Source organism: Geotrypetes seraphini, chromosome 12 (assembly GCF_902459505.1).
Source record: "Geotrypetes seraphini chromosome 12, aGeoSer1.1, whole genome shotgun sequence".
In the NCBI taxonomy this organism is placed as follows: Eukaryota; Metazoa; Chordata; class Amphibia; order Gymnophiona; family Dermophiidae; genus Geotrypetes; species Geotrypetes seraphini.
In genome coordinates, this window is record NC_047095.1 from 2,400,331 (window position 1) to 2,472,419 (window position 72,089).

Below are 72,089 nucleotides of genomic sequence, written 5' to 3' on the forward strand. Positions count from 1 at the left end.
ATAATGAAGGAACTTTTTTCACTGCTTCAGAATTGATTATAGATACAGTGCATTCTTTGTATTTAGTAGCAGAAGCCCCTTTGATGGAGCCGGTCCAGTGCACCAAGTTGATGTGAACATCCATTACAGGGTGTTTTCATCATTTCTGCTTCCATTTAGATTAGACAGTCTGAAGAAATGTGTTCTCTTAGGCTTCCAAGGCTGGCATCATGATTATTGCAGTTGTCTGGGTCTTGCCGTGTCTGGGTAGGTACAACCGATATTTCAGCCATTATGCTGTGGCTTTCTTCTGGGTGTCGCACCCTGAAGAAAGGCACAGCATGATGGCCGAAATGTCAGTTCTACCTACCCAGACACGGCAAGACCCAGACAACTGCAACATTCGGTCTGAAGAAAATTGGATTCAGTGAATTTTTGGTTTTCATTCAATCTAATCTACTATGGAGTTTAAGAGCACATTAGTCTACTTACTGTCTAAAATAATGCGAATGAGCCACTAATATTTTGTTAAATTGGATTGGACTTCTACAGCCTCTAAATCTTCCATTTTTTTTCCTTTTTCAAGATTTTTGGGAAGAGATTTAAAGCTGCGGCCATGCTGTATGTGTTCACTGTATCTGCTGTTGTTCATGAGTATGCCTTAGCCATCTGTTTTGGCTTCTTCTACCCTGTCATGTTCATCCTCTTCATGGGCTTTGGAAGTAAGTGTCTTAGAAGTTGATATATGGGAAGCATAACTGATGTACCCTGGGCTGCTGTGGAAATTTCCCTGACTACTATTAATGAAGTTGATGTCACATTTGCATAAATTTGTATATCGTTTTCATTACTCAAGGATGCTCAACTTATGCACCTAAGAATATTTTTTTTTTTCATTTAAAGATTGTATTTTGTCGTTTTGAATTTTTTTCATTCCTTTGTGTTCAAATCCTTTTGTCTTTGTTCCTTTTCCTCAAACACCACTTTTCTCTTTCAGCTAGTCTCTAATCCTGTTGTTTCACTTAGATTTCACAGGAGAAAGAAGAACTGGGGCAGCCCTTACCAATGGCAGTACTAGGAGGGAAGACTCAGCTGGAGCAGCAGATAACAGAAAGAATAGTGAACCAGCAAGGCTAGTGTCAGAACAACAAGAGGAAGCAGTGAGAAGTTGTGGCTAATTTCCCACCTTTTCATGGAAATGGGCAAATTATACAGCATTTAGTGTGGAATAGTATCAAACAAGGTGCCTTCATAGATTGTAAGCTCTTTGAGCAGGGACTGTTTTCTTACTCTTTGGGACTCTGTATAGCACTGCATGCGTCTGGTAGCACAATAGAAATAATTAATAGTAGTAATAATCCAGTGACCTGATTGTGGGAGTGCTGGAGTTACCTAGACAGGAGAGACAAAACTTTATAGGGGTGAAAGGAGGATGGAGGTCCAGGGATGGCTGCATGGGTAAGGATAGATAGTAAACTATTAGGCAGTGATCTACAGTGTCAAACGCCACAGATAGATCAAGGAGAATGAGAACAGAATAGAGACCTATGGATTTGGCCAGGAGCAGGTCATTGTAGACTCTAGCAAGGGAAGTTTCCATAGATTGAAGAGAGCAAATTCCAGATTGAAGCGGGTCAAGGATAGCTCGAGACGAAAGAAAGTCAATACAACGGTAGTGAACAGCACGTTTGAGTAACTTGGATAGGAAAGGGAGGAGAGAGACGGGGCGATAATTAGAGGGGCAGGAAGGGTTGAGTGAAGGTTTTTTGAGGAGCAGCATAACCACAGCATGTTTGAAGATGGGTACAGTCGCAGTGGAGATCGATAGGTTGAGGTTATGGCAGATAGCAGGAATGACTGTAAGAGAGATGATGATCAGTAGACGGGTGGTGATGGGATCAGAGAAACGGGTAGCGAGTTTGGAGGAGGAGAATAAATGTTCAATTTCCTCCTCAGTGATTTAAGAAAAGGTGGCAGGGCAGATGGGAGGAGTGAGAGGTGGAGGCGATACGGTTGAGAACTGAAGGTTAATCTTGTGAACCTTGTCATGGAAGTACTCTGCCATAGTTTGGGGAGCAAATGAAGGAAGAGTTGAAGTGAAGGCACTTTTGAATAGAGCTTGGCAAAGAGACAGCAAGGGTTGGATCCAAGAGAATCAGTCAAGCGGGCATAGTAGTCTTGTTTTGCAAGCAAAAGGGCAGTTTGGAAGGAGGTTAGCAGAAATTTGAAGTGCACAAAGTCAGCTGAGCACGGGATTTCAGCCAGTGACGTTCTGCAGATCAAGCACAGGAGCATAAGTATTGGAGGTCAACCAGAGTTGGGGTTTGGTTCGCCTTATAGAGTGTGATATGAAAGGAGTGAGGGTATCTAGAGCAGAGGAGAGAATAGTATTGCAGGAAGAGACTACATCATTGACAGATTGACATAGTGTAGTGTTTGAGAGGAGAGGGGAGATGGTGGCAGAGAGCGTACATGGGTCAGTAGCTTGAAAGTTCCTGAACATAATGGTGAGGATCAGTTGTGTCTGTGGGGGAGGATGAAGAGTTGTAAAGGTTATCAGTTGATGGTCAGAGAGGGGAAGAATTGAGGTGGAGAAGTTGGTAATTGAGCAGTTAGAGAAGAGGACAAGATAAAGGTAGTGGTCATTCTGTTGTGTTGCGTAGCACAGCTGATGGTTGAATGAGGATATTAGGGCAAGAAACATTGAGGTGTAGGAGTTAGAGGTGTCTGCATCATGAATTTTAAAATCGCCAAGTGTAAGGGAAGGAGATGAAGGATCAAGAAAGATGGAGAGCCAGGAGTCAAGGTCTGTGAGAAATGAATTTGTGAGGAGGTTGATAAATGACCACTATTTGGAGATGAAGGGGAGCGAATAAGAGTGGAATTTGAAGGAGGAGAAGCAGTGAGAATGAGGGAGGCAAAGAGGTTGACATCTTCAGGTGGGTGAGAGTAGCAGCCCAACCCCTCCTCCGCAACTTACCATGCAAGGTGTATGGGACTAGTAGTAGCCTCCATGACATAGGGCAGCGATTGAAACAGAGTCTACAGGAGAGAGACGGGTTTCAGTTAGTGCAAGCTGAAGGTAGAAAGAATGAGAGATAAAAAGAGGTCATGGATGTAAGTGAGCTTGTTGGAGATAGAGCGAGATTCCACAGGGCACATGAGAAAGGTAGAGAAGGGGAGAGGAGAGGAACAGAAATAAGAGAAAGTGGTCAATCAGTCGCCTGGATCTTCAGGCAATTCAACTGATTCTCCTGCACTTTGATGTTCTCTGGAATCAGGCAGTGCATGTCTTCTTTGACAATGTCATGGCAGTGGCTTATGTCAATCGCCAGGGAGGCACCAGAAGCGCATCTCTGCACAAAGAAGTTCATTCTCTTTTGGTGGGCGGAAAACCACCTTGTGGCAATTTCTGCAGTGCATGTAGCAGGAGTGGATCAGACTGGATCCCGGGGAATGGTCCCTGTCTCAGAGAGCATTCAGCTGCATAGTGGGTCGTCCAGCGTTCAACCTCGTAGGGTCGGTGGTCAACAAGAAAGCGGATTGGTTCTTCAGCCGCCATTGTGAGCCAGGAAGCAAAGGCTTGGACGCACTGGTTCAACCCTGGCCTCTGTTTGGTTTTCTTTGTTTTTCCTCTGTGGTCTATGATAGGCCATCTACTGAGACGAATCAAGGCGCACAGAGGTCAGGTGGCTCTCGTGGCGCACTACTGGCCAAGACAACCATGGTAGGCCAAGCTGGATCAGGAGCTTAGGTTTCCCTGCCATCCTCATAGTTTTACACAGGGCCTGATTGCACTCAAGGATCTGGCCTGGCTATTGAGTGTGTAGCCTTAGTCCACAGAGGCTATTCTTCGGACAGGATAGCTACTCTTGCGCAGCAAAAAGAAGTCAACTGTGGCAGCCTATTTAAAGGCTTGGGGATGGTATCAATCATGGTGCTTCCAGAAGCATGAGGATCCAACTTTGCCGTCAATACCTCTGATTCTTGCATTCCTTCAGGATGGACTGGAAAAGGGCCTGGCTGTAGGCTTTCTGAGGGTTCAGATCACCAGTCTCTCTTGTTTTGGTCCTAAGCCTCTGAGAGGCTCTTTGGATGTTGTCTGATTTCTTAGGGGTACTTTGAGACTTCAGCCCCCACTGCGGTTATCGTGTCTGACCTGGAATCTCAATCTAGTTTATGAGTCGATTGTTTACATGGATTTTATGTTTGGTTGCTAATAAAGTGGGTTTTAAAGGCCAGGTGCACTCTGCTCTTTTTTCTTTTGGACCTTGTATTATATACCTGTTTCAGACCATCAAGTGCTCCTGGACTCCTCGCCCACCATTGCGAATCGCAGGTATGCCGCAGCATGGGAGTCTGATCTTAACATTACCTTGTCGGAGGCTACCTTTAAGACCTTTGTTCTTGCTATTTGTGATCAAATAATTTTTATTAGAACCAACAAGAAACACAAATGACAATATTCAGCCAGAGAAATAGGACTCCAAACAAGTTTTAAAGAAAACACCACCCTCCCACCCCCAACTCCCCAGGTCCAGAGTTCCCAATACCAAAAAAATAAGTAAACAGAATAAATACAACAGAGAATGGGGCAGTAAAGAATACACTCAACAATTTAAAATACGACTTATGGCCACAGGAGTCATTGTAGTCCAAAAAGGCTCCCAGACGGCCATAAATCGCTGTCCCCGCAAAGTGGAGAAATCAGAAATGTCCCGACGTTCCCAGGACAATAAAAGAATCATCTGTGTTCGCCAGAACGAGATATCAGGAGCTTCCAAGGCCAGCCATTTCAGGAAAATACACTTCAACACCATCAGAATGGACCAGCGAAGGAAAGCACTCAATCCCGGCAGTCTAGGATGATGAGAGGGAAGAACTCCAAAAAGAAGGGTAGGGGACAATCTGATGTTTGCCCTCCAAAGCGATCCAATGTATACAAAGAGTCCAGTCCAAAAAGCCTGAATAACTGAACAGGACCACAACATATGTCCCAATATAGCAGGTCCCTGGCCACATTTGTCACAAACATCAGTAGGTCGAAACTTTGCACAGAATGCCCTATGGGGTGACACATAAACCCGAAATATCACTTTATATTGCATTTCCCAAAAATACATGTATTTCCGCAACAATACCAATCGAGCTACAGCACGGGAGAGAAAGTCCTCCGATAACACCATCGCCAAATCTTGTGACCATGATGTCCGAAGCCTCTCATAGTCAGGCAGGGGGTTACATCCTGTAAATGCCTATGATGGAATCTAAGGGGAACCTTCAATTGAGAATCGAAGGTATAGGCAGTGGACAATAATTCTTGTCGGGCACGACATAAATTAGTCTTTGACAAAGATGCCACATAATGCTTAATCTGCAGATAGGCAAATCTATCTGCAAGCTCAAGACCATGGTCCTGACACAATTGTTCAAAAGATTTTATCATACCATCATCCTGCAGCAAATGAAATAAAAAATGCAACCCCCGTGCCTCCCACCGCGCAAACCAGGATCCTTCCATACCAGGTAGGAAATTATTGTTCCAGCGAATAGGCAGGAAAGGGGACTCACTATCATTAATGCTATGAAATTTGCATACCCATTTCCAAACCCTACGCAAGGGGAGACCAAACACCTTAAGCCTCAAGTCAGAAGAAAGTGTGGAAGGGACAGAATGCAGATAAGCACTGAAATGTACCCCCAAAAAACACTGAAGTTCCAAATTCGTGTTGGTGAAATCTGATGTACCCCTAAAATAATCATTAACATGCCGCATGCCACAACCCAAGTGGGTCTCGCCACCTGTGAGTAGGGTATTCGAGCACGATGACCCCGCCACAAAAAGTGCTGAATCAATTGGATGAATTTGGTCTCATCTCGATGCAAGAGATAGAGCGGAAGAACCTGAAAAACATATAACCAAGTGGGAATAACAATCATATTAAGAAGTGCCACCCTACCCATAAGAGAAAGAGGAGAGATTTCCACAAACGTAAGCGAAGGGTCAGATTATGGAGCAAAGGATTCACATTAGAGGTCTGCACGGGAACGGGGATCGCGGGAATCCCGCGGGAATCCCCCCTAACCCACGGGACTCCCACGGGGACCCCCCTCTGGTCCACGGGGATCCCCCCTCTAGCCAACGGGACTCCCACGGGGATGGAAGGCTTTGGAAGCAGAGTTCGTCCATATAATAAAATGGACACGTCAGCCTTAGTAAAAGAGGGGGTTTATAAGTTAATTACCTGAACAGAAAACAAAAAAAGGGTTTCACCAAAGAGATTCCAAAAGGAAAACAGCAGCGAAAACACAAAAGAAACTGGAATTGATGATCCTGTCAGAAGTAATTGCTGCTTTTTATGGGGACGGGCGGGGATGGAGGTAATTCCTTGCGGGAATGGGTGGGGACGGAGAGGATCCTGACGGGGACGGGTGGGGACGGAGAGGATATTTGCGAGGATGGGTGGGGACGGAGAGGATCCTGGCGGTGACGGGCGGGGATGGGTGGGATTTCTGTCCCCGCGCAACTCTCTAATTCACATTGATAGCATACAACAAAGAAAGATCAGAAGGTACTGTAAAGGAAAATCACCCTCCCACCGCTGAAAAATGAAAGAATGAGATGGCAAAGCCACTGATTTATCAAGATTAATAGTAAAACCCAAAAAAAACCCCATATTCCGCGATAAGATCTAGGGCCACCGCAATGGAATGAGCAGGATTCGTAAGGAGAAGCATTAAATCGTCCGCAAAGGCTAGAGTCTTAAGCTCCTTCCCAGAAATAGTCATTCCACGCACCTCATCAAAGTTGCGAAGAGTACATAATAAACGGCTCTAAGGTGAGAATAAAAAGTAAGGGGGAAAGAGGGCACCCCTGCCGCGTTCCCCGTCGAATAGAAAATGTATCCAAGAGCATGCCATTGACCACCAGAGAAGCAGTAGGATTATTGTATAAAGAACCCAAGGCCGCACGATAAAATCCTGATATCCCAAGGTAATCTAAGATATGGAAAAGATAATCCCACAAGACATTATCAAAAGCTTTGGCTGCATCAAGGCTTACCAAAAAAGTGGGAATTGCAGCATGTTGTGCATGGGCCAGGGCCAGCAATATCTTACGAATGTTTAATACTGATTGTCTCCCAGGGACAAAGCCCATCTGGTCATTATGAATCAAGGTGGGGATAAAAGGAACAAGCCTATCAGCTAAAATTCTGGAAAAGAGTTTAAGGTCAACATTAATCAGCGAAATAGGACGGTAAGAGCCAGGAAGATCGGATGGCTTACCAGGTTTAGGAAGTAAAGCTATGGAAGCATTGTTTGCGAAATGTGGAAAAGCGCCCTCTCGCACAGCACTATTATAGTAAGCAAGCAGAGGACCACAAAGATGGGGCTCCAGCATCCGGTAGAATTATATCAAAAAGCCATCAGGTCCTGGAGCAGTTCCTAGCTTACTAGTCTTAATGGCCCGTTGTATTTCCATCGCCTGGAGAGGACTATTCAAACAGCAAATAGCCTCTGCTGGCAAACGGGGCATCCCTGATGAGATAAGGTAATCATTAATCATGTCACCAGAGGAAGCCAGATGACTGCCATATTGAGTAGCAAAGTAATCATGAAAGACCTCCGCTATTGCAGCTGTGCGGGATACAACTTGACCTCCTGCGGCACGCAAAGCCAAAATAGGCTTCCTACCCGTAAAATCATCCACCATTCTGGCCAGCAAGTGGCCAGGCTTGCTACCATAACACTGAAACTGAAATTTACAGTATGTGGACCAGCGTTGGGCACGTAAATGTAATAGAGAATTAAGCGCCGCTTGCGTAGCCAAATAATGCTCCTTGGTCGACGCCGAAGGACGATCTACAAAAGCCCTCTTGGCTACCCGCAAAGTGCGCTCCAAAGTTATAATCACCCTATAAATCCTCCGCTTACGAGAACAAACATAAGCCAGAATCTGACCCCTGAGGACAGACTTAGCCGCCTCCCAAAACAGAGATGGATCATCCCGATGCTGACCATTATGAAGAACATACTCCTCCCATTGAGCCTGAAGAAAAGTTTGAAATTCAGGATCCTGCCTCAAATAAGCCGGGAAATGCCAACGACTCGGACGAACGAAATTATCGTCTAATTGAAGATCAACCCAGACAGGGGCATGGTCTGATATCTGAACCGAGCCCACCCGTGCCGCTGTTATTTGTGGAAATAAGGAAGAAGACACAAAGACATAATCAAGACGAGACCAGGATCCATGGGCACGGGACAGATGTGTATAATCCCGTACCTCTGGATGAAGTAACCGCCATGAGTCCACCAAATCAAGAGTAGAGCAGAAATTCGAAAGCAAAAGACCCCAGGGCCCCAAAGAAGTCTGTGGAATAGTCGACTTATCAAGATCAGGGTCCATTACTAAGTTAACATCACCCAGTAACAAAAGCGGAGCAGTAGGATATTTGGAGCGAAGCGCAATTAAACTTTGAAAAAAAGGAAGTGGGGTGGAATTAGGCCCATACACCACTAACAACAAATATCGTAAACCTCCCAACTGCAGTCTCACCAACAAATAACGGCCATACCTGTCCTTTTCCAAGACCTGGACCCCAATCAGAGAAGACTTACGGAGAAGCAGTGCCACTCCACCATGACGCCTGTAGGGGAGGAAAAAAAGACCTCACCCACCCAAGACCTTTTTAGCTTCAAATGCTCCTCATCAGTAAGTCTGGTCTCCTGTAGGCACGCCAAATCAGCCTTGGTACGCTGCAGCGCAGCAAGGATCTTCTGTTGCTTAATAGGGGAGGAAATACCCCCCACATTCCAGGAGACCAGTCTAAAAGATGTACCCTGCATTAAGGTCAGGAAATATATACCAACCAATACAGAAGAAAACATACCCCGAGAGCCCAGCCTCCCCCAGGGTTACAAAACACCAAATGACCAGAAATACACTAAACTTAGGATTTGTATACAGAAAAGAAAATAAGTGTCCCACCAAATCTTTCAACCCCACTCTCCCTGGGAACTCCGGACAAACCCCCACCCAAGTCTCCAAAACATACCCCAAACAAGTCCAAAATTGGTCCCCTCCCAACTCCCACCCTCCCCCAAACCCCAAAAACCCCCAACTACTTCACCCACCAGTAGGATCCACCCAGTGGAGCACAGAAGGATCTGTAAAATGCAACAGGCCCACACACACACTTATTCATCTACAGCTCCATAAATAACAAAAACACTATAGCAAACCCCCCCCCCCCCCAAAAAAAAAAAAAAAAAAAAGGGAAAGGTGAAACTACAAACAAAATCAGCAGAGCTTCATGGACACCAGCAGCCAAAGCAACAAAAACACAGGCAGTCAAAGCGTCCTAGACATCCTGACAGCCCCCATAGAAAAGAAAACACTGCCAGGCTATCATAGAGTCCCACCAGATTGAAGGATCTATACACATGCTCAGGTGAGCTGAGCCACAAAAGCTTGTGCGGCCTCCACAGAGTCAAAGGACTTCCAGACCCCATTAGAATGGATTTTCAGAACAGCCGGATACAAAAACAGGAACTGTGTCTTTTTGGCAGCTAAAGCAGAACACAGAGGGTGAAATTTCCGTCGCCGATCCCAGAGAGCCAAGGAATAGTCTTGAAAAATCCGGATGGAAGAGTCACCATATTTGAGGGTATCCCGTCGAAGGCGGTATTGCCTCAAGATTTCCACCTTGTGTAGGTAATTGTGCAGCTTAGCCACTACAACTCTCGGCCACTGACGATCCTCCTGCAAGCGGCCCACTCGATGGATGAGCCCAAACCAGAGGGTAAAGGAAATTCCGCTGTAAGCCAATCTTTAAAGGTAGTAGACAGCTGCCGATCTGACACGGTTTCAGGGACACCCAGAAACCGAAGGTTATCCCGACGAGATCTATTCTCGAGATCTTCCAATTTTCCCTCTGTGTCAGTTAAACGCCTCTCCAGTTGAGTAATTTGAGCATGCATAGCTTGTGCTGAATCCTCCGACGCGGAGACTCGTGTCTCAAGCTCTGTAGTGCGGGTAACAGTATCGCCCAATAACATATCCAAGTGCAGAATCTGGCCTGAGATTTTATCCATCTGAGGGACCAAAGCGATCTGCACCGCAGAAGTAAGCTGTCTCAGCTGCTCCTCAGTAAACTCTGCCATAGTTGAGGGTCACGGCTCCGCCATCTTGTCGTCCACCAGCCGCGATTTTTCTTTAGGTTTTACCGCCGATCTGCTGGATCTGCTGCCTCCCGATTTGGACACAAAAGGGTCCATATGAGAACCGGGATTGGGGGAAACCGCAAGGGAGCTAAAAGCCAAAAAAGAGAAGTTTATACAGCTAAAATGTGCGCAAGGGCCCGGGAGCTACGGAACACACGTCCACTCTCCTCACTGCATCACGTGATCCTCCTGTTCTTGCTATTTGTAAGGTCACGGTAAATGTAGCCTGCTGGGAACTGCAATATAAGTTTGCTCTTCGCTTACACATGTCTGACCGCAGGGCTTACTTGGCTGGGATAGCGCTGACCTCCAGCTGTCCCAAGTGTGACTGTCGGGAGGCAACCCTGGGTTACATGTTCTGGCAGTGCCCTCCAGTGCAGCTCTTTTGGGATCGGCTGTTGCAGGCTTTCTCCTCCCTTTGGAAGTGTGGCATCAAGTTGGAGGCGCAAATCTTCTTTGATGTTTTCTCTCTGCAATCACCTACACTGAGGGACTACTCTGCTTTTCTTAAATGGGTGATACTCTAGGGGAAGAAGACTATTCTGCTGCTTTGGTTGGAGCGGCGGGCGCCTACTCTTCAACAGTGGCGACAGCACATGATCTTCTTGAAGATGGAACGCACCCAGCTTCGTACTTTGGAGCAGGCCTATGGTTTCTGCGCATTTGGGGACCCTTTTGGAATACCTTTTCCCCCATTGCCAGAAGTAGATTATTGAACTGCTAAATTGTTGTGACAGTTTTGCAATTATACTTTTTGTTGACAGGCCCACTACTGCCTCTTCTTTTTTTCTCTCCTTTTCTTTTCTTTACTTGTCTTGTTGGTTTTCTATTTTTTTTATTTTTTTTTTGGATTGAGTGGAGGGGTGGGTTAGGGAGGTTGGGTTTGGTGGCAGATAATGAAATTGTTTGAGCTTGCTACTTGCTGTTATTTTTATTGCTTGGTTTGGATTCGCTGATTTTTGTGTTGGATGTGCTTGTTTCATGAGGCTTAATAAAAATGATTTAAACATACCTGTTTTAGACAGTACCCTCTTGTAAGGGATTTCCTGTACTGTAGAAACTGTTTTAATGTAAGCATTGAAGACTCTTTTGTTTGATCTGTCAGTACTATCGGTTTCATATCCCTTCTTCTATGCAGATAAGAGATGATATTCCTTTTCTCCAAAGTATACTTAAGATCTTTAAATCTGTCCCCATATGCCTTATGACGAAGACATACACCATTTTAGTAGCCTTCCTCTGGATTGACTCCATCCTTTTTATATCTTTTTGAGCATGTGGTCTCCAGAATTGTACACAATATTCTAAATGAGGTCTCACCAGAGTCTTATACAGGGGCATCAATACCTCTTTTTTCCTTCTGGCCATACTTCTTCCTATACACCCTAGCATCTTTCTAGCTTTTGCCGTCACCTTTCAACCTGTTTAGCCACCTTAAAATCATCACATACAATCACACCCAAGTCCTGCTCTTCTGTCATGCACATAAGTTCTTCACCCCCCACTAAACTGTACTGTTCCTTCGGTTTTTGCAGCTCAAATGCATGACCTTGTATTTCTTAGCATTAAATTTTAGCTGCCAAATTTCAGACCATTCTTCAAGCTTCACTAGCAACTTTGCTTATCTCAAGTATTGGTATACAGAGTGTCATGCCTGAGATGAGTGAAAACAATAAAATTTGAATCTAGATTTTCTGGTAAGTAGTTCATTATTTGAAGAGGTACTGGGGGAGGGTGCATGGGGGGAGCATGGCGCTGCAGTGCTGGGCATCTTCAGTGCCAACTTCCTTATGCCACTGGTAGACCAGGAGGAAATGATTTAAAAACAGGACCTGTAAGCACTTATACATTCCAAAGGAAGCAGACAAAACACAGGACATCTAAAAATACCAATGGAGGAAGCAGTAAAGCCAAAAATATAAGTATGATTATATTTAACAGAATTTGCGCTCTATCCCTGTTTATAACAGGGACGATTAATGATGTTATTTAGTCATGTCTAGGTGATAATTGTAGGGAAACAAGATTTTATGTATGTGATATGGAAACCACATAGAGTATATAAATTTTTAAATAAATAAATAAACTACTCTGCCACTCCTCCTATAATGGAGTGCAGCTGAATCATTCATGTTACTTCAGTTTTCATGCAGTTGCTGCTGCTCCAAGAAAGAAGATAAATGTTCAAGTATGCATTTGCATAAATATAATCATTGTTTCTGTCTAAACATGCACAAGAGTTTTAATTTGCAATTCAGAAGTTTTCAGCCTTGATCCTCATTTTACTTTTATTTTCTTATGTGGCACAGGACCAAAGTATTAGTCTGTTCTGTAGAATATGATGTAATAGATGAGTAGGTTATTAGTGATTGTATTGGAATCATGGAAGGGAAAAATAATCTTGTTAATAAAGATGAAATGTGACCATTAACTAACACATATCTTTGTCCAGCTCTTCCATACCATTCTTATATTCTCCTTATCTCTTCCAGTGCTCTTTAACTTCATCCTCCATGACCGCCGGAAAGGGCCTATTTGGAATGTGACCATGTGGACATCACTTTTCCTGGGGCAGGGGGTCCTCCTCTGCCTGTATTCCCAGGAGTGGTACGCTCGACAGTACTGTCCTCTACACAATGTGAGTCACCCAGACACAGCCAGGGCGGTGAGTTACAGCCTCTCTGCTTCTAGGGATAACAAGAGTGACAAAAATGTCCATCTCTTTCATCCTTCCCTGTGGCATCACTTCTTGTTCAGGGGGACCAGCGCGAGCAGCGGGTAAGAGATGCAGCTCGCGTCTAGTGAAGTTTTGAAGAGGTACAAGAGAAGGGTGCATTGGGGGGAGCACGGCGCTGCAGTGCTGGGCATCTTCACCTCAGGTGCCAACTTCTTATGCCACTGGTAGACCAGGAGGAAATGATTTAAAAACAGGACCTATAAGCACTTATACATTCCAAAGGAAGCAGACAAAGCACAGGACATCTAAAAATACCAATGGAGGAAGCAGTAAAGCCAAAAATATAAGTATGGTTATATTTAACAGAACAAATCCTAATTTTACCTTAAGTGGTGAGGCATCTTTACACTGTTCCCTGATTAGCTCAGGTTAAGGAGTCCATTTCACCTCACAGATTTATCCTAGCTTTCACTTAGATCCAGAGATCTGTTTTTCTGTTTACATACACAATAATGCAACCACATGTGGTTTGGTTTCTCTCCAAGCCATGGGTACAGAGCTGCCTCCTTAGCATGATATTTACATTTTTAAGTCAATTGGATTCCATCCTACTTTTTCCCATCCAATTTACAGTACCATTCATATTGTTTTAATATCCATATCCATATGAACAAGATTCTCTTGAGAGTCTCTAAGTGTCAAGATCCTTATATAGGGCCTGAGTGTTATGTAAGTAAATGGGCTAAAAGTTTCCTTCCCTTATTGCCATATCTGTATAGTTTAAATTTATAGTATGTAGTCTTGAGATTTCGCTACTCTGATGGATCAATGTATTAAGTGATGTCTGAATATCCAATAAATATTGTTATCAGACAGAGTGAGTTTGCCCAAAACATCATCTAGCTATGATTAGTAAGCACCCTAGCCTAAGAATTTCTTTTTCTCATTCATTTTGAATGACTACAATAGCTAATTATCCCCCTCCCCCCCCTGGAAAAACTGCCTTGGCTACTTCCCAGTATAGAAGAGGGTCAGACACATGGGCTTGGTTATTAAGGACATAATTTTTCCAACTCTTCAGTAGTTGCTCTTGAAATTTAGTGTCCTTGTAAAGTGCTAAAAGGAATCTCCACCAACACTCCTGTTCCCCTCCACTATCTTGCCAATCCATCTCTACCATCGCATGATCAGACAATGCATATGGAACTATCTCAGAGGAATGGACCCGAGAAAGATGTGACACTAACATCAACAAATAATCTATCTGAGATTGGGTAAAGTTCCCCTTCAATGGGGCGTAATACCTGCCAGACATCTATCAAATTATATAACTGGGAAAAGCTAGGCATTCCTTTAGTAGTTTCAATTTTAACGTGTTTATGGTTATTTAACTTATCCATCTCTGGATCCCGGGCTACATTAAAATCCACTCTAATAATGATGGGAAACTTAGATTTATATCAGAATAAATTATGTATAGTTCTATAAAAAGCCTTAGAACATAAGAAATGGCTTTAATCTTAATTCTCTTTTTTTTCTTTTCAATCAAATTATCATTAATATTAATCTGGATCTTCTTACACTCTTTATATTAAAATTTTTCTAATATTAAACCGATTAATTATTCCTAATATTACACCTCCCCTACCCTTATGTACAAACCTTAATTGTTCCCTTTTTTTTTTTTTTTCCTTTTTTATTAATATTATAAATCATTTAAATTGTATTTCCACCTTTTACCTACATGTTTCAATTTGTATTAATAGAACATAATGATTAGTCTGTATTTTGTCTTATTTGTATTTGTCATCCCTGGTTTCTATTGTACATTACAATTATGTAATACGCATTGAAATATTTGATATTGCGTAAAATCAAAATTTAATAAACTTGAAACTTGCTTCGCCGGATCAGACCCTAGGTCCATCCAGTCCGGCGACCCGCACCCGCAGAGGCCAAGCCAGGTGTTCCCTATTGAGAAACCTTGTTTACTCGTATCCCTCAATGTGATTTGTGAGAAGGTGTGCATCCAACTTACCCTTGAATCCTGGAATGGTGGTCTCCATCACGACCTCCTCCGGGAGTGCGTTCTAAGCGTCCACCACTCGTTGTGCGAAGCAGAATTTCCTGATATTTGTCCTGGGCCTGGTGCCCCTCAGCTTCAATCCATGACCTCTTGTGTTGATTTGGTGCATAAATTCTATTTAGATAGAGAATGTTGATATCTAAAGTTATCTGAAATAGTGCATAACCCTCTGGATCTTTAGCAGAAGTTTGAATGTGATCTTCGATTCCCTTTCTGAACAAAATGACTACTCCACCCTTTTTAAGGAATGCTGATGCCACAACATATTCTACCACCCGCCATTTTTTTCAGTTTGTCATTTTCAATATCAGAAAGATATGTCTCCTGCAATAAAACTATATCAGCATGTCATCTTTGTAAAGTATGCTATAGTTTTGAACGTTTAACTGGGGAGTGTATACCCCCCTGCCCTTATTCCATGTTATGATTTTCAACCTGGGTATAAGTTACACAGCTGAATCAATTCTTCAAAGATTCCAAAAATCTTCATGGGAGTGTACCATCCTAGCCAGCGTCCTGGGGCAGCTCTAGCTGTGAGAAGACACAGACTGTCGGTGCAGAGGTCTATCACTTCGGATTCCCTCTTGAACAGGGCATCTGCCTAGCCAGCCTGTAATAGTCAGTTTTTGGGCTCAGGGACCATTCCCTTGGGAACACTGCTCACTTTAGATTCATTTGGAGCTTGAGTACAGGCTGTGTGGCTCCAAATTAGCCCTCACAGCTTTAGTGGGTGCTGGCTGCATTTCTCCTCCCCCCATTGTCAAGAGGAATCCTGTGAGGATCTGAGGTTCTGTTTGCTCTGAATAACTACATGAACAGGTTTCATACCCTCAGCACTTTCTTCCATCTCTAGAGGAAGCCAAGGAAATAATTACCAGACACAATTTGTAGTTTAAACATTCAAGGCCTTCAAGGCGTTCTACTAACTGGTAGAATAACAACCAAGAATCTCTTTAAATTACAAGTGACTGGCCATTTTATTGGGCTTATGACATCACTTAAGGAAATAATTAAACATACGCAGGGTTGCAAAGATGGCTGATTTTTCAGTGAGGCAACTCTTTGCTGGGGAAGCACCGTTTGACTGCATTATCTTATATGTAGACGGAGAAAGCAAAGTTGCTTTCCTGTAACATAGGTTCTCCTTGTATACACCTTCCCTCCCCCTATCCCTCTCATCAAAAGGGATTAATTTTTAATATATTAGTCAGAGGTATTCTTTTTTATTTACTGTAGTGTATTTCTTGATTTATAACTCTATTTTAAACTTAATTCCTTATATTGTAACTTTCTCAAGTTAAAATTATTATGGTTCTGTCCAAGTTTGCCAATATAAAATAAGTAAAAAAAGGAAACTGTAAGGCACTAGGCATGGTGATGTTACTATGTTATATACTTGGAGGGACAAAGAAACAATGTTTGTGTCATCTCTCTGTTCCATGATGGTTTCACTGGTTTCCAATCTGCTTTATTATTTCTACAAAATGACTGAATTGAATGTGAAAGTTAGAATGGAATCCAATTGGTTTAAAAATTTAACTATCATGCTAGGGAGGGAGAGCAGCTTCATACCCATGACTTGGAGAGAAACCAAGTATGTCTGCATTATCATATTGTACATGAAGAACCTCTGTTACAGGTAAGCAACTTTGCTTTCTCTCCCTAACTTTACCATATACTTCAAGGTCCCTCTTCTCCTTTCCTCTTACCAGAACCAAATCTAAAAGAGAATGAGACATGGGTGTATATATTCCCCACTTAACTCTAGCACAGATAGGGAAGAGATCCTTGTTGCTGTTACTCATGTTTCTCATGTCTCATCTGTGGACCTGTTCAGCAGATGAGGGCTTTAATGCAACAGGCTGTTTTAACTTCATCACAATGCATAGTTTCTGCTGCTCACTTGTACTTTTTTAAATCTCTCTTTATAGCCTACATTTATGGACTATCTAAAGCCTCGCTCCTGGACCTGCTACCTGCAACTATAAAACTGGAACTTGAGCTTCACTGTATGTTTGCCACTCCATCCATGAAGAAAACCTACTAAGAGCGATCTGAGGGCTTGGGGAGAGGGCAGGGAGGGTTTGTGAGTCAAATAATGGTACTTTTGTATATAAAAAGAGATGGTGCCTCTTACTTTCTGGACAGCTAGTGTGCTACACTCTATGGCTGCCCTGAACTTTAATTGATTGAAAGCTCCACTAGGTCATCTGCTCAAATCTGAGCCATGCAAACTTATTGCCACACACTGAGCTGGTGGGCAGAGCTACTGAAACCATGCTGATCTTAGCAGAATTTGCACTACTTTCTTTATTTCCTTCTTCTATGACAATGATGGATAGGTCAAACCTGTCAAGACCTCTACAAGCTCATCACTTTCTGAGGCCAGTATTGAATGTTCCTCATGGTCCTGTGTTTACAGTATCAATAGCAGTGGGTTCAGCAGCATGGGAAAAACCAGAGCACATCAGCTAAGTTGGATCTACAAATATCTGATGTTGGGACTACCTCGGAAAGACACTTTTCAAATATCTACACAAAATTAATTCTTTTCTAAATCATGTGGAACTTGGCTTTTAGTTATATTTAAGAGAGTAATATCCTTTTTTGGTGCTGTTGAATAGATTCTGCTGGTGTATATGATCAGGAAGCTACAAAATCTTTGTTGCTCTTGCAGAATCAGAATAGGTGGCATTCACTTAGGGCTTCTTTTACAAAGGCGCACTAAAATGCCGCACGCGCTAGCCGCTACCGCCTCCTTTTAAGCAGGTGGTAATTTTTCGACGATCGTGCGCGCTAATCCTGTGCGTGCGCTAAAAACGCTAGCACACCTTTGTAAAAGGAGCCCTTAATGTTGTGTCTGGTCTTTTGCTTTGAAGTAAAACATCTGAGAGTTGTCTAGACCAGATTGTCAGGGAAGAAACGGAGACAAAACCAGGGTGAATATTTTGAAGAAGGGGTATAATGATTGTACAGACTTTGGGAATGGAATCTCACTGACTGGTTAAATAGGTTTTGTGGCTAAAACCACAGCTCTACTTTATTTCCAACCAAACTATCTTCAGATATTCAGGAGAGGTCAGCTGTACAGCAGCCTGTACAGCTGAAATGTGGGCATTAATTAACGCAGCTGTGAGGGCTGATTTGCACTGTATTTGTTGATTAGCAATATACTGATGGAGATTTCTGCTTTTTATCAGAAGTAAGTTGCTAATATTTCAGAAAGCACAAGAGCAGGCCTTATTGATGACTTTCCTGGATTTCTCTCTAGTTTATTGTATATGGTTTCCTCCTCTGTGTTTATAATTCTTTTCTGATGCAGAAATGGTGATCAATGGTCACCATCTATATAGTTCAGTAAGTTGCTCAGTTTTACAGATTTTGAACAATATGTGCTAAATTTGTTATAGTAAAGAACCCCCAACAGAGAATGCTTTTTCTTAAACTTTTATGTTGTAATTCTGATTTTGAAATGTGAGAATATGATGCAAGAAATATACATTAATGTACAATTAATTGATTCTGTGAGGAGTGGCCTAGTGGTAGAGTTGCTGCCTCAGCAACCTGAGGTTGTGGGATTAATCCCAGCACTGCTCCTTGTGATCCTCCATTGCCCTAGGTACAAAGTAAGTACCTGTATATATGTAAACTCATTTGACTGTATAACCCAAAAAGGCAGTATACAAAGCCCATCCCTCCTCCAACATAAAGCAAAAGAAGACATCTTTATAGCAATTGAACCATATTAGGCACTAATGCCTGAAGGCAATAGCAGTGAGTTAGAAAATAAGGGAATGATAATTATTGATCTCAGATGAAGAGGTTGACATGCCAGGCATAGGAGCCCAGACTTAAAACCAGGATGCAAAGTTAAGAATTGTTTATGAAATAAAACTAGAATTCTGGTATTAAAGGGGCAGGGTTAGGAGCAAAGAAAAGCCTTGCTTCATGTAGCCAAATGTGCCACACTGAGGCTTGGTTGCACATAACATTGCTCTTGTTTGTGCAAATGTCACTTTTTGAAAGTGTCTTATAAATTTAGATTATAGTTTTTATTTCATCTAGCTTTTATTTAATTTTGTTTGCTTTATAAATGGTTACTCTATTACTTTCCTTTTTATCATTTAAATGAAATACAATGGGAATACTTGAGGCCTTAAAGATTACCTGGACCAAAGAGAGCATGGGGACGGTTCTGTATGAGTGATGAAGCTGCTCTCTATCTTGTTTTATAGAAAGCTTGGTATTAGTTAAGTCTGAGGAAAGAGCAGAACAGTGTCATACAAGGCTTAAGCATGGTGACCTTCGCATAAGAAAAGTCACCTGTGATGTGAGCTATCCAAGATGGGTGTAGCACTCAGTTGGAATGAGAATGATGTGCTGTAGAGCACGTTGGAATGAGAATGATGTGCTGTAGAGAACATAGCACATGATGGACAGTGCTATATGCTATATTTTTCTGAAAATTATTTTAAGTGTTGTACATTCCTGTGGAGAAAGTGGCCTTGGGTTATGGTGGTTTCCAAAAGTGATCTCAGCCTGGAAGCTAATAGAAATCAGTGGATTGACAAACTTCAGTAACTGTATAGACTGTTTGAAGCCAACTGATGTGCATCTGGGTGTGTGGTACAGTATGTCTCTAATATTGCTAGGGTTTCTGTTTTCCAGAAAGTTCACTACTGCCAGAATCATAGGGAAGCTGCTTACTTGTATGATTTAAGTATGATCAGTGTTAAACTTATGGAAAAATCTCAAAAATATGTTTCATTAAAAAAAATAAATCCTGTTGTGTAGAGAAGTAAATATGTTTGCTGAGGTACCTGCCATCTCTGAGGCCAAGGAATAGCAGCTGGGTACAAATTTAAGTTATAACATAAAGGCTTTCACGGGAGAGAACTCAGAACCCCAGACAACATGGCAGTATTCATCCAAGTGTCTCTGTCTGAGAAGTAGCTCAGACCCCTCTTTTATTGATTTTATGACATCATGCTATCTTAATTATTCATTTGTACTCTAATACATAACCTGTACTCTAATACATAACCAATCATGACAGTGTATCTTAGCATATAGCCAATTGCTAGTTGCTTATTTTAACATTTGACACTCCGTATTGAGGCACTTAATGAAATATCATGTCCTTTTGACACTATTACTTCATCCATATATTTTCTTAGTGTTTAGCATTAATTTTAAATTTAATTTTTGTTAGCTCAGTTAGTCTCACTGGATCAGCTTTTTTTATAGAGTACATTAAAGGTAATTTGAAATAATCAGATATCTTATCTTAACTACTCATAACAGCATTATGGCCCAGATTCTTTAAATGGCACCATTTTCGGCAGCCACCATAAAAGTGGCCCCCCTAATTGCATATCAATCACGCAACGCCAACATTTAGAGAATTACACCTGTGGCAAAGATAGGTGCCAGAAATGTAACCCAGGGTTTTCAAGGCACACATTTCCGGCACCTACGTTTGTCGTGAATCTCACCTCCAGAGGTGTGATTCTGGTGCTGTTTGTTTAGGCCCTGGTAGGCACCTTGAAATTTTATCTAAGTACAGTTTGAAATGGCATTACCTCTTAACTTAGGCGCCTAAGTTAAAGTGCCATTTATAGAATTTTCCCCTTTCTGTCCGTCTTCTGTAACATTTTCCAGAAGTCCACCTTCCACTTCTGCATTTTTTCTGCCTATGCCTCTTCTAACAATGACCTCTATCCTACTAGTTCATCACTATCATTTTTTTTGACTAGTAAGGGACTCATAGAATACAGCAAATGAAATCAGCTTTTCTTGGATAAGCAGCAATTTGCCAGTAACTTATTTCTGTGGCTTCAATTTAAGCTGCAAACTATAACTCAGATTTTGTCTACCTCATTCATATTTGTCTCACACATACTATCATATGGGCCCCTAACTCCTGCTTAATTTTATTATCTACATTAATGACATCTCTATCCAATCCTTCTATGAGAAAATGCAACTCTGTGTGCTTAGGAAAGGAATAATGAAATCCAAGTTATACTTGAATTTAGTTATTTACTTGAGATTTGTATTGACACACACCAGGATCCAACTTATCCCAGGACAAGCAGACAGCATATTCTCATATGTGGATGACATAATCCACGGAGCCTGGTACGGACAATGCTAAAGTGTTCTGTCACTTTAACTTCTTTAGAAATCTCGAGACCACCCATACCACTCATGCGCAAGTGTCTTCCCACCCAATGTTGGCCTGTGGGACTGTCAGTTCTTAGTTTTCAGCGGAGCTAAGAAGATATATATTATTGGAGTCATTCCAAACACTCTCTTTTTTTCCATAATAGTGTCTTCCCATTATATTTTTCATTACTTTGTCATTTTTATTTCATAAATAATCTGTTCCAGTGCAATAGGTGAGACATTCTAGTCAATAGGGTTATTTCCCTGTACTCGCATGCTCTGCAGAAGGAATCCACTCTGGATTTTTCACTCTGCCTCTGTAGTACTTCACTGATTGGTTTAGCGCCCTCTACAGTCTTTCCTTTTGCACGCATGTCTGCAGCTGTGTGTATTCTGTTTTCCCCATTTTATTGTTTTAAATTCAATGTAGTTTTGTCCCCTTTGTGAGTATTTTTGTGTTTGAAGCAAATTTGGAGCTCTGCCTGCTTGAGAATTCACAGACTTTGGTTTGTAGCTGACAGGCCGAACCCTTTTGGGTACCTGTTAGCCAGTCTGCATAGTTTTCCTTGGAGCTCAGGGCCATCCCTGAAGTATTCTCACCTTCTGTTAAGCAGGGGTCGAGCGCAGACTGTTAGACAGCTCAGCGGTGTTCTGCAGCTTGTCAGCTGCATTTTCGCACCTCTGCCTGTCCTGGTGCGCATCCGGTGGCCTGTTGGGGTGGAGGCATAGTCAGACAGTGGAGTCTTGAGTGGCAGCCTGAAGATCAGCTTTGTGAGAGCATTGTGGCAGTGAATTCTTATACAGCTACTGAGTAAGAGCTGTGAGCACTCATTCACTTAAGCGGTGCTCCCGCTTCTAAGGCCACAATTTCTGGATGGATCCGCAGGGTCAGTTCGTCAGCCTACATTTTTTTCTTGGAAACAGTCCCCTGTTTCCGTCAAGGTGCTTTCTACCAGGAGTGTGGCTTCTTCGTGGTCCAAAGCTAAATTTGTCCCTTCTGAGATTTACAGGGTTGCAAGGTGATCTTCTCTTCTCATGTTGGTCACGTTTTACAGAGTGGATGTTGCTGCAAGGTCCTTGGCCTTTGCACTCAGGTTTCATGGAGTCTTTAGAAAAGATCCCTGCATATCAATCTTCTAGAGCTATGAGTCATTCGCAATGCCCTACACACCTTTCAAGATCGCCTCCTCAATAAAATAATTCTAATAAGAATGGACAATTAGGTGGCCATGTACTACATCAATAAGCAAAGAGGCACAGGCTCTTATCCTCTCTGCCAGGAGGCAATGCAAATCTGGTCTTGCACAATCTCATGCAACAACTTTCTCAAAGCAATATATCTAGCAGACAGACAGAATGCTCGAGCAGGTTCCTTCAACTTCACGAGTGGTCACTCGGTATGACTACATTGCATCAAATCTTCTCAAATTGGGGAACTCCAGAAATAGATCTGTTTGCATCTCCCAACAATCACACACTTCCACATTTCTGTTCCCATCTGTACTCTCCTCACCATGCATTTCTTCTAGACTGAACAAGTTCCTATATGCGTTTCCTCCAATTCCTCTTATAGGGAAAACACTCTTCAAACTCAAACAAGAGCCAGGCACCATGATCCTCATAGCTTCACGGTGGCCAGGAAAACCCTGGTTCCCCTTTCTTCTTCAACTCAGTATCAGGGAACCAATTCCACTACAAATTTTTCCAACTCTATTGACTCAGAATGAAGGATCTCTTTCTTCATTCCAGTCTACATTCTCTGCATCTCACAGCCTGGTTCCTAGCTCCCAATACATAGATGAATTCCATCTCTCTGCTCCAGTGTCAGCCATGATAGATACCTCTAGAAAAACCTCCACTCAGCGATGCTACCAATTCAAGTGGACATGTTTTATCCTCTGGTGTCGCCTATAGGCATTCTCGCCAGAAACTTGCCCTCTGTCATCAATTCTGGATTAACTTTTACATCTCTCTGACAATGATCTAAAAAGCACTTCAGTGTGTGTGTTGATATCAGTGCTATTAGTCCTTTCATGGACCATTGAATAACAAACCTCTGTCTGCACACCCATTAGCTTCTAAGTTCATGAAAGGTCTTATGAATTCAAAACCTCCAATCAAACCTCCTCCATTTGCTTGGGACCTAAATGTTGTTTTCACCGTTGATGAAACCTTCACTTGAATTGCTTGCGACTACACTACTTAAATACCTCATTTGGAAAGTAGTCTTCTTAATTTGTATCACTTCTGCATGCCGAGTTGGTGAAATACAAACACTGATATATGATCCACCTTACACAACTTTTTTACATGATAGAGTTGTTCTTCGTACTCATCCAAGATTCCTACTAAATGTAGTCTTGGATTTTCATCTCTACCAGCCTATAGTGCTTCTAGTTTTCTTCCCAAGACCACATTCCCACCTTGGCGGTGGTGCTGTACACATTGGATTGCAAACGCACCTTAACTTACTATCTAGATCAAATGAAGCCTTACAGGGCTCCCACCCAGCTGTTCTCTCCTTCACTCCCAACAGGCTAGGAACTCCTGTTAATAAGAGAACAATATCTGCCTGGTTAACGGACTGCATCTCGTTCTGATATGCTCGGGCTGGGCTGCCACTGAAAGGTTGTGTCACAGCACATAAGTTACGTGAATGGCAGCTTCAGTAGCTTACTTACGGTCCATTCCCATTGAAGACATTTGTAAAGCAGCCACCTGGTCCTCAATTCATACTTTCACATCCCATTACAGTCTGGAGAGATAGTCGGTTTGGCCAAGCAGTTCTACAGAATTCTATGTTTAGATGGCAATTTTTCTCTAACCTTTACATATGAGCTAGGGAGTCCCAGATGTGAGAATATTCTGCCTGCTTGTCCTGGGATAAAACATGGTTACTTACTTGCAACAGGTGTCATCCAGGGACAGAAGGCAGATATTCTCACAACCCTCCCATCTTCCCTAGTTGGCTTCTTAGCTTGTTTACTGAACTGATGGTCCTGTGAGCTGATGTTGGGTGGGAAGGCACTCGCGCATGCACGGTACAGGCGGTCTCATGAGACTTCTAAAGAAATTAAAGTGACAGTTCACTTTAGCACTGTCCATATAAAGGCTCTGTGGATGACATCACCACCATGTGAGAATATCTGCCTGCTGTCCCTGGATAACACCTGTTACAGGTAAGTAACTGTGCTTTATTGTCAGCATGATTACCCTTAACATTTGTGCAGTAAATGGGCTTTATTATTTTGTTTTATTGAAGAACTTCAATATGTGACATGACAGTAGCTTACTGGAGGGAAAATAAAACATGCCATAGCTTCCCTGGATCACTTTTTAATGGCAGTTTTACAAGTGGTCTAGTTTTTATAATTCTTGTCAAAGGATGGGCATGTATTCTGTTGGTGACTTCCCAAAATGGGGAGGGGAAAAAAAGAGAGAGACCTCCTAAAAGTAGTCTGTGGCAAGCACAATGAACTTTATAGCACTTTTACATAGCTAGAGATACACACTTCTTTGATGGTCACCACAGGAAAAATAAGTGTCCGTTTCCCAATTTAAAATGTTAAAATTCTGTATCTGTTGGTGTATATGGCACGAGGGCTTACAGTTCAACAAATAAATAGTTAATTCTCATTTTCACAAAGGTGGACAGTTCAAGGGTATATTTCCTGATTTGCTTTCCTACCACCAACAGCCAATATGGATACATTTGAGTGGGGTCTGTTTCTGACCATTTGCTCCTATGGAGAACATCATATGGCGCAAATGCTGACTGTTGCCATCACTTAAAAGTGAATGCTTACATTTTGTACTGTCACTTTTTAAATTGGGTAGATGAAATAATATGCTATTCTGATAAATGACTGTAATTAAATTGCAGCAGTTGACCTTTAATATCTCTGTGGAAGCTGAGAAGCGTCTTATATGCAGCTGGGACTGGAATATATTTGTACTGGTAATTAGTTGCTGGTAAATAGCTTAAGTAAAACAACACATCTCTAAGGTGGATTTTAGGTGCTGTTGCTTTAGAAGTAGAAGGGTTTACCATTGGCCTGGTGGGAGTGTCAGACTGTCTCACCTGAATTTGATACTTGACCTTACTTGGATTTTGTAATTCTTCAGTGACTTGTCAGCCTCAAACTGTTTGCCCTCCTAGGTGGGGGAACAGGGTAGGACTGAAAGCCTGTTTGTATTACATGTATGTTAGAAACATACAAACATACTGAAAAATGAAGCTTTCAAAATAAATTGATTATTTTATGTGTTATGAAGTCTTGAATCTAGCAGCTGCTAAGGGAGGAGGACACATCATGAGCACCAGTGGGTCTCCAATAATGGAAAGATTCAGATATCCTTCTGAGATTGCCCCAGTGGCCAGGTCCCAGGGAAATAAAAGAGTGAGGTCCATACATTTTTGCTTCATATTTAAGGTTGCTTGCTGGGTCCATTTCCTGTGAACATATTTATGAGAAAACTGAGGGGAAAGGTGAAATTAGTGCAGCATGTCCTATAAGGACTGTAGTTTGACTGCCTTCTGGTATGCACCTCACCATTTCTATAATGCAAACATGGGCATAGTTTGCTTAGTTTAGGAGGGAAAAGTGGTCACATTGGCCTTAGGCAGCTCAGCATTAGCACTGGAGTAGGCGGGGGAGGATGCCCCCTCCAAATCCTTTCAAACTACACCCAATGGGGAAGGGGGCATTCTTTATGGAATTTTATGTATGACCCCACCCCGTGCATGTACATCAATCCAGTGTTAAGACATGCTGGGATCCAGAGCAGAAATTAAGGAAGGGACCCCTCTTTCCCTTGCCCTCTCCTAATTTTCCCACTTTCCATTACTACCACACATAAAGCACAGACAGACCTTCACCAAATACAGAACAATGGAACACAAATTAGAAATCAAGTTAAACTCACAGGTATTCAAGTATTTCATTTTAGACTGAACACAGTCAGTGGCTGGATCCCCACTTTGAGCTTAGACCTCCTCAAAATGAACTTCTTTGCTACAGATGGTGGGGATCCCCGAGCCTCACTAGCTAATGACCACCTCATTAGGTCCAGTGACCAGAATTTTCAAAGTTCTGTAGTTGGCAGCAGTATTTCAGAGATGCCACTGCTGCCTCCCCCCATGCCTGCTTGCCTTTTTTTTACTGGATGCAGGTAAGTGGGCAGGGCTGAAGGAAAGAGAGTTGCCATACTGGAGCAGATCAAAGATTCATACAGTAGAAGCTCAGCTATCCGGCACCCATGGATGTTGATCGATTGAGAGTGCTGTTAGAAGAACACAGATCTCAATCTCCCCCTCCTTCCTGCCCTGAAGCACCAACATGGCAGCAGTCCTGAATCACAAAGCCCTTCTCCCTCTCTCAAGCCCCAAAACAGCAGAAGCAGGTGGTGGTCCTAAGCCGTAAACCCCCTCCCTCTCTTATCCGAAGCGCAGCTGGTCAGCAGGAGACAGCCTCAAAACAGGCTGCTCACAGCCAGCCCTGGCAGAGCCTTTCCTCTGATGTGTTTCTCTGAGATAAGATGGTTCAAAAAGATAAGACACATTTGAGCACAAACACATTCATAAAAAAATATAGACATCTTGCAGTTTTGAAACCGGGCATGTATGGTACTGGATTTTGTGCATTTTCCAGAAAATGTCTAAACTCGAATTTATATATTACTAAATTTCACAGTTATTATAACTATATATTCTGTTCATTAATAATTTTGTATTAAAATTATTACGGTGATGTGCTCAGACCTGTAACCCAATAAATAGTGAAGTCACTACAATGAGTTTAACAAGGGGACCATCATTGCAACCACCTGTCCCCGACCCTCCCTGAATGAACTTGAACTTATTCAGATACTATAGTTGTACTTATCTGAATGGAGAGGTTTTTGTTGTTGAACTTGGTCTAGTTAAATCTCAATGGTGACTGTGTTCTAACGAATAAAGTGGCGATTAAAATCCAAAAGTGATAATTTATGTAGTCATCAATCCCCGTCCCCCCGACTCGAGTTTCGTATTCTTCGTCGGGGAGGGACACTGAAAATTTAAATCAAAACATGGTCATTAATATTATTTTACTAAAAGATTATGTTGTAAGAAAAGATCCAAGCTACAACTTATCAAAATACTATTACAATTTTTCTAATTAAATTGTCTTGATACCTGTTGCTGGCTAACTGAGGCCAGACTCGTTCAAAATCTTCTGGCCATCTACAAAACACTGCTGTCACAGCAGTGAATTATGGTTAAATGGCAATAAAATGGAGAGGGGGGGAGTATTTCCTTAGATTACAGCAGTGTTTTGCAGATGGCCAGAAGATTTTGAACAAGTCTGGCCTCAGTTAGCCAGCAACAGGTATCAAGACAATTTAATTAGAAAAATTGTAATAGTATTTTGATAAGGTGTAGCTTGGATCTTTTCTTACAACATAATCTTTTAGTAAAATAATATTAATGACCATGTTTTGATTTAAATTTTCAGTGTCCCTCCCCGACGAAGAATACGAAACTCGAGTCGGGGGGACGGGGATTGATGACTACATAAATTATCACTTTTGGATTTTAATCGCCACTTTATTCGTTAGAACACAGTCACCATTGAGATTTAACTAGACCAAGTTCAACAACAAAAACCTCTCCATTCAGATAAGTACAACTATAGTATCTGAATAAGTTCAAGTTCTTTCAGGGAGGGTCGGGGACAGGTGGTTGCAATGATGGTCCCCTTGTTAAACTCATTGTAGTGACTTCACTATTTATTGGGTTACAGGTCTGAGCACATCACCGTAATAATTTTAATACAAAATTATTAATGAACAGAATATATAGTTATAATAACTGTGAAATTTAGTAATATACAAATTGTTAGCTATTCACAGAGTAACATTGCATATTTCCCTATTATTGTTCGACATAAACTCGAATTTAGACATCATATTGAAAAAGCCCCTCCACACCTTCAGTAATTTTATAAAACATCTAATTCTGTATGTTTTATATGCAGAAATGCTTTGTAAAATTACTCCTTAACATCCTACTATACTAGCCAAATAAAAACAAGAGATGCATTGCAATTGAATTCAAAATTTCAAATGTATTTTATGATCTTATTCTCCACCTGCAGCAGCCGACTTAAACAAATGTTGCTAGCAATGACAATTCATGTCTCCCTTCCCAGCATCAAGTCAACCAATACATAACATGATCCATATTAAGAACAAATAACAGATGATTAATACAGTACAAGAGATCAGGAATTTCATGCTGCTGGATAAGTTGCTTTCTCTGGCAATCCTGACCAACATTCTTGTCAGTCCATTGGCTGAGGTGTGAACCGAAGATAATTCTTGCCGGAAGGAAGGTCTCTAGTGCAGACTCCATGCGGGAACAGCTTTCTAGCTTCTTCTTCAGAAACTGTGGTGCTTATCATCACTTTATCTCCAGGCTGGTGAAAAAAGAACAGAATAAGTCAACCAGTTAGTGTGAACATATTAATACTGATTTACATTGTAGTAAGGTTTATTGATGTTTTTATTTTTACCCCTCATTCGTTCTCTGTCCTACCAACCTCAATATTCCTGTTCTGAAAAATGTACACCATGAGGGGCATAATCAAAACTTTGAAACGGCCAAAAACCCACTTAAGTCAGCACTTGGACATCCTAATATCAGAGATGTCCAAGTGCCAAAACCAACTTTCTGGATATTCAGTAGCACTTCTATGCTACTGTACATCCAAAGCTCAAAGGGGCGTATTGGGAGGTATGTTATGGGTGGGCATCATGCGGGCTTAGAGCTGGATGTCCTGAGGGAATAACCGAAGCTTTCTTAGGCAGACATAGGGAATTAGACCTGTTTTAGTTTTCTCATTTGAAAGGAAACCGGAATGAGGGCATAAAATGAAGTTAAGAGGTGATAGGCTCAGGAGTAATCTAAGGAAATACTCCCCCCCCCCCCTCTCCATTTTATTGCCATTTAACCATAATTCACAAGAATATTCTCGTTACAGAAAGTAATTATAATACAAGAACAATATAAGAGAAGGAAAAAATATATAAATCTTCATTAGACTACCATAGCTGGAGAGGGCCCAGGCAAAAGAAATGAAGAGAGACTTATTGAGGAAATAAATATACAAATAAGGCTTAACATCTAATCCCACTGTCACAATAACTGTTCATAATAACTAAACATTACTGATTACCAATTTCTTCAAATCTATAAATGCTCTTAACTGCTCAGGGGCAAAAAAAAATACATACTTTACCCCTAAATATTTGATCATACATTTGGATGGATAGGCCAAAAGAAATGAAGCCCCGCAGAGACACTGTTTCAGTTCTCATTGCAAGAAATAATTTTCTTCGCTCTTGTGTTTGTCTAGTCACGTCTGGGTATATCCAAACCTTTCTACCATAGAATAATACTTGAGAGTTGCCAAACAAAAAAAATAATCATCTGAATATAGCATTAACATCCTGCTCATAAACAAAGGATATTTAGAGCTGCTTTTTCACCTGTATTCATTTTCACATTCTTTGGGTCAATTCCTATTTCTTTCTTCGCAGGTAAATAATATATACGACTTATTGGGGGGGGGGGGGAATATATTCAGAAGAAAAGCCCAGAACCTCAGTAAGCTATTTCTTAAGCAATTCAATAGGATTGCAATTCCAAAGATTTTGGAAAATTTTTAAAAATGCATATTTAGTCTACAGTTATGGTTTTCCAATTGTTCTTTCTATTAAGTAAGTTTTTATCTTTTACTATCCTCGACGTTAATTCTTTATCTGTAACCTTTAACTCTGAGGTAAACTCCTTTGGGTCATCCAGTTTGCTCCCCAGAGCATCTATAGTACTTACAAAATAGCCACCTCTGAGCAGAATTGGAAACTATGAAGTTTAGTTTCTGGAGAGCTTCCCAAATGCTCTCCAGCGTTAACCGCTGGTCTCGCCAGCTAGGAGAAACCCTCCACTACAACTCATAGCTCTCCTTGCTCCCTCGAATCTCGTGGCTATATCCCCTTGAATTGGAGTTACCCCAGTCAAAGATACTTTGCCAGGTTCCACTAGCTGAGTCATGATGGGAGCAGGACACAGTAGGGGAACAGAATCCAGGAGAGAGAGAGATGTTGAAGTCCAGTTCTTTGGCGTCTCCTCGTCAAAGAAGCAGCGGACTGTACTCTGGACACTAAAGTGGGATAGAAATAGCAGTGAACTCTTGAAAGGACTGCTGTGCAGGGGAATAAGTTCTTGCCACCGAGGAATCAACCCGAACATTTCTTTTTCTTTTGGAATGCAGCATGTCAAGAAGGTAAGAGGAAATCTCTGCAGGTCTGAGTCGGAGATGCCGTCACTTTGCTGCCACCATCTTAGACCCTTGCTCCGCTGGTCTCTCCTAACAGCTAGCCTAAAGAAATACTTTTTACAGAAAGGGTGGTAGATATGTGGAACAGTCTCCCAGAAGAAGTGATGGAGACAGAGACTGTGTCTGAATTCAAGAAGACATGGGATCTCTTAGAGAGGAAGAGATAATGGTTACTGCGGATGGGCAAACTAAATGGGCCATTTATCTGCCATCGTGTTTCTAAGTTCCCCAAAGGTGCCGAAACTGACAACAAGACCACTGGTATGACCCTCCCTTACTCCCTCAGTGGTCACGATCCCCTCCCACCATCCAAATAGGACATCCCCAACATCTCCCCATATCCACTAGACAACCCCTGTACCTTCGGATGATAAATCGGCAGGAGGGAATCCCACTCTCCTACCTATAGGGCTGCATGCTCAGAATGACTGGCCTTCCCCCTCTCAATGTCACTTGGAATGCAATGGGAGGGGCCTAAGGCCCTGACTGGCTTGTGTGCAGTTCTCCTTAGCTTCCCCATACCAGATGCTGCTGTTTTAGAGACAGGTATGTACCTTTGTGTTCTCATTTTTGTGTGGTGGAATGGGGTCGTTGGGCACTTGGGGAGTGTGGGGGTGTCATCTGGTCAGTTTGGGCACCTTTATGGCACTTAGACCTTTCTAAAACAGGTCTAATTCCAAACATATGTTCTATCCAGGATGTCTTGCTAAATGTTTATTATTGCTATAAGACGTCCATATTTAACTCGCTCTTGAGACTGCCCAAAGCCTGTCCTTAACATGCCTCCACCATGCCCATCTTGTGTTCTGGACATAGAGGCTGGAACACCTAGTTAGATGTACAGAAAGACAGTTTTGATTAGGATATCCAAGTGCCAATTTAGGCTGTTTTTTGGACGTCTGTTTTTTGATTACCAACCTGATATTCTATAATTAAGAAACGGTTACCTGATCATGTTTCAAACATTTTCTACATTTAGAAGCTCATTTTCAAAGTACATAGACTTGCAATGTTACTATCTAACATTGTAAGTTTATGTGCTTTGAAAATTAGTACCTTTATAATCTCAGTACACATATATTAAAGAAGTAATTACAAAATTGCTATATACTGAACCAAGGACAAAATGTAAGTTAAATTTGAACAGCTAGGCAGGGGAGGACCCAAGATGGCTGACGGAGCTTGACAGCGTCTGTATTCTGCACTTTTTGCAATGGCTTACCTTTGAAAAGTACTTTTTGCCGCTTTTCTCTATATTTTTGTAGGCAATGCTGCACACCAAGAGGAAAGGGTCTGTGAAGGCTACGGGACCGGCTCTCTCTTCAACCCCACTTCAAACTATACTGCAGCTCCTGGAGAGATTATCAGCCACCACCTACTCTCAGACTCATAATCGCTCGACCTGGAGGAATGGGAGATCTCCTTGTTTCCCCCGATACTGAGTACTCAATGTCCAGCTCAGGAGCAGGTGCTGGAGTCGAGCCCTGGGAGAGTGGAGGAGGAGACCCCAGAGGAGGCTCTGGAGGCAGTGTCTTCCCCGAAGAAAATACAGACTGAGGAGTTTATTGGGATACTTCTTGAAGCCATAGGAAGACTGGATGTGAAAGTTAGGAAGACAGCACAAGAACTTGAGGTACTAGTTTCCAAAGTGGATGCTTTTTCATTGAATATTGATAAAGTTCATAAGGACTGCATGGAAAAAAATCCAAACTGAGACTACTCCATTGAAAGATACACTTGAAGTTATTAAAAATCAGAAATTTATCCTAAGGAAAATCAAATCAATTGAAAATTACAATAGACATTTAAACCTTAGAGTGCTTAAATGCCCTAAAATTCTAGGCCTATCACCTGTAGAAGTCTTTAAAAAATACTTGTTGGAAAATTTAAAATATCCACCTGAAGCTATTCCCCCTATAAATAAAGCCTATTATTTTCCTGTTACCAAAAAGACAGACACAGGAGATAAAACAAATGATTTAGTCCCAGTGAACGTCGTACAATTTGATAAAGACTTTCATAACATCATGGAAATTGTGGAGGAATTCCTTTCTCAAGTTAAAGATTGGGTTACCCTCATTAATTTTGTCTTTGAACACGACTTGAATTCTATCATGCGGATATATTTTAAGAATTCGACCTCTTATTGTGGTCAGAGGTTATGGCTGTATTCTGACGTGACTAAGTCCACCCAGGAAAGAAGAAAACAATTTTTGGCAATGAGAGGAAACAAAGAAACTTGGTGCTAGTTACCTCTTGGCATATCAGTGCAAATGTGTAATCAAATATTTAGGCCTGAAATATGTCTTCTTTCAGCTTGAACACCTGAGAACTTTTTTGGACCTCAAGAAGATAACAACAGACACTATTTAAAAAGAAAAAAAAGTACAGCTGTCTTTGCTATTTTCTTTTATTCATGTTAATCTATTAATGGTTCTCCCATTACCTTTTTATGGTTCTCCCCCACTCTCCTTATAGTGGTCTGATGAAGTGCTACTTTTTCTTCTAAAATAATTGCTTTATTGTTTTTCTTTTGCACTGTATTTCATTAACAAGTGGTGTAACTTGTAAAATTGTTTAAATAATAAAAAAAAATTTGAACAGCTAGGAAGTCAAAATCCAAAGTTCTTCTATTTTGGCTACCTGAATAACAGGCTTCTTACCTGCCAGTCCACTGGGGTAGCAACCTCATGTTTTGCAGTCAGCTGGAGGGAATCCACCACTCTCAGGATCTCATCAAAGCTCCTGCCAGTGGAGGCTGGGTACAGTATAGATAATTTCAGCTTCTTGTCTGGACCAATGATGAACACCTAAACAACCAAGTAAACCATTACTGGGACAAAAGTATGACACTCTTCCTCCTAAATTCTCATCCAAGTTAGGCAAGCAACTGTACAGGCAAGATAAACAAAGTGCTATCACTCTGAAATTGTGGATAGTTCATAGGTTTATGTGGAAACTGAATCTCTTTATAATCCATTATTTCTCCCAAAGAATCATCTATGCTTACAGGATCTTCCAAATACTTCTAAGAAGATTGTAAAGGACTTATACACATTTCCAATGAGTGCAAATTTCCAACTTTGTGATGTGTGTGCGAATGAGAGACATAGAAAAGTGAGAATATGTGTATGAAAGAAGTCACTTGTATCTGCATATGTGTGTTTGAGAAAGACAAAGAAGTGGTTCTTTGTGCACGATAGCAGCTTTGTGTGTTTATGTGAAGGATGTTGGTGGTTCTATGTATGTGTATTTGACAGCTTAAATTTCTTAGTGTATCCATGTATGTAATGTTACCATATGGCTCCAGAAAAAGGAGGATGGATTGAGACGTCCGAGTTGTACTTCCATTGAAAGCAATAGAAGTAAAACCTGGATGCCCAATCCATCCTTCTTTTTCTGGAGCCATATGGTAACCCTACATGTACAGTATGTGATAGTAATTCTGTCATTTGTGTCTCCCAGATAGGTTAATTTTATGCATATAATGACAAGAATGAACCTCACCCCTATGCAAAGATATGCTTGAGATGATCCCAGTCTCTTAGATTCACTGCTAATGCTATTATCAATACCTGTATTGTTTCAAAGAAAGCTTCCATCGGGGGTTCATAAGGAATAATATAAGAACATAAGCAGTGCCTCCGCCGGGTCAGACCATAGGTCCATCCTGCCCGGCAGTCCGCTCCCGCGGCGACTCAAACAGGTCACGACCTGTCTGAATCACCAGAAGGGGCTCCCTTGCCACCTTGGTTTCTCATTGAAGTCCTATCTTCCCATCAAAGTCCTAACCCTCTGGTCTTGCATATGCACGACCTGTTGGGTTTCTATACTTATTACCTGGTTAGCTTTCTATACTTGTGTTACATCCCAGCTCCTCCCTCAGTATCCCACGATCCCTTTATCCCTCAGGAATCCGTCCAATCCCTGTTTGAATCCCTGTACCGTACTCTGCCTGATCACTTCCTCCGGTAGCGCATTCCAAGTGTCCACGACCCTTTGGGTGAAAAAAAACTTCCTTGCATTTGTTTTGAACCTATCTCCCTTCAGTTTTTCCGAATGCCCCCTCGTACTTGTTGTCCCCTTCAGTCTGAAGAATCTGTCCCTATCCACCCTCTCTATGCCCCTCATGATCTTGAAGGTCTCTATCATATCTCCCCTGAGCCTCCTTTTTTCCAAATATTAAGAGGTGCTTGGAATTTCTTTTTAATCAGGCTAGTGGCACCTAATACATCTGGGACAATTTCCGTCTTCCCAACATATTTTCTTCACCGAGTGCATTTAGATTTGTTGCTACTTAAGAATTTTTCTCCATATATATTATGAAATATTCACTAGAGCAGTGTTCCAATCCTGTCCTGGAGGACCACCAGCCAATCAGGTTTTCGAGATAGCCCTAATGAATATGCATGAGAGATATTTGTATATAATAAGAGGTGACAGGCATACAAATCTACCCCATGCATATTCATTAGGGCTATCCTGAAAATAAGACTGGCTGGTGGTCCTCCAGGACAGAGCTGGGGACCAGTGTACTAGAGGCTGACCAAAACCAGCAGTTTTGGTAGCAGCCAAAACCAAATCCATTTTATGCAAATCTCTCTCATGCATATTCATTAGGGCTAGCCTGAAAACCCGATTGGCCTGGTGGTCCTCCAGGACAGGGTTGGAACCACTGGACTAGAGAATAACGCTGGATTTACTCACTTGGCACTCTTCAACTTAGAGGTCTAAATCTTGAAATTGAATGGCAGGTTTTCTTGTAAGCCCAGGTTTTTTTGATAATCAGCTTTGTGTAATTTTGGCCCTCCCCAATTTTCATTTATGAAAATCCTTTTTCCATTTTTTGATAAGTTTGACAGTTCATCTTTGACGCTGCTAAAAAATAATGTCTTCGTGTTACACAGCGTGGTGCGTGCTGACGCAAATTACTTAAATTTTTTGCGGCAGTTTGTTTTGTTCGTTAACCACCACTGAAGACAGGAAGAGTATCACACAGTGACAACACATTGACAGGTACCCAGCCTTAAATAGCCTCCATACATTTGTGCAAAGTACATGTTTAAAATTTGAAATTTAAAGCGGATATTTTTTCTTAAAGATATTTTGAAAGATTGAAGCATAACCACCTTATCTTTGGTTCATACAAGTTCATACAAAAGATCTTAGTGGGTTCCTTGAAACAGACAGTGAAATGTGGCCCATGTCGGAACCCTTGAACACATTTCAAAGTTAAGTCTTTTTGCTTCAAATAATTATTTTGATAGTTTTCAAAAATGCATAAGTTAAAAACGTATATAAATATTTTTTAACTTTTCACAGTTGCAATTGGGTGGTGGGTCCTTCTATAGGGGCTTTTAGCCCTTGGTAGGACCACACAACTCTGAACATTTCTTGTATGATATAGTGAACTCTATGAGAATTTCTCATTATTAGAGTATACACTTAGGCCCTGATTCTATAAAGGGTGCCTAAGTCCTGTTTAACGCTGAGCAGGACTTAGGTGTCCAAACTAAGTAGTTAATAAGCCATTTAAGGGTCTTAATGAGCGATAATTGGCACATGGACTTCCAAAGATGTGGATGTCACTTTGTAGGCGCCTCCACAATTTCATGGACACCCATTGGGAAAACTCACACCTAAAGGAATAGGTGTGGGCGTGGTTTGGGCGAGGCTTAAATATGGGTGTCCTTTTGATTCATTTGCATAATGCTGAGTGACCTAGAGCATCCATCTTATGCCTACATTGTAGGCAATTGAAAACCAGGTCTTCTTTTGAGCATAGTTTGGGCTTCAGATACACCTGAGTTCTATGGACAGAACTTAAGCACAGTTTGGACATCCTTAATGCAATCTGCTAAATAGCTCTCTGGGTTTTTATTTTTGCTTTATTAAGCTCAAAAAGCATTTAATAAGGCACCACATAAACAGGGCACATCAAAACAGATATACTGCATGTAACACCTTCCATTTTTGTGGACAATCAGCAATGTTATTTGCTAATTAGAGGAAAACATCCATTAACTGAAGCAGAGCATATGAAAAAAACACAGCTTTAAGTTTCTTGCTAAAAAGCTACCCTTTTTTTTCTGACTAAACAGTGCTCTAATCAGCTCATTACTGAAAGCAAGGAAAGCACATGAAAAAAATATATAGATTGCATACATAACTTCATTTGCAAAAACAACAAAAACAGATACAGACCTTAGCACTGCTTCTACCCTGTTTCCACAAAAATAAGACCTATTCCGAAAATAAGCCCTAGCAAGATTTTTAAAGATGCTCCTAATATAAGCCCTACCCCAAAACTAAGCCCTAGTTAAGATTGACCCCCCCCACCCCCACAAATGTCCCTGACTCCATCTCTGACACCAGTGCTGCCCGATTAGCTGAAAAAATTGGGTTCGTCGATTCAGCAATCCCCACCCTGGTGAGCCCTGACATATTTTCGCTGAGTCCTCAAAAAACACCTGCCATTGCTGCTGTTTTTGGAGGCCTCAGAGCAGAGGTATATCAGTCTCAAGGTGGGAAGGTCAGTGGGGTTCTGCTGTACAAGGGAATGGGAGGGAGGGATAGAATGATGCTGCACAAGGGGATAGGTGAGAGGGGAGGAAAGATGCTGTACATGGGGGGGGAAGGAAAGAGGAAGAATTGGGGTGAAGGAGAGGAAGGGAGAGATGATTGTTGTACATGAAAAAAAAATAAGACATCCACCGAAAATAAGACCTAATGCGTTTTTCGATCCAAAATTAATATGACACTGTCTTATTTTCGGGGAAACCCGGTACTTTATTGCAAATGGACGTGTGCAGCTGCATAATTCTGACCTCATTGTGAGATCATCAAGGTGCACCTGCAAGGTAGAATGCCACAATTAAAATATGTGCCTCTGGAAGATGGGAACAGGGTTTTTACCATTGAGTCACAGCAGCTTCCACTAATGTCTTTCTTTCTCACATCTGATATGATAGCTTAGGGATCTGCTAAGCTATGATCTTCTCAGGTATTTTCACCTTCACATGGCTAGGATCACTAAGCTCTCATGGTAGAAACCCCCATAACTGAAAGGAAGCAGCTGTGGTTCGCTGGGTAAAAGCCCTGTGCTCATCTTCCAAAGCATGGAAAATAAATATGGAATGTCTTACAAAATCTGCTCTTAAAAGTAGCAAGAGAACTTACAGAACGAACAGTTCGGGGCAAGCCAGTGCTGTGTTTTGCAGTAGAAGGTAACATGCCGAACTTCTTTGACACCTCATGGTTTTCATCTGCGATCATTGGAAAAGGGAGCGTACCAGTGATTTTATCTCCATTATATGCATTGATATCCTGCACAAAACAGACAGAGAGGTTCAGAAGTGAACACTAGAAGCAAAAAAAAAAGTTTAGAGGGTTAGCACAGTTAAAAACCTGCAACAATTTGTCTAGCCATCATGCACCCTTTTGTGATGGGTAAATAATGGCGAGATCAAGAACATCTGTAATAAATGGCATCACATAGAGAGTTAATTCAATTCTTTTATTTTTCTTATTAGTAAAACAAGTCAAAATACATTTGACAATACAACTCCGACAATGATAATTAAGTTTCACACTGAACAACTGAGTACAATTCCCATTCTTATTTTCTAAGGGTTTTTTTTTTTTGGAGGGGGGTTGTTTGGGGGAGGGACATTGCACACAAAGGGTCATAATTTTCCAAGAAAATTGCTAATGCAAACAGTGCAATAAACCAGCTCAAAGGAGGCATGTACTAACTGTCCCAATCAGGAATTGTTCTGCTAAAATGGAAAGGTCCCTGGGATGGAGCATATGGAAGTATGTAAGTCACAGCCTCATAGCTTTGCATACAGCTTCTACTGATCATACCATCAAGCAAGGCTCTATAAAGATAGCTGGAGGGGAAAGGATTCTGAAGTGCTCCTTAGAAAACAAGAGCTGTAGGTTAGGAGAGAGGCCTTTTTACACTTCAAAAGCAACTAGAAATCAACACCAGGTTGACTAAGACCATTTGAGGTCTTTCTGTTTACAGAGCTAGCATGGCCAATTCTGGAAATTCTGCCCTGAATCAAAGGGGGTGAGCTTGTATATGAACAATTTGATTAAAGATAAAGGACAGATATCCTCCTTTTAGATTTGTTTTTAATTTATCTGTAAATAAAGCTGCCTGTTTGTGTGTCAGAATTAACACTGTAATCTGCCCTCACATCCATCTTATCCTCAGATTTGAATGTGTTTCAAAGGAGATGTTATAACTATATGAGAAGCTACTACTACTACTACCGTGTTTCCCCAAAAATAAGCCCTACCCCCAAAAATAAGCCCTAGTCGCCAGCAGTAGCAGCGCTTCCCCCTGCCACCACTGTGCATCCCCCCTCCCGCTGACCCATCTCTCCCTCCCATATGAACCGTGAGACAGGAATACCTTATAACAAACCAGCAGCATCGGCACTTGGCAGCAACTTACATAGGCTGCTTCGCGGCCTTCTATCTCCTGGGTGTTCCTCTGATGATGATGTCATGCTGAGTGCCGACGCTGCCGATTTGCTGTGTCACGGATCCGATGGGAGGGAGAGATGGGTCAGCGGGCGGAGGAGGGGAGGTGCACGGCGGGGGAATAGAAAGATGCTACACGGGAGGAAAAGAGGGATAGAAACTGTAAGGGTTCTGCTGCATAAGGGATGGGAGGGAGGTTAGAAAGGTACTGCACAAGGGGATGGGTGAGAGGGGAGGAAAGATGCTGCACATGTGGGGGAGAGAAAGGAAATAAGAAGAATTAGGGTGGAGGAGAAGAAAGGAAAGATGATCATTACATTAAAAAATAAGACATCCCCGAAAATAAGACCTAGTGCCTGTTTTGGGCCCCAAATTAATATAAGACAGTGTCTTATTTTTGGGGAAACACGATATTTATCACTTCTATAGTGCCGAAAGACTTACGCAGTACTGTACACTGACATTTGATAGATGGTCCACTCGGATGAGCTTACAATCTAATGTGGACAGACATGACATAATATGTAGAACCCAGTGTGGGAGAAGTTAGATGTTGAAAGCAGTCACTCTTGGCTTGCAAAATTACATCTAAACCACTGTGGGATTTATACGGACTGATTCTGCCCATTGCTATCAGTGCTGCAAGTTCCATGATGGACCAATCAGAAATCCCAGAGCGTTACAACATCTCCAGCCTTGAATTAGGTAACTGAATAGCTCTGATATAGGTACATGTGGAACCCTTTCCCTATTCTGGTATTGACCTTTACCTCTGTTACAGCGCGCTCCCACGTACCAGGTGTGTCATGGGCTTGCCACTGTCGGATGGCCAGGGAGGGACATACTATAGGCTCAAACCATTGTTCAGCAGGGTGGGCCCCCTTTTATCAAGCCACGTAAAGGTTTTCTATCGCATGCCGCTACAGTAAAAGCTCCGAAGCTCATAGGAATTCTATGAGCGCCGGAGCTTTTACCACAGCGGCCTGCAAAACAAAAAACCCTTAGGTGGCTTGATAAAAGGGGGCCTATAAGAGTAAGCATCCAACTAAAGCAACACGGCAGTTTTCTCTTCTATGCAGCAACAACTTCACCACACAATTACAATCAATCAATCAGCAATCGGCGATAACAAAAAATTCATATTGTACATTGCAGTAGTGCTAGGCAAGAGCTATGAAGTGAATATCACCAAACGCGCCAGCATGAGCTTTCAAAGAAATACCAACAGGGTTAAAGCTTAAAACTCCTTCATGCAGTGAGACATTAACTATGGCCAATAATGTATTTTACTTTTAAGCTTTAACTCTATTGGCGTTTGCTTGTAAGCTCACACTGGTGCTTTTGGAGGTGTTCACTTGATAGCTCTCAAACATAGTAACATAGTAGATGACGGCAGATAAAGACCCGAATGGTCCATCCACTCTGCCCAACCTGATTCAATTTAATTTTTTTTTTTTTTTCTTCTTCTTAGCTATTTCTGGGCAAGAATCCAAAGCTTTACCCTGTACTGTGCTTGGGTTCCAACTGCCGAAATCTCTGTTAAGACTTACTCCAGCCCATCTATACCCTCCCAGCCATTGAAGCCCTCCCCAGCCCATCCTCCACCAAACGGCCATACACAGACACAGACCGTGCAAGTCTGCCCAGTACTGGCCTTAGTTCAATATTTAATCTTATTTTCTGATTCTAGATCCTTTGTGTTCATCCCACGCTTCTTTGAACTCAGTCACAGTTTTACTCTCCACCACCTCTCTCGGGAGCGCATTCCAGGCATCCACTACCCTCTCCGTAAAGTAGAATTTCCTAACATTGCCCCTGAATCTATCACCCCTCAACCTCAAATTATGTCCTCTGGTTTTACCATTTTCCTTTCTCTGGAAAAGATTTTGTTCTACGTTAATACCCTTCAAGTATTTGAACGTCTGAACCATATCTCCCCTGTCTCTCCTTTCCTCTAGGGTAAACATATTCAGGTCTTCCAGTCTCTCCTCATACGTCTTCTGGCGCAAGCTTCCTATCATTTTCGTCGCCCTCCTCTGAATGCCACAAAAGCATCAGCTAGCATACCCTCATTTTATTTGAGTTTTTGCAAGCGTTCACTTGAGAGATCTTGCCCAGTGCCACGGCATCGTGCAATACGAATGTTTTGTTATCACTGATTGCTGATAAATTGATTATTTCACAGTAGGACTCCTGAGGAAGGCTTATCAGCTGAAACAGGGCCCATGTTGAGAACATAAGAATAGCCTTACTGGGTCAGACCAATGGTCCATCAAACCATTGATTGGCGGTGGCCAATCCAGGTCACTAGTTCCTGGTCAAAACCCAAGGTGTAGCAATATTCCATGCTACCGATACAGGGCAAGCAGTGGCTTCCCCCATGTCTTTTTCAATAACAGACTATGGACTTTTCATCCAGGAACTTGTCCAAACCTTTCATAAAAACAGCTACGCTATCCGCTCTTACCACATCCTCTGGCAATGCATTCCAGAGCTTAACTATTATTCTCCGAGTGAAAAAAAATTTCCTCCTATTTGTTTTAAAAGTATTTCCGTGTAACTTCATTGAGTGTCCCCTAGTCTTTATCATTTTTGACGGAGCGAAAAATCAATCCACTTGTACCCGTTCTACTCCACTCAGGATTTTGTAGACTTCACTCATATCTCCCCTCAGCCTCTCTTTTCCAAGCTAAAGAGCCCTAACCATTTTAGTCTTTCCTCATATGAGAGGAGTTCCATCCCCTTTACCATCTTGGTTGCTCTTCTTTGAACCTTTTCTAGCGCCACTATATCTTTCTTGAGATAAGGAGACCAACTTCAATCAATTGTGATTTCATTATAGTGCCGTCTTTTTTTTTAATTATTTTATTACTGCAATAAAGTTTTGTTCATATTCATCCTGGTCCATCTGCTGTGATCATTCCTGCTGATTTAAAGTGATGCATGTGGGATAGAGGAACCTGAACTATAGCTACGTGATGCAGATTCCACATCAGTAGTCACCACCCAAGAAAAAGGATTTAGGTGTCATCATTGAGAATAAATTGAAACCCTCAGCTCAGTGTGTGGCAGCAGCTGCTAAGAAAGCAAATATAATGTTAGGAATTATCAGGAAAGGAATAGAAAACAAAGATGAGAATGTTATCATGCTTTTGTATTGCTCTATGGGTAGGCCGCACCTTGAATACTGTGTGCAATTCTGGTCGCCATATCTCAAAAAAGATATAGCAGCATTAGAAAAGGTACAGAGAAGGGCAACAAAAATGATAAAAGAGATGGGATAATTTCTCCATGAAGAAAGGCTAAAGCGGCTAGAGCTTTTCAGCTTGGAGAAGACACAGCTTAGAGGAGAAATGACAGAGGTCTATAAAATACTGAGTGGAGTGGAAAGGGTAGATGTAAATCACTTGTTCACTCTTTCCAAAAATACTAGGACTAGGGGCATGTGATGAAGCTAAATAGTAGATTTAAAACAAACCAAAGAAAATATTTCTTCACTCAACTTTTAGAGATTATCTGATTCTATTTTAAGATTAGATTTGTAAGGAAAGATAAATTAAGTTTAGAAATGTGGATTTTATTTATTTATTTTAAAAATTTATCGCCCACAAACAAACAGTTTACAAAAGATACATTCATATAAATTAAAAACAAAACAAACATACACAAAGCCATTGTCTACTGCTAACGGATTTGTAATTTTATACCGTAATATACGAATCATCAGTTAAGCAGATTGTATTTTTACCTAAGATGTAAGGAGGAGCTGCTGGAAAAGGCATCACAGAAGAGAATTTATGTGTGTGTCGGAGAGAAAAACTTGGCATCGTCTCACCGGTGTAATTGAATTCTGTTCCACTTCAAGCAATCCCAGCAGATTTTGCATATTAACATGTATTCCCTAAATAATTATACATCTAGGGTATAGTTCTATTGTTGCTCTTTGCCATGCCACATTTAAGTGCCAGTCAGTGCCATTGCTTTCCTAACCAGGTTGATAGATTTATATACAAAATTCAATACACACTAAAGAATCTCATTATTAGGGTTATTTCATCCCTAGCGATTATTGAGATCATTGAATGATAACAGAGTAGCTATACCTCATATAATGAAGGCTCATCTTGCCTCAACTAGAAATTGTGCATTTTTCTATTTGGTTCCAATTTTATGGAATAGTTTACCTGTAGAATTGAGAAAGGAAGAATCTTTCCTAAATTTTAAAAGATATTTAAAGGCACATTATTTTCAGTTGGCTTTCTTGCATTGACAGAATTTGAATTCAGTACATCAATATGCATTAATTAATTAATTATTTTATTAGATTGTTATATTATGTATTAGAAATGTTTTTTATTTTTCTTCTTTTTTCTATACTTTTTAAATGGAATTCTTTTCATTACTTTGATTGAATTATGTTAACCACCTTGATCCTTTTTTGGCTATTTAAGCAGTGTTTAAAGATTTTTAATAAACATTAACAAATCCAGATACATTTTATACAGGAGAATTTATGCCCAACTGTAAACCTGTATTAAGGTTAATATTACTAGACTGTAGAATGAATATCAAGCTGGATCAAAAAAATGTAGTGCTGCCTACAGGTCCATCAACACCAGTGAAAGCAGTTGGTACAGATCTTTAAAAGGTTCCAAATAATTGTTAACTGAACCTAATCTTGCTTAGCAAAAATGAGAACAGGTGAGGGTTTCTACCAGAAATCAATGCTGTTCACTTTATATGAATATCCAATATACACAACTGGGTAAATTTCAAAAAAAGGAGATTTGTTCCCAAATGACCATAAACAGGCAAAAAACTAGTAAAGGAACAAGCTACTTTAAATACCTTTTTAAACGAGAGTGGCGCTCAGAATCCAAGATGGAGTAAAAAACTTCAAATTGGGGTGCAAACCCCTAAAATGCGTTTTTTACAGAATCAATCATTGCACCATTTTGAGTGAAAAGGTAATAGAAAGTGCTTATTGAAAAACACTCTTGCTTTAAATGTCCAATAAATGTCCAATAAAGTGAAAATGTTCCAACTATTATATAAGTTCAACTACATGAGTTCAAATCAGAACTTATCTTAATGGTTCAGATAGCGTTGACCCGGCGAGGTTCTGACGCGTTTCGCCAATCCTGGCTGCCTCAGAGAACCTACTGCACTGCTAGTGAACCACTGCTTAGTTTAAAGGTGCTTCTTTATCTGGTACAAAGGAACTTCTTTTACATTTTCACTTTATTGGACATTTATTGGACATTTAAAGCAAGAGTGTTTTTCAATAAGCACTTTCTATTACCTTTTCACTCAAAATGGTGCAATGATTGATTCTGTAAAAAACGCATTTTAGGGGTTTGCACCCCAATTTGAAGTTTTTTACTCCAGGTTGGCACTTTATATGAATAGCATAACAAGGTAAAAAGTCTATTGAGTAAAGTGTGTTAAGGCAATAATGTTCATTATTTATCACTCATAAGAAAGAACACTGTATGGCTTTCACATATAAAGTCAAAAACATCGAACATCAAAATATTTTCAAAAACTGTTTTACAAAAAAAAGTAGGTAAGTAGGTGGTTGGAAACCTATGAGGTAAACAGGAGTGTGCTAATTGGTACATAGTCAGATGCACGCAAGACATATGCGCGTGGACAAATGGGCGAAGACAAGTAGGCGCAAGACATCTGAGCGCAAGACAAGAGGCTAGATAACCATAGTGATTAAAAATGCATTAGCAAAACAGTCACGTATGACAATGATGTAAATTACATCCTTATGTCAACATCTTGCATGTGATTGTGTTAGCATGACAATAGGGGACAAATGCACGCCGACATTTGGGAGCAGACAATTGAGCGCAAGACTCCCGCGCTCCACCTTAAAAGCTAATTTTAAAGGGGTGTGAGGGGGATCCCCCCAGTTTACTTAATAGTGCTGGCGCTGCCGTTGGAGGTGGTTTTGGGGGGTTGTAACCCCCCATTATAGAGGAAGCTTAATGGTTTATCTATTTTTTAGGGGAAAAGTTGTTTTCTGTAGACACGGCACGGCAGCGGGAACACTGGAGCAAAAGTAACCATAGTAACGAAAATGCATTTACATGACTTATATTCAAAGCACAAAGAGCCTAGGTAACCATAGTGATAAAAATGCACTTGCAAAACACTGTCACGTTTACGTGAATATGGGCGTGAATCGTTTACGTGAACGTCTGCATGATTGTGTTGTTAACCTTTTGTGGCACGCTCCGCCATTTTGTGGTGCGCTGAATTGTCTTGCGCTGAATTGTCGTGCTCAATTGTCGTAGCGCTCAATTTTCTTGCGCGCAATTGTCCACGCGCTATTGTCTTGCGTGCATTTGAATTGCCACCGTGCTAATTGGAACATAAAATAACCCATTGATTGGGTAAATCACTCCATATTCTGAGATATACAACCACTTTTTTGTAAAAGTTTTTGAAAATATTTTGATGTTCGATGTTTTTGAGTTTATATGTGAAAGCCATATAGTGTTCTTTCTTATAAGTGTGGATTTATTTAGTTAGTATTACTTTTCAACAACACTGAATTTTAGGGCTCCTTTTACAAAGGTGCGTTAGAGCCGTAACGCGTGGAATAGCATGCGCTAAATTGCCGCGCGTGCTAGACCTTAATGCCAGCAGTGAGCTGGCATTATTCTAGAAGCGTACAGCGCGGTTTGGCATGTGGTAATTTTGTGCGTGCGCTAAAAACGCTAGCGCACCTTAGTAAAAGGAGCCCCTAGTGTTATGGACATTATTTATCAATAACACAGTTTAAGAGGACTGTTATAATCCCTTTTACAATCTTGAAAATGCACTAGTCAATATATACGCATATCATATGCGTGTAATATATGTTCAAAGACCTAGAGACTACCCAGGGACAAAGTCCCCCACCCCAAAAGTCTCAATATCCAATTGCATATATAAAATTATATTGACAGTTTTTTGTGGTGAAAACTTTCTTCAACAATGAAACTTTTTCTGTTCTGCACTTATTTTATGGCAACTTCTGGATCTCGACATGGACCACATTTTGTTTCCTTCTTCAGGGAATCCGGATCAAAATTCCAATTCACTCATTGTAGTAGGTCTCTGCCAGTGACAAAGATCTTCACAAATTAACTTCTTGAATGTGAGTTTTCTCCACATAAAAAAGTCTATGTAATTTTTTATATGCAATGACGGGTTAGTGAGACTTGTAAAGTGAAAAATAAAAAGTACAAAAACACATCCTAATAAAATATATCTTTTTTTGTGGCGAGAGCAGTGCTTAGCAGTCTTTTTGTGGCTGTGATTCCATGATCACAACCAAATAAAATTGACCCTCCTCCCAACCTCCACCCCCAGAAGTGCAGAATAATGATGCACACGTGGACAGCCCAGCCATATCACATCCCCAAATGCTGGTTTTCTGACCCCATTTTGGGGTTCCAATCCACAGTCTGGGAAACTTTGGTCAACAGACTTTATTAGCTGGAATGAAGTGAATGTGCTGCGGAATACCAATTAAGTATTGCATGGTCCAAGCCCTCTGGATCAATTTAACCCTTATTTGGCATTGTTGCTCAGAAGCAACATGCGTCTTCTATAGCTCTTATGGGAGATCTGCATCTCCAAATGCCTGTTACTTGGCACTGCTGTTCTTGCTCAACATCAAGTTACATAAAGCAGCCATTTCACTATCTGCCAATTAAAGGGTTAAACACCAAGGGCCTGATTCTCTAAAAGTGCGTCCCGATTTTAGGCAGCTGTAGGCGTCCTACAGCTGTCTAATCAGCCAATCGGTATGCACGTTTTTTTAAAAAAATGCTCCCCAGGCAGGCCGCCTATATTGAAGGCGAGGCCCGCAAGACACCTAGGCCCTGATTCTGAATAGGACGCCCGGGAGAGGCGTCCTATTCAGAATCGGCCTAAACTAAACCCCGATTCTGTAACGGGTTAGATTAGAAATGGCCCGCTACACTTATCGCGGCAAGGGATCTCTCTGCCGCTATAAGTATAGCGGGCCGCGGCCCCCTGACCAGAAGGGTGCCCAAACCCTCTGCCCGAAGACGCACCCCCCCCGACACTACCGACCGCCCCCCCGACACTACCGACCGCCCCCCCCCCGACATTACCGATCCCCCCCCGACAATATCGATAGCTGGCAGGAGGGTGCCCAATCCCTCCTGCCCGAAGACGCACCCACCCCCCGGCGCTAACCCCCCCCAAACCTCCACTCCACCAAACCTGTTCTTAGAAGGGTCGTGCACGTCTTGAGCAGGCAGGCAAGCCTCGTCGAAATGAAGCGGGCCCGCCCCTTCCCGGCCCATCCCGCCGAAGCCTAAGGCCTGATTGGCCCAGGCTCTAGAAGCCTGGACCAATCAGGCCTTAGGCATAGCGGGTCCGCCCATCCCCACTAAGTCTAAGGTCTGATTGGCCAATCAGGCCTTAGATTAAGTGGGGATGGGCGGACCCGCTATGCCTAAGGCCTGATTGGTCCAGGCTTCTAGAGCCTGGGCCAATCAGGCCTTAGGCTTTGGCGGGATGGGCCTGGAAGGGGCGGGCCCGCTTCATTTCGACGAGGCTTGCCTGCCGGCTCAAGACGTGCAAGACCCTTCTAAGAACAGGTTTGGTGGAGTGGAGGTTTTGGGAGGGTTAGCGCTGGGGGGGGGTGCGTCTTCGGGCAGGAGGGATTGGGCACCCTCCTGCCAGCTATCGATATTGTTGGGGGGGGATCGGTAATATCGGGGGGGGGGGGGCGGTCGGTAGTGTCAGGGGGGGTGCGTCTTCGGGCAGAGGGTTTGGGCACCCTCCTGGTCAGAGGGCCGCGGCCCGCTATACTTATAGCGGCAGAGAGATCCCTTGCCGCGATAAGTATAGCGGCCGCGTCTACTTACAATGTAGGCCAGCATTTTGCTGGCCTACATTTTAAGCTTCTCCTCTACTAGGGAGACGCGTAGGGCCGCCTAGGTTCAGCCTAAGGCCCTTAGACGAGCTTAGGCATCTTGCGGGTCTCCCTAGGCTCCCGGAGGTGCCTTCAGGCTTGCCTGGGGAGCATTTTTTTTTTAAAAACGTGCATCCCGATTGGCTGATTAGACAGCTGTAGGACGCCTAAAATCGGGATGCACTTTAGAGAATCAGGGCCCAAATGTAAAATTACAAAGAAATGTCTCATAAGGGCCCAATTAATGAGAAAAAAGAGCCACCCTTTTCATCCTCTAAAGCTACCTTTATCCACTCCCGATGATCTGCAAGGTTGTTAACTGAGAGAGAGATCACACGAATGCCACGCTTGGCAAATTCTGGGTACAGTTTTGCTGCTCGCCCAAGCTCGGTTGTGCATACTGGAGTGTAGTCTCCAGGGTGAGAAAAAAGGATTCCCCATCTGGAAAGAGGACAGAAGTACATGTAAGGCAAGCAATGAGGGAATTCAGACCGTAAGCATTCATATTTTGTGCAAGGAGTTGAACAGAGCTGGATGGATGAATCTTTACTTACAGTCTGCAATACTTAGAGAAGAAACAGTTAGGTACACATGGAAACTTATTCCACTGCAGGGCTTTGATTGTTTCTGCATCATAAACTACTACAGCTCCATTTCCATACTTCTCTTCCCTTAAACTCTATATCAAGCATTAAAATCAATTGGAAATGCTAATATTAGATGGATCAAGATCTGTCTAATGTTAGCATTTCCATCTGAAAGGGATTACGTTTTAAATCTGTTCATGACTATTCATTCTACTATTATTCTATTAAATATTGGAACTCTTTGCAATTTTACTTTAATTATTTCCATTTTTGGAAAGTTTTAAAATCTTATTTATTCACTTTTAAATAAGTACAATTTGTAATGCCTGATGTTGAGGTCAATTTCTTTTTTTTTATTATGCTTTTGAATACTTTACAATATCCAATATTTCCAAAGGAAAAAAGGAAAAAATCACACAAAGCAATACATAATCAAATCATGCATACATAATTCCTTTTAAGCCCACATCAATGGGGAGAACATGTTACTATTTCTAATCAAATAAATTTAAGAAAACTAAAGGACAATAATTCTCTCGGTTTGTACTAGCCTACCTTGAATCATTCCTTACTATGGGATATTAAATTAATTACTCCTCTTATTCTCAGCTAGGTGAAACAAACTCATTTCTATTCTCTCGCAACTAGAAATTGTTGTAGTTGTATAGGATCCCAAAAAGCATACTCAATATCTTGTAACTTAATTAAACATTTACAAGGAAATTTCAGGTAAAAAGATGCCTTCAGAGCCAAAACTCTATCCTTTAATTTCAGAAATTCTTTCCTTCTCAATTGAGTGGTTCTGGAGACATCCGGAAAAATCCTAACAAGATCCCCACAAAATTTCATTAACCTGTTCTTAAAATAAAGTTTCATAATTAATGTCTTATCCATCTCACTCATGCATGTTATCACCAGGGTGGACCGACTCTGGATCACATCCTGTGTATCTGCCAAAAATTCAGTCAGATTTACCTCTGGTGTGGCCAGATGGTCCACCTCCTGGGCAGATTTTATTTTTTTTGGAGGAATGTAATAGTAATTATTTATTGGAAATTTCTTCGCATTGGCCATTCCCAGTACTTCTTTAAGAAACTTCCTTAACAAAATTTCAGGTGACAATAAATGAGTTACTGGAAAATTGACCAAGCGGAGATTTTTTGCTCTATTCATATTCTCCATAGATTCAATTTTAGAATGTATCACTGTAGAATCTTTAACAGCAGATACCGAGACAGCTTGTAAATTATTACATTGAGTTTCTATAATATTTAATCGTTTGTCCAAGCAACCTAAGTTAGAGTCCACATTTTCTAATTTAGAAGAAACAGACTGAGAAAAATCCCCCATTTGTTTCATCATTGTCCTGAGACACCCTTCAACTCTAGATATTCCTAACCATAAATCCCTTAAGGTAATATCCAGTGTTTCCTCTGTACGTGGACTTTCCTCCACTCCTCCAGAAAGAATCAATGGTTTAGGTATTTCAGTATAAACTAATTTATACTAATTTCAGTATAATACTAATTTCAGTATAAACTAATATATTTCAGTATAAACTAATTTACCTATATGAGTAGAGGAAACCCCTTGTGCATCGGATATAGTAGGGTTTATACTACTATCACTTGATACTGGGTGAAGGGGAGGAGTCCGTTCGAGGGGACTTATTGATGCTCCTGACAAAGATGAATCTATATTTGATGATGCAACAAGTGGATTTTCAGATAATAATGTTAAATGTCTGTCCATGGGACCAGATACCACTGGTGTTGAACTCTTTGGTTTGATTTTTCTTTTCCCCATATCCAAACAAACATACAAATATTTAAAGTAAATTATATTACCAAGAAGATCCTGCTCTCAGGCTCCTCGTGGCTCCAAGGGGCTCCCAAGGGGTCTTGCGTGCCCCTTAGGGCACGCCCCTTTGGCCACACCCTGCGGCTGCAACCGCAGCAGCAGCAACTTTTCAAGCAGTTGGAGACGGACCCGATGACGTCAGGGGGTCCGTCTCTGTAAGTGCCTGTCGGCGAGTCAAACACGGGTGAAGAGCCGCTGCTGCAGGAGACAGGAACCACCAAACAGCCTCCTCCAAATATCCACCGGGTTGTAACAGCTCCCGAATGTGAACCGCGGCAGCGGCAACTTTTCAAGCAGTTGGAGACGGACCCGATGACATCAGGGGGTCCGTCTCTGTAAGTGCCTGTCGGCGAGTCAAACACAGGTGAAGAGCCGCTGCTGCAGGAGACAGGAACCACCAAACAGCCTCCTCCGAATATCCACCGGGTTGTAACAGCTCCCCGAGGTCAGTTTCTTGGTACTGTTACCTGTTTTGAACTTACTTATAAGGATTAAGTGGGTTTAAAGTATCTCACCTAATATATGTTTATGTTTATTGAAAGCTATACCGCCACTAAAGAATGGGGAGTTAAATCAGGGCAGTTTACATGAGCTTCTGTAATGGTGTTACAATAAATGAGCATCTGTAAAGGTAGAAAACACACAGGGGTGTTAGAACATATGAGTTGCCCTGTTGGGTCAGACCAAAGGCCCACCTAGCCCAATATCCTGTTTCCAACATTGGCCAATCCAGATTACAAGTACTTGGTAGAGTTCCAAAAAAATAGCAAGATTCCATGGTATTATCCCTCAAGGATAAGCAGTAGCTTTCACCTGGTCTACATTAACAGTTTATGAACTTTTCCTCCAAGAATTTGTACAAACATTTTTTAAACCAAGCTACATTAACTACTTTGACCACTTGCTCCAGCAATAAGTTTAACTACCCAGAAAGTCCTAAACTTGTCCTGGAGGAACCCTAGCTAGTCAGGTTTTAGGATATCCAGAACGAATACTAGAGTGTTTGATCATCACTTGAAAACTATTCCTTAATTTAACTTAGGGCTCCTTTTACAAAGGTGCGCTAGCAATTTTAGCACGCATGCGTGTAATTTTTCAGCGTGCGCTAAAAACGCTAGCACACCTTTGTAAAAGGAGCCCTTAGTTTGATTTATATCCTGCAACAGACCTAATATTAGAACTGGACACCTTACTGAAAACATGTACAATATTAGGGTACGAATCCCCCATTATCTGATCCTATTGGAAAGATAGAAACATAGAAACATAGAAGATGACGGCAGAAAAGGGCTACAGCCCATCAAGTCTGCCCACTCTGCTTACCCACCCCCTGTCTATGCCCTAATGACCCAATTTCCTTATCTTGACCCTCGTAGGGTTCCCACATGGGTATCCCATTTATTCTTAAAGTCTGGCACGCTGTCTGCCTCGATCACCTGCACTGGAAGCTTGTTCCAATGATCAACCACTCTCTCTGTGAAGAAATACTTTCTGGTGTCGCCATGAAATTTTCCGCCCCTGAGTTTGAGCGGGTGCCCTCTTGTGGCCGAGGGTCCCTTGAGAAAGAAAATATCATCTTCCATTTCGACACGTCCTGGGAGGTACTTAAATGTTTCGATCATGTCTCCCTTCTCCCTACGTTCCTCGAGAGTGTAGAGCTGCAATTTGTTCAGTCTCTCTTCGTACGAGAGACCCTTGAGCCCCGAGATCATTCTGGTGGCCGTCCGCTAAGCCGATTCAATTCTGCGCACATCTTTACTGTAATGTGGCCTCCAGAATTGCACACAGTACTCCAGATGAGGTCTCACCATGGCCCTGTACAACGGCATTATGACTTCAAGCTTTCGGCTGACGAAACTTCTATTGATACAACCCAATATCTGCCTTGCCTTAGATGAAGCCTTCTTCACTTGATTGGCAGTTTTCATGTCTGCACTGATGATTACTCCTAAATCTCGTTCTGCTGAAGTCCTAGTTAAAGTTTCTCCGTTCAAGAAGTACGTCCTGCATGGATTTCCGCTTCCGATGTGCATGACCTTACATTTCTTAGCATTGAAGCCTAGCTGCCAGGTTGAGGACCAACTTTCCAATGTAAGCAGGTCCTGCGCCATATAATTCTGTAAACTGCATTCACTTACTATATTACATAGTTTGGCGTCATCGGCGAATAGTGTTATTTTACCTTGAAGCCCTTGAGTCAAATCCCCTATGAATATGTTGAAAAGGAGTGGACCCAGGACCGAGCCCAACACAGAAAGATTATGAGACTCATTTGTGAAACAAAGTGGCAGATAGATGTTTTTCACAAAAACAGTCAAAATAATACTTTCAAAACAAATTTTTAAGATTTTTTTTCTCTGCAATTCATCTAAATCTCAAGGGGGAAGTGTGTTTTGGACAGAACTAGGGCGGGCTTATGATTTGGACATTTTTCCTTGATAATAGAACATTGTAAAAATGTCCAGAGCAAAAAAGTAGGATGTTTTGGGCTAAATCTGTGTCAATAACAACTAAAGGCTAGATTCACTAAGCTCTCCGATCGTGTCCCAACCAGTTTGCGAGCCTTCTCCAACCCGATTCACTAACCTTTTGCCCGATCCAATCCGCACCTGATCCGATCCACACATGCAAATGAGGGGGAAATGGCATGAATAAGTAGGAAGGTAGCCATTCACTAAACAGAAGATGGAACACCGATTGGGCTTGCCGATCCAAAAAGAAATGACTGCTGAGGACCGGTCGCTCACGTCCTTGCCGATTGTCCTGCTCTTTGCCGCCCTGAAATCCCAGCATCAAAAATAAAACCATCAAAATAAAACATCTCCCTTATGCAAAAAGCGCCTTGCTCTCTGCGAGCCCGTGGTTTTAACCCGCAGGTTTAAAGCGGGGCTGCACTATGGCGTGTTCTGTTCTATTTAAATGATTCTGATGGGGCCAGTGAGTGCAGCCACCCCTTCCCCTTTAATTTTGGCCTCAAGCTTGTGTGGAGATCAGGCACATGCGCGGAATACATCTACAGGCAAAGAGGTTGGTCTGCGCATGCATCTGGATCGCTCTGCAGTGATCCGTGGGGACGCTAAGGGGTGTGAGTCCAATCACTTCATTTGCATGAGGACGCTGTAGTCAATCGGTCGCCTGGCAAGACTCAGCCACGGATCACCCAGATCGGTGAGCTTTAGTGAATCTAGACCTAAGTGCCAAAAGAGTTCCCAAATTATCCAGAAGACCAAGGAAGGAATAAAGGTATAACGCCTCCCCAATCCCCCATTGATCACTAACCTCCTCCCACCCTCCAAAGGGTGAAAGTGATAGCTGTAGATATAATGGGTATTCCTCTTACATCAACAAGCAGGTCCCTGGAGTAGCCTAGAGGTAAGAGCAGTGGACTGTAGAAAAGAGGACCCAGGCCCATATCCCACTCTAACTTGTAATCTTGTGGTGGAAAGTGTAAGCGCCCCAAAAAACACAAAATACCTACTGAACCCACATATAGGTGACACCTGCAGGCATTGTAGTGGTGTTATTTTGAGTACTTTTTTATATTCTTTGAGGACTCACCATACAATTTAAGGGGTTTGTGATATGATGTGTAACCGGAACCTTTTATATGAAGTTCACTGTAGAGCACTGTAGGGCAGCCCCCTAGGCTGCCCTACTGGGATGTCTGTGTTGACAATCTGATAAAACTGCTGGCCTTCAGCCATCCCAGTGGATTATGTGCCCTTGGAGGTTTTTTGTTTGAAAATAGCCCTTAAAGAAAGGTGCACATCTTTTAAAAAAAAAAAAATTTAATATATTTTACTAGTCTTATAGCTCGTTACATTAAAGAGTGCTAGAATATATGTGTGTGTCTCTCTTTATTTCTTTCTCTCTCTCTCTCTCTCTCCTTAGCCGCTTTCTGTATTTCTGTCTTTTTTTCTTTCTGTCTTTCTTTTTCCTTGGCTGTCCACCACCATCCCTTGCCTGCTCCCCCTGACCATTTTCCCTTCCTTTTACCTCCCCTGTGTCCACCACCACCCCTTCACTGCTCCCTTTATACAGCAGCAGCCCTTCTCCCTTTGTTTTATCTCCCCCCTGCTAGAATATATGTCTGTCTGTCTTTCTTTCTGTCTCTCTCCCTACCCCTGTCTCTTTCTTCTTTTCTTTCTGTCTCCCTCCCTCCCACTATCTGCCTTTCTTTCTATCTGTCTCTCTCCCTGCCCCCTATGCAGTAGCATTTCTCTCCCCCCCTCCACTTCCCTGTGCAGTAGCCACATCAGACGATGACCTGGACAAGAGAAAAAATCAATCCAGTAGATTTCTGGTCTCATTACACCCTCACTCCTAACCCCGACCCCAACCCCAACTTCCACCTTGACTGGAAAAACTTCAGCAACCAAGTCCTCAATACCATCGCCCCCCTAAAACTTCGCAAGAAAACCCCTCGGCCCCCAAATAAATGGTTTGATGCGGATCTCTCAGCCTTAAAACGCGAAGTAAGGAAACTATAAAGAACATGGCGTAAATCAGGGACCGACAATGATAGACTTATCTGGCGACGAAAAGTCAACGAATACAAAAAATTAATTGCAGAAAAACACAGCAAATATTACTCCCAACTCATCAACACCCCTTCTCTAAACAGTAAAGCATTTTTGAGATTAGTTAACTCCCTTCTAGATTCCGATTCATACAAACGGTCCAGCTCAGAACTCCCGCCCCCCGCAACAATCCTAGCTGACCACTTTGTCAACAAAATCCAAACCTTAAAATCATCTCTTACAACTCCCAACACTGAGACAATATTCAACCTTCCAGCAATAGACACAACAGGTTCCAGGGCCGACATGACCTGGAGCTCCTTCGAAAGCCCAGACTGGAGCCTTTTTCTCAATCTTTTCTCAAAATACGCCAACTCCAACTGCCTGTTAGACAACTGCCCACCTGCCATCATTAAATCCGCCCCCCCCCCAATTCAAAGCCAAACTCTTCAATTGGGTCACACTATGCCTATCCACTGGTCTCTTCCCGACCGAACTCGGACACATTCTCGTATCCCCCTGTCTCAAAAACAACAAAGAACCTATCTCCTCCGCCGCTAACTATAGACCCATCGCTAACATACCACTCTTCCAGAAACTCATGGAAGGCCTCATTAACCATGACCTCACGAACTACCTAGAAAAGTTCAACATCCTTCATGATTCTCAATCCAGCTTCCGCTCAAACCACAGCACAGAAACGGTCATAGCTGCTCTAACCAATTACCTCCTCCACCTATTCTCACTGGGCAAAAGCGCCCTAGTACTCCAATTTGACCTAAGCAGCGCTTTCGATCTGGTCGACCACGACATCATGCTCTGCTGCCTCGACTCCATCGGCATCTCCGGCCAAGTACTTAACTGGTTCTCAAGCTTCCTAACTAACCGCACTTATCAGGTCCACAGCAACGGAACCTTCTCCCATCAATGGCGTAACCCCTGCGGAGTCCCACAAGGCTCCCCATTATCCCCCTCCCTTTTCAACATTTACTTGGCCCCTCTAGCACGGATACTAGCCGACCTAAACCTTAAATCATTCATATACGCCGATGACATCACCATTATCATCCCCCTAACTTCATTCACTCAACAGACGGAACAACTCACCTCCTCTATCCTCACCAAGCTAGAACAATGGACCTCACAATTTAAATTAAAATTAAACACAGAAAAAAACAAAATCTTCCTGGCAAGCCCTACCCATAAAATAACAAACACTTCCCTGAAACTGAACAGCCTAGAATACCCCATCAACCCCACCATAAAAATACTCGGAGTCATCCTAGATAGAAGCTTGACCTTCGAAGCCCACACCAGTGCCCAGGTCAAAAAATGCTTCTGTTCCCTCTGGAAACTTCGCACCATCAAACACCACTTCAACCACCTCTCCTTCCGTTTACTGGTCCAATCACTAATCCTAAGCATACTGGACTACTGTAATATCATATACCTATAAAAACACCATCAAACGTCTTAGAATAGAACAAAATGTCGCTGTCCGCCTCATTTTCGGCCTCAAAAAATATGACCACGTCAGCCCTTATTACACTAAACTCCACTGGCTGCCGGTGGAGGCAAGAATCATCTTTAAATTCGCCTGCCTCTGCTTCAAAACCTTAGCAGGCTCTTCACCAATTCACCTATCTGAGCACCTTGAAATTGCAGGCCCCTCTCGTACTCGAAATACCTACCTGTTTTCTTTTCCCTCCCCGAAGGGCTGCCTCTACAAAAAATTCCTCGACCGATCCCTAGCATTCCAAGCGGGCAAATGGAACAAATGCCTCTCCACTCTCATCTCCAATTCCCCCCCCCCTATCAAACTTTCAGGATGTTAACTAAAACCTACCTTTTTGACAAATTCCTCTGAATGTTCCGCTCTCCTCCCTCCTCCTCCTCTGACCTCGACTCTCCCCCAGACTCTTTACCGCCGTATATAATACTTCTATTTGTAACACTGCTGTATGTAACTCATAGCAAACATAACTACTCCGAATATATTACCTACCTGCAAAAATTAACTTCTCCGTAAATGTATCATCTAAAATGTAAATTTAACTTGATTGAAAAATGCATTGTCTAAAATGTTAATGTAACATTAACGAAATTGTAACTTCGCTGTAATTGTACAGTCTCTTCTTCTGTTAACCACATAGAACTTCCATGGTAATGCGGTATACAAGAATAAAGTTGTTATTATTATTATTATTATCAGCATTCCCTCCCCCTCCATTTCCCTGTGCAGTTGTGTCAGATCCGTGAGAAGGAGTGAAGTGGCTTGGAATTGAGTGTGCTGAATCCTAGGAAAGGTGGCAGTTGGGGGAATAAGTGTGCCAGATTGGGGATGGAATGGGAGCAGGGCAGTTGGGGAGATACAGTAAAAAAAAAAAAAAAAAAAGGATGTTTATGGGTGAGGGTAGAGTTTTGAATGTGGTCACTGAGGAAACAAATGAATTGGATGGGAGGAGGGAGATAGTTTTGGTGTCTGTCAGAGCAGTGCAAGGAAAGAGCAATTGAGTGAATGTCACAGCAGTCGAGGATGGGAAACAGTTTTGAAGTGTGTGTGTCACATGGAGCCAGGGCAGTAGAGAATCTGGGTCAGACTGAGAGAGAGTGTCTGATCAGGAGTAGTGGTTGGAAAATAAGTGTGGATGGAGGGATTGGGAGAGTGTGAATCAGATGGAGAGAGGAACGGAATTGGATTAGTGGGAACATTAATTAATGGGAGAGGCAGTAAGGAATGATTAGTGAGTTTGCTAAGACATTGGCGAGTAATAAATGTGTAGTGGGAGGAGGGGAGGAGTCTGGGTCGGAAGCATACTGGATGAGTGTGAAGGGAGGTATTTGGGTAGTGAATGAGCCCTGTCAATTTGAGGAGAAGGTGAGGTTGGTGTTTATGCTGCATCAGCCAAGTCCAGCAGGTAAAAACTACTGAACTCAATGAGTCACACTGTGTTTTCCCTCAGAAGTTGTTCTGCGGGGGAGAAGAGGTAGGGAAGCACAGGCAGGAGTTTGTATGTGATATATAATTTTTTTCCCCTTTTATGACTTTTGAAGTAAAAAGTCACACGTCTTCCGCTGGCCTCACACTCCAAGAGCCCCCCTCTCTTCACACGCATTCGGAGACCGGTCTCTCCTCTTCCGCTTCTCCAACCCCCTCCCAGTCTAGCGTGTCTCTCCCCGACTCCTCCCTGTGTGCGCACGCTCGCTCTCAGGCCTCCCCACCCCACCATCCTAACGTCAAACTCATACCCGAGGCCGCCCACCACCTCCACTTCCGCAGCTCGCTCGTGCTTCGATACCCCGTCCCCTCTGATGCGGTCCACCTCGCCGGAAACAGGAAGTGGTGGCGGGGTGGGGAGGGGAGGGCTGGATGCTGGATAATTGGGGGAAACAATGTTCAGAGGAGGGAGGCTGCGGGGCCTGTCGCGGATGGTCTCAAAGGCAAATGGAGAGAGAGGGAAGTAGCCCTCCCTCCCCCTCTTTGCGGGAGTTGTATGAGCGGGTTGGGCGTGGCGGGGAAGGCCCCGACTGCCCCAGCTGAGTTGCCATGTGTGACGTAGGTAGTAAGCACGCATGCGCATTCTTCCCAGCACATCCCGACAGAAAAGGGATCAGGTAACATGCGGCGCGAGTGCGCATGCACGCTTAGCATTTTATTATTATAGATTAAGTTTCAAAATACTTAACAATGCAAAGCATTAATTTGTAAACAGACAATAAATCATGAAAAAGCACATATAATTTACTAGTGTTTGAACAAAATCTTTTATCCCACCCCTTCCAGTAAAAAACTACATTAATAACAAACATTTTTACCCACCCACCCTGGATATGCAAAGAATTACCAAATACAATATTCAAAAATATGTAACCTGATGTAATATATGATGTCAATGGGCCCCATATCAATTTAAATTTACTATTATGTCCTAACAAATCTGCATTTATTCTCTCCTTCCTTTGTGTAGAGCACAAGTTTGCCCAACAAAAGGAGAAGTTAAGACGATCAACATTCTTCCAGTTCCGCGTGATCATCTGCATTGCCACCCCAGTCATAATCATGAAAAGACGAAAGGCGCACATCTAAAATAGGGCCATTTTCAAACCAAAAAGATTAACATTTTTCGAGTTTAAAAATGACCATGTTTGGCACTGGATTTTGGATGTTTTTTCTAAAATGTCCAAAATAGAATTTGGACATCATATTGAAAATGCCCTTCTGTACCTCCTTTTAAAAATAAAACATATAAAACAAAGCTCATTTCTACAAAATTCTGATGGCGAAGATCAAGGTGTGGTTCAGGTCTTAGATGACAGTTAGTCCTGATCAGCTGGGATTTTTCAGTGGAAAAAAAAATTGTCAAACAGAAAATTTTGACACGATAATAGAACAAGAGAGTGATTATAAGAAAACAGAGGAAGGTAGAATTAGGAGTAATATAAGGAAACATTTCTTTATGAATACGGTAACAACGATGGTATTAGAATTCAAGAAAGCATGAGCACAGAGGATCCTTGTAATGCAAAATGGATAGATCAGGATGGCCACTGCAATTATCTGTTTCCTTTCTAAATGAATTAGATTGTAGTTGGCTGAACAAACACTAGATATTGTAGGGCAGTGTCTGTGAACAGAATTTATATCAAAATCTTTGATTCCTTATAAAACCCAACGATCTCTGCGTTCTTCTGAGCAAAGTTTATTAACAGTTCCTTCACTAAGGATTATAGGGACACGTAGGGCTGACATGTTCACTGTCGCGGGGCCACAATGGTGGAATACTCTTCCCCAGTACATTAGAACAGAACAAGATAGGGCAACGTTTAAAAACTTTTTAAAAACCTACTTATTTAAGGATGCTTTTAATCTCTAAATAACAGATGATTAATTAATGTTTACGAAATGTGCTTTGGTAAATTTTATACCCCTCCTTTTGTTCTTCCCATCTTTTCACCATACCCAAAAATGTAACTTTACCCGCCTTCCTATTACTCATGTCAGTCAGAACTGGAAAACATTGTTATTGTATTAAGTTTCTTTATTGTATTTTATTGTAACTTGTACATCGCTTAGAAATTAAAATAGGCGATTAATCAAAAACAGAAATAAACTTGAAACTTGAATGAGTTCTCGAGAAACCCTTAATCTGGAAAGCCCTTCTCTTTCCATAAAGCAATTTAACATGTGAAACCCTGGAAGAAACCGATTCTTGATAGACTAAAGATTACAAGCAGTAAATTTTATACAACACATAAAGTTGCCTGATCAGAGAAATAAAGTCAATGTCCATGTTTAAACAGAGACCGAGGCAGAAGCCTTATAGCACTGCTTACAAGAAGTACAGTATATGGTGCACAGCACACGAATAGAGAAGTCCCTTCCCAACCCATCCCCTTCCCCGGCACGCACGTACTTACGTACGTACACACACACGTACTTACGTACGTACACACACACACACACATATAATAGAGCTCGGGGCGCGAGGACGCCGCGTGCTGCAAACCTGCGGCCCATGGAGCGTCTTTGAAGGGGAGGCTCAGGCAAGGGAAAGGGATAAAGGGACGCGTCGCCGCTTACGAGTTGCCCAGAAAGTCGTGGAATCTGATCTTGCCGCAGGTGGTTTCCGCCTCGAAGTCGGGGACCACGTCGCCCAGCAGGAGTCCTGGCATGTTGACGACAGCAGGAGACCGGGAAGGGAACGTCTAGGGCTGAGTGGTTTCTGCGCACGCTTTATAGCTAAGGCCAGGGCGGATGTCCCGAGCCACATGTGCGCCTAGAAAAGTGGACATTGTGACATTCGAGGCGTTAAGTAGGGCAGAATCCTCCAGGAACGAAACAAATGCAAGGCGGGGCTCGTCCTGCTTAAAAACGAAGTTAATACCTTTATGGCCTCATTTCCCACTGCTTTTACATAATAAGAACGGGAGTCGCTTTAGGCTCCTTTTTGACCTGACATGTGGCATCTGTGAAAATCAAGATGTAGAGCAAACAAGAAGGAAATAGACCCCAGGAGGAAGTAACAGAAAGGATGCGAGTGGGGATGGAACTGTACACATCAACCCGAGATAAATCTAAATGAATAAATATTTATTTTTAAAAAATTAAAAACATAAGAATAACCTTAATGGGTCAGACCCATGATCCATCAAGTCCAGTAACTCATTCTCACAGTGGCCAATCTAGGTCACTAGTACCTGACCAAAACCCAAGGTGTAACAATAATCCATGCTACCAATAATAATAATAATAATTTTATTCTTATATACCGCCATACCCATCGAGTTCTAGGTTGTTCACAACAATTACATTAGGATCCGCATTGACATGCCAATTTACAAACAATATATTGGATTTGCAACACCTTCAGCTGAACATGGTTGAAGAAGCGGAAGTGGGAAGGAGAGAAGGAAGAAAGCGATCAATAGAGGGGGGGGAAGGGCCGATTTACCACGATTTATTGGATTTACAACAATTTTAGCCAAACTTGGCTGATGAAGAAGGAAGCGGGTAGGGGAGCAGGAAGACAGCGATCAATAATGGGGGGGAATGGGTCGAACGTGTGGCCAGGTAATTCCGGAAAGGGGGCGTTACGGGGCTTGTTTGTTGAATAGGTAAGTTTTGAGTGTTTTTCTGAAGTCGAGGTAAGTGGGGGCCTCGAGAATCATTTGGGTGATCCATGGGTTCATCTTGGCTGCTTGGAAGGCGAAGGTTTTGTCTAGGAATCTTTTGAGCTGACAGAGCTTTAGCGAGGGGTAGGCGAACAGTTGAATTCTGCGGGATTTCTTGTTGGTGCAGTAAAGGTTAAAGAGGGGATTGATGTATCTTGGCGAGAGGCCATTTACCGATTTGTAGCAGAAGCATGCAAATTTGAAAAGCACTCTGGATTCGAAAGACAGCCAGTGAAGTTGGTGGTAGAAAGGGGTAATATGTTCCCATTTCTTTAGGCCATAGATGAGGCGAACGGCGGTGTTTTGGATCACTTTTAGTCTCCTGATAGTTTTCTTCGTGGAGTTCAGGTAGATAATATTACAGTAGTCTAGAATGCTGAGAATGGCAGATTGCACTAGAAGGCGGAACGAGGAGTCATTGAAGTATTTTTTTATGGTGCGGAGTTTCCAGAGTACCGCGAAGCATTTCCTGACGCTGAGGTCGGTGTGAGTTTCTAAGGATAAATGTCTGTCCAGCGTAACACCCAGGATTTTTACGGTGTTTTCGAGGGGCAAAGGCCTTCCTTTCAGTTGGATTGTGGTGTCCTTGATTTTGTCGTTGGGGGTGGCAAGAAAAATTTTGTTTTGTCGGAATTTAGTTTCAGCCTGAATGCTAGCATCCAGAGTTCAATCTGGTTGAGGATGTTTGTAATGTAATCGAGTGTTTCAGGTGAGAAACTGATAAAAGGGATGACTAATGTGATATCATCTGCATAGATGAAAAATTTGAGCTTGAGGGTGTGTAGGAGGTTACCTAGGGAGGCTAGGTAGATATTGAACAGGGTGGGTGATAGAGGGGAGCCCTGCGGGACACCGCAGGTGTTTTCCCAGCTGTATGAGAAAGCGTTGTTCTGGTGTACTTTGTAGGATCTATTTTTTAGGAACCCCTGAAACCAGTTGAGGACCTGATCAGAGATACCAATGTGTGTCAGACATTCAAGGAGAATGGTGTGGTCGACCAGGTCGAAGGCACTGCTTAGGTCTAGTTGTATAATCAATGCACTAGAGCCTTGACTAAAGAGCGTGTGGAGATGGTCAAGAAGGGTGGCTAAGATGGTTTCGGTGCTGTGGTCCGTGCGAAAGCCAGATTGATAGTCGCTTAGGATGTTGAATTTTTCTAGGTATGTGGAGAGTTCTACCTTTACTACCCCTTCTGCAGATCATAAAGAAGTCGCTCCATTAAGGTCAAACTAAATTCAACCAACTTTAATTGTTATATCTGGTAGAACTCTGCTCCGAGACAATCATTGCAGTGTTCAATAGTAATACACACCAATACTCATGATAATTCATTATTTTATCACTAGCTACTCAAACTACAGGAAATATCTCTTAATCACTTAAGATTATATAAAGTAACTGAAACTTAGCTTGGACTAGGTTCTGGTTCCGACGTGCCATGTTTCGGTACTGCGTCAGAACTGACACAAGCTTTAAGCTACAATTCAAACTGGAGGTGAAGTCTCTGAAACAAGAGATAAACATATTTAAAACTCTTTGTTTTTATTTAACAAATGTTTAAAATCTCACTTATTATACCATTACAAACTATATATGGCTAAATCTAAAAGTAGAAACATAGAAACATGGTGGCAGAAAAGGGCTATAGCCCACCAAGTCTGCCCATTCCAAAGTATTCGCTCTCGAATTTACTCCCTTAAAGATCCCACGTGAGCATCCCATTTACTCTTAAAATCCTTCACGCTGCTGGCTTCAACAACCTGCAGTGGGAGTTTGTTCCACTGATCCACCACTCTTTCGGTGAAGAAGTACTTTCTGGAGTCTCCTTGAAACTTCCCTCCTCTGATCTTCAGCGGATGCCCTCTGGTGGTCGAGGGGCCCATAAGACAGAAGATATCATCTTCCGACTCAATGCGACCCGTGATGTACTTAAACGTTTCAATCATGTCTCCCCTTTCTCTTCGTTCCTCAAGTGAGTACAGTCGCAACTTCTTTAGTCTTTCTTCATACGTTAGATCCTTTAGCCCCGAGACCATCCTGGTGGCCATTCGCTGAACCGACTCGATCCTCAGCATGTCTTTACGGTAGTGTGGTCTCCAGAATTGAACACAGTACTCCAAGTGAGGCCTCACCATGGATCTGTACAATGGCATAATGACTTCAGGTCGCCTGCTGACAAAACCTCTGCGGATACAACCCATCATTTGTCTTGCCCTGGAGGAAGCCTTCTCCACTTGATTGGCAGCCTTCATGTCATCACTAATAATCACTCCTAGATCACGTTCTTCCTTGGTCCTAACCAAGGTCTCTCCATTTAGTGTATAAGTTCTGAGCGGGTTTCTCTTACCCAGGTGCATTACCTTGCATTTTTTAGCATTGAAGCCCAACTGCCAAGTCGTTGACCATCTTTCCAGCAGTAGTAAGTCCTGTGTCATATTGTCAGGTAATAAGCTGTTGCCTACAATGTTGCAAATTTTGGCGTCATCGGCGAACAGTGATACCTTTCCCCTAAGCCCTTGCGTCATATCTCTTATGAATAAGTTGAATAAAATCGGGCCCAAGACTGAGCCCTGCGGTACTCCACTGAGCACGTCCGACGCTTCTGATGGGGTACCGTTCACCACCACCCTCTGTACTCTACCGCTCAGCCAGTCCCCAACCCATTTAGTTAGAGTGTCTCCCAAGCCCATTGATTTCAGCTTGTTCAATAACCTTCGGTGTGGGACGCTATCAAATGCTTTGCTGAAGTCCAAATACACCACGTCCAGTGCCTCCCCGGCATCCAGATGTCTAGTAACCCAGTCAAAAAAGCTAATAAGATTGGATTGGCAGGATCTACCCTGAGTGAACCCGTGTTGGTGGGAATCACGTAGATTTTCCTCATCTAGGATTGTGTCAAGATTCCGCTTGATCAGTGTTTCCATGACTTTACACACTATAGACGTGAGACTCACTGGCCTGTAGTTTGCTGTCTCTGTCTTGCTGCCCTTTTTGTGGAGTGGGATTACGTTGGCGGTTTTCCAGTCCAAGGGGACTCTTCCTGTGCATAGGGAAAGATTGAAAAGCACAGATAATGGTTCCGCCAGGACTTCACATAACTCCCTGAGTACCCTGGGGTGTAGGTTGTCTGGTCCCATGGCTTTGTTCACTTTGAGTCTTGATAGTTCGCTGTAGACGCTATCTGGCGTAAATTCGAAATCCTGAAACGGGTCTTTCTGGTTATCTCCCGTCTGAAGCTGTGGACCGTCTCCCGGTGCCTCACATGTGAAGACTGAACAGAAATATTTGTTCAGTAGTTCTGCCTTGGCAGAATCCGATTCTGCAAAGTTACCATCCGATTGCTTCAGGCGTACAATCCCATCTTTGTTTCTTTTCCTGTCACTAATATAGCTAAAGAAAGATTTATCTCCTTTCTTAATGTTCTGTGCTAGATTTTCCTCCATTTGGATTTTGGCCTCTCTGACTGCTTTTTTGACAGCTCTGGATCTGTCTAGATAGTCCTCTTTCGCCTCCTGCTTTCCTAAATGTTTGTAGGCGATATATGCTTCTTTTTTCTTTTTAACTAGGTCTGAAATATCTTTGCTGAACCATTGGGGTTTTTTGTTTCTCCTGCGTTTACTTACTGTTCTTATGTAGCGGGTTGTCGCTTCATGTAGGATGGACTTTAGAGTCGACCACATATCCTCCACATTGTCAGCTTTTACCTGTTTATATAGCACTTGATGGATAAATTCTCTCATGCGGTTGAAGTCTGTGCCTCTAAAGTTGAGAACCCTCGTTGCTGTGTGTGACTTAGGGAAACCCTTCTCGAGGTTGAGCCATACCATATTATGGTCGCTGGAGGCCAGTGTATCACCTACTGAGACTTCCGAGACGCTATCTCCGTTGGTGAGTACTAGGTCTAGTATTGCTTGGTTCCTGGTGGGCTCCGATACCAATTGCTTGAGACGTGCACCCTTTATGGAGGTTAAAATTCTTTTGCTGCTACTTGTAGTCGCGGAGAGTGTGTTCCAATCTGTATCAGGCATGTTGAAGTCTCCTAGTATTACTGTGTCTCCACGCAGTGTGATATTCTCTATGTCCTCTATTAATTCCATGTCTTGGTCTTCCTGTTGCCTGGGGGGTCTGTATATCACGCCAAGGTATAGGCATTTTTCATACCCTCTGGCTAGGTTCACCCAGAGGGATTCCCCGGTGTAACTAACATCTGTGATTCTGATAGTTTTGATGCTCTCCTTAGTGTACAGTAGGGACTCACCACTCAAATTACAAAATCTCCAATCAGTTCTTGTTTCTTCTTGCTGTTCAAACACAGACTGAACAAAGGATCCACTATTTAAAGTATACCATACCCACATGAAATACACGTCAGCATGTAAACGTCAATCCATCATGCTATACACACTCATACACAACCCAAACACCACTAAAATATTTTGAAAATTATAACCTACCAACATGGGTACCTACATCAACACAACACAACCCATACACTATTATACAAAATCAATATAGCACTCGACCACAGCGACATTTAAATTGATAGACAATCCCGACTTGAATGCAAGCGTGCACATCAGCACGTTGTACGTCAATAATCTTATACAAAGCACAGAGAATTTAAAGAATACAGATAGCAATATTATTTGAAAAAATGTATCATTTAAAACTATTTGAACTTTAAACCTACATACAACCATTTCAAAGGGACCAAAGCTGGTAATGTGCCGGTTAATGTGCCCTTATTGATGACAAAACTTTATAAAAAAGCCTGCCACTCTGTTTCACTATTCAACGAGTACCCAAATTATAAATCCAACTTTGTTCCTGCACATACAATTTGGCTTTCAAATTGCCCCCCTAGGTAACGTAGGCGCTTCCAAGATAGAAAAGCGTAAAGAGACAACTGAGTCTTTAGCTATGAGCCAGTGCTGAGTAAGAGGAGCCTCTTTACGCTTTTCTATCTTGGAAGCTTTTCTATCTTGAATCCCTACTTTTAGATTTAGCCATATATAGTTTGTAATGGTATAATAAGTGAGATTTTAAATGTTTGTTAAATAAAAATAAAGAGTTTTAAATATGTTTATCTCTTGTTTCAGAGACTTCACCTCTAGTTTGAATTGTAGCTTAAAGCTTGTGTCGGTTCCCTAACGCAGTACCGAAACATGGCACGTTGGAACCAGAAACTAGTCCAAGCTAAGTTTCAGTTACTTTATATAATCTTAAGTGATTAAGAGATGTTTCCTGTAGCTTGAGTAGCTAGTAATAAAATAATGAATTACCATGAGTATTGGTGTGTATTACCATTGAACACTGCAATGATTGGGTGGTGAGGCGGCACACACAGCCTTCATGTCTCGGAGCAGAGTTCCACCAGATATAACAATTAAATTTGGTTGAATTTAGTTTGACCTTAATGGAGTGACTTCTTTATGATCTGCAGCTGAATTTTTAGTCACTCAACAACATATTAGTTGAGTTCATTACCCCTACATTTTGTGACCAATACAGGGCAAGCAGTGGCTTCGCCCATGTCTCTCAATAAAAGACTATGGACTTTTCCTCCAGGAACTTGTCCAAACCTTTCTTAAAACCAGCTATGCTATCCATTCTTACCACATCCTATGTCATATGTTCAATTCAATTCATGTTTAAGTATTGGTGCCTGTCTCAGGGTACATGAGACATCCAATACTCTTATAACATCAATGATTGCCTTCAAAGGAAAGACCAGCAGTACAAACTGTTCACGATGTGGGTGTATTCCTTGAAGTTTATCTCTGGTGGATGTGTACAGTTTCAGCCCCACTCACATCGTTTCTGTGAAAATCACCCTGTCCTTTTCAAACTGCAGACCTGACAGGTCTCCACCATCATTGGTCATCTCCTGCTGTCTCTATGGGGGAACCTGGAACTCTCCTTCAGTACCATAAGAGTTACCACATAGTGGGACAGACCAAAGGTCAATGAAGCTCTATATCCTGTTTCCACAGGATATAGTCAGTAGTCAATCTAGATCACAAGTACCCAGCACGATTCCCCCTCCCTAAGTAAAACAGATTTTACTCTGCTCATCCCTGCAATAAGCAGTGAATTTGCGCAAGGCCATCTTAATAAGGGCTTATGGACTTTAATTTTAGGAAATTATACAAACAGTTTTTAAACCTTGCTAAACTAACTGCTTTCATCACAGAGTCTAGCAATGAATATAATTATATATTAAGTGAAGAAATATAATCCCTGGTTTGTTTTAAATATACTAAGTATTAGCTTTAGTGCACAGGCCCTGTCCTGTCCAAGACAAGCAGTATCATCAAGGTAATTACAAGCGTCTGAGACAAAGGGCAAAAAAGCTAGATTTCATGACCAAAGCAACCTGAGATGAGAGCTTGTGGTGGAGTTGGACAGCAAGGTATCAAAAGAAATCAATGGGTGTCATTGACATACCATGATCTGATCTGATGGGGCATGTGAGAAACCAGGAATGGGGGGGGGGGGAGAAGGATGAGATAATTAGGGAAGAGGTTTCAAGTATGGACTTTAGGGGTCAGGCTAGGAATCCATGGAGTACCCTGGCATAAAAATAGACAGATACAGAAAGGTTTTGGGTAAGAGTAGCAAGAAAACTTAAGAAAAATATTAAAGAGAAGACAGTCTGACAATGCTATGGAGAACTAGAGGAAGTGAGAGTAATAAGAGAAGGCATGCAAAGTAAGAAAGGAAGAGAACCAAAACTGAATGTCTGAGAGCCTTTTGAAAAGTATGTTATGGACTAATGAGATCAAAAGCTGTGTACGGGAAAAGGTATGGACCCGACTATTTAAATCTATACGATCTGCTGCGGTATTACAGTCACCATACTTCCTTTTGCACAGATTTCATTGGACCCTCAAAAAGATTAGCCAAACTCTCAAAGGACATTTCTGATCGTTGTTGGTCTTATAAGAAAGCTGTAGGAACATTATCTCACCTGATAATTCACTGCTGTCATCTATGTCACTGTATATTGGAATAATGTTTGGAACACCATCTCATCCATCTTGAATTGAAAAGCTCTTTTACATCTTAAGATCATTATACTAGGTCATCATGGTCTTCCACAGCCTATGTCTGAATATAATGCTCATCTGCTCCACATTTTACTATTTTTGGCTATTAAAAATATTTTACACTGCTGGAAAGAAAGATTTATCTAAAGTGGAATATGTTGTATGGTGGAATACAGTATGTATAGCTGAAAAACAATTCTACCAGTACATTTCTCAAAGTATGGGACCTTGTTCAGTCTTATTGTAGTAAAGACCATCGCTGTATTGTCCACTATCCCTTCAAAATTTGACTTTGGTGATTGTTGTTGCGTGGTGCTTACTGGGAACCCCCACCCCCTTTTTTTTCCTACTACTATACCTGCTGATATATTTTTTGCTATTCAAAAAACAGACAAACGGATCTTTTTCAAAAAATTCCTACCCAAGAAAAAGTAACCATAGTAGCAGGGCTATAGGAAATTTAATTTATTTTAAATTGTTTAAAAATTAGTCACAATTGTACTTTTTGCAATTTATGTCATCATTTATGTTCAAAATTCACTGTTTCATAACTGTGTCATTTATGCAAAAACCTTTAATTAAACATAAAAACACTTAAACTAGGAGGAAGGTATATCATACAATGTAAACAGATCTCAGTTCATAGGATCTCCCATAACATACGATATCCCAGGTCTGTATTCTGTTCAGTTTCAAATAATCATCTACCAAACCTCCTTTCCTTCCCTTAATTAACTACTACCTTTAAGTTTATTATTTTATTAAAAGTTTTTTTTAAAATATATGAATTAATGAAATTTCTTCCCAATTGATTTTAATATGTCGGCAATAATTCATTACGATAATGTTTATTAATTATCTATCTATATGTATTAAAAAAACAAACTTAAGTTTATATTTATATCAGGAACACTTATCTTTTAACAGCACTTTGCTGGGCCAACATTGGTTTATTAGATAACTGCCCAAAAATAATTCGGAGCTGGGGATTGAACCGTCTTTAGCCTGGGACCCTGGGGACTACAGGGCGGGCACTCTGACTGCTGAGCTGGAACAGCGTCGATGCCTGCTATGTTTAAAAGAGTGTTCAACTGAAAATAATTTTGCCACGCCGGGAAGAAGTATTGCTGTACAAAACATGCATGTCGGCGCTGGTGGCTTTCTATTCCTGGTTTCAGTTAATGCTGAACCGGGAATTTAAAAGATAAGTTCTATGAAATTTCAATATTATTTATTTAAGCATCACAATTTGATAACAAGTATAAAAATCATATAAAGAAATAATATGTAAATAAAGAGACTTAGCGATTATAAATTGAAACAAAATTAATGATGAATTGGTACAGGAGCCTATGAGGAAGCACAAGCGGTAACATAGCCCCTTGAATTAATACCTTGTGTATTTGGGGTGCCACTTCTGATGGCTCTAATACCAATTGAGAAATATTTGTAAAGTAAAGTCAAATTAAGAAAAGATTTGCATACTCTGATGGATTTGATATTAATTGCAAATCTAAACGATTTTAAGCTGGTGTAATTGATCCATTTCTGTATTAACAAACAGTTTATGTTATTTGGATTTATATCATAATCTATGGTATAATGTTGTTATTTCATTGTTATGACTTAAAATTTCAATTAAAAAACAAAGGGAAAAAAAACCTTGTGTTTGGGTTGAGAGAAACTACAAGAGACACCCTGCCAGAGTTAAAGGCAAAATTTAAATCATTGACAAAGGATGCAATAAAGATTTCCATAATGTGTCCTGGCCTAATGCGAGGTTGATGTAAATGAAGAACATTAGTGGCTTCAACATGTTATAGTAATTGTCAGGAAAACAACTCTTTACATTACATTACATTAGTGACTTCTATTCTGCCCATACCTTGCAGTTCTAGGTGGATTACAAAAGAAGCTAACTGGACATTTCCAGGAAAATTACAATTATGGATTTAGGATTACAAAAAAGATAAATGGACATTTCCAGGAGAATTACAATTTAGGGAGCTGTTTACATGGTTGCTTATGCTTGAACAGAAAAAAGTTTGAGGGGTTAAAAAAATTCAACTTTTTCAATACAGGATAGCAGCCAACCTTGACAGGCTGGTATTATAGAGAGGATTAGAAGGATCAAACCATAAGTTGTGAATTTTAGCTAGGGTGAAGGGTAGGGTTAAGAGACTAGGCAGTCGCAGCTGAGGAGATGAGTTTAGTGAGGGCTGGCTGTGAGATGTTATTGAATTTTATCCCAAGTACTGAACAGGAATGGGAGGTAAAGAAACTGAATCAGGGTCAAAGAAAGAGGTGGAACTGGGAACTAGAGAAATGAAGTAAGGGAGCAAGAAGACTGAGTGAGGAAATTTTTCCTGAAAAATCTGAAACAGTGTTGTGTTTAGGATTCATGGATGTAAAGTGCCCCAAAGTGAGAACACCATTTTGGGGGCACTTAGAAGAATCATGAATTAATTTGATATAATAAGACTGCCATCATTCTTTAAGTTGGGAGCAGTAAGTACACTGGAGATCCCTACAAATAGACTGCCAACAGACCATAGCCTTTGTTAGTAACTAGTGAATAGAAACATTTCTGTGTACTTGTGTTACCTTCACCAGGAGGCTCTGTGCACAAGTATATATTTGATTGGTTGGCTCTTCCCGGTTTGGACTGGGCAAAGCAAGAGCATAACTGCACTAGACACTAGGGGAGAGTGTGGCGCAGTGGTTAAAAGCTACAGCCTCAGCACCCTGGGGTTGTCGGTTCAAACCCACTCTGCTCCTTATGATCCTGGGCAAGTCACTTAATGCCCCCCATTGCCCCAGGTACATTTGATAGATTGTGAGCCCACCAGGACAGACAGGGAGAATGCTTGAGTACCTGAATAAACTCATGTAAACCGTTCTGAGCTCTCCTGGGAGGACAGTATAGAAAATTGAATAAATAATAAATGTTTTAGAAATTCTTTAGAGGGGTTGGTTTTTTTTTTTTTTTTAGGGGGTGGGGGTGCTCACTGATATTCCATCTCTGTTCACTGTGGAAATATAGCCACAAGTGTCTACAGGCCTTCATGTCCCCTCCCTGTGCACAGGAGGTTAGACGTGGCCATAAATACCATCCATCTTTAACCAGAAGCTAGGTGGGCTGATTATTCTGCTGGCATTGTATTAAAGGTATCTATCATATCCTATTTCCTGGGTACACATGTGAATCTGTAGTCTATGTACATTTGTCTTTCAAAAATACAAAAGTCAAGCTACCAGCAGGAGTCACTGCTGTACTAGATCATGTGTTTTGCACTATATTCCTGTAGCATGGTAGGACTGTCTTTTAAGGAGATACATGTCATCTTGGTGCCAAGGTTTCCTGGGATGGTTAGAGGAAGAGACGTGAAGAGAATAAAGTGATTAGTAGTGATGCAAAGAATAGAGACTTAGGAGGCGTTCAGA

At 41.8% G+C, this 72,089-nt stretch overlaps 2 protein-coding genes across 4 annotated transcripts in view; one reads left to right on the forward strand and one right to left on the reverse strand.

Annotated features, from left to right (window-relative positions):
- The window catches only part of SOAT1 (sterol O-acyltransferase 1), a 178,112-nt gene extending 152,705 nt beyond the window's left edge, over window positions 1–25,407 (forward strand). For 2 of the 3 annotated variants that reach the window (XM_033916375.1, XM_033916376.1), the window contains exons 14-16: window positions 566–701; window positions 12,699–12,871; window positions 16,901–25,407. In XM_033916375.1, the coding sequence (XP_033772266.1) occupies window positions 566–701; window positions 12,699–12,871; window positions 16,901–16,957 (366 nt within the window). In that variant the 3' untranslated portion in view covers window positions 16,958–25,407. The remainder of the gene's footprint in view (window positions 1–565; window positions 702–12,698; window positions 12,872–16,900) is intronic. The other variant, XM_033916377.1, reaches the window with a different exon arrangement.
- Window positions 25,408–28,223: 2,816 nt separating this feature from the next.
- Window positions 28,224–60,627, reverse strand: LOC117346647 (peroxiredoxin-6-like). The gene is made up of 5 exons (XM_033916564.1): window positions 60,506–60,627; window positions 48,242–48,398; window positions 37,697–37,843; window positions 33,181–33,327; window positions 28,224–28,594 (listed from the first exon to the last, which is right to left on the reverse strand). Exons 1-5 carry the CDS (start codon window positions 60,595–60,597, stop codon window positions 28,460–28,462), a joined length of 678 nt encoding a protein of 225 aa, XP_033772455.1. The 5' UTR covers window positions 60,598–60,627; the 3' UTR covers window positions 28,224–28,459.
- Between the last annotated feature and the right edge of the window lie 11,462 nt (window positions 60,628–72,089).

Bases quoted from the DNA above. Each gene is read 5' to 3' on its own strand.
- LOC117346647 (XM_033916564.1), bottom strand. From the start codon at position 60,597: ATGCCAGGACTCCTGCTGGGCGACGTGGTCCCCGACTTCGAGGCGGAA. The intron at 48,399-60,505 runs GTAAGCGGCGAC...TCCTCTTTCCAG, and splicing joins CACGACTTTCTGGGCAACTC to ATGGGGAATCCTTTTTTCTC. The intron at 37,844-48,241 runs GTAGCTTTAGAG...TGTTTTGTGCAG, and splicing joins ATCATCGGGAGTGGATAAAG to GATATCAATGCATATAATGG.